The sequence below is a fragment of the Aquarana catesbeiana genome, linkage group LG04 (assembly GCF_042186555.1).
Source record: "Aquarana catesbeiana isolate 2022-GZ linkage group LG04, ASM4218655v1, whole genome shotgun sequence".
Lineage (NCBI taxonomy): Eukaryota > Metazoa > Chordata > Amphibia > Anura > Ranidae > Aquarana > Aquarana catesbeiana.
The window spans coordinates 371,998,298-372,070,386 of NC_133327.1; the positions used below are offsets into that span (position 1 = coordinate 371,998,298).

The window sequence follows — 72,089 nt, forward strand, 5'->3', positions numbered from 1 at the left end:
GGAACTATGGAACTGGGAGCTGTTGATCAGGCAGCACCAGGCAGAGTGCAGAGCAGACCTAAATAGGCTGATTGGCACCAAACGCTGCGCAAGCTGATACGCACCGGTGCGCGCACAAGCACGCATGTGCCTGCGTGCCCCCGAACGCCAGTACACACATCAGGGCCCACAGGAGCACGCACACCGGCGCGCACCAGAGCGGCCAGTACCGTGGCCAAGAAGGTAACCTCTCTGACACCCCTGCTTTAAGGCAATGGCAGCAAAATTTCAAAGAACGTGAGTACTTTGCAAGAAGCTGCTGATGGTTTGACCGTTTGGGGAGGCAAACTTCAATGTTGTCCACTGTGGAATCTCCATTTGCACAGACATCTTCTGCTGTTGGTCTCGGGTGGATGGGAATCATTAGGAGCAGCCACACTTCCTTCACCCAGGCTTAAAACCGGTTCCTTGAGAGAGTCCAGACAATCAATGGGGCCTACAGGGGCTTGTGGGCTGTTCACAAACACGGTACTGGGGGTTTCTTCTTCTGAGCCTGCTTGGGCTGGAGGCTCTAGCGCAAGAGGAGGCAGGTACCATTCGTTGTAAACTTCTTGTACTGGGGGGACAACCTTGGAGTCTGAGTCCTCTCTATTTCCAGCAGGTTTGGAACAGCAATCACCACTCAGGACACAAGGTCTCAACAGGTTGTGGTGATGCCGTCTCTTGATGGGGTTGGGGCCTTCCAATATCACTTCATAAACTGGAGTCGAAAGGATGGGTTGCTGCTCAACCTGATAGGGGGTGTGTTCCCATTTGGGATCCAATTTACTGCCTCTTTCACTTTCACTGCCGTCTTCCATTGAAGCAAAATAGTCTTCCTGGCATAAAATGCCATATAAAAGATGGATAGTTTTTTGTGGGTGCTAGTGGGTAAGTTATCTGTGATACCTAGCAACAAGAGCAAAGGGTTTAACCCAACTGATATACCGCTTACCAAGGCGATATCATCAGTTACCTTTTGCCAGAATTCTTGTATTCTTGGGCAAAGCCATACCATATGAATGTAGTTGCCTATACCTTCAGTGCATTTGGGGCATTTTTCAGAGGTGTGATATATTAATGCCAATCTTTGTGGCGTATAGTGTACCCTATGAAGGAATTTCAACTTTACAAATCTATCTTTTGCCAAGATCATAAGAGGAATGAACTGCTGTAAGCCCTCCGTCCAGTCCTCCTCAGTCAGGCCAAAAAGGCCCTATTTGCTCCAGAGCCGGCCACACACGTTAGTCTGAGGTAAATAGAAGATAGTGTTTTATCTATGACACGTGATGTCAGTAGCCTATCTACCTGGTGTGGTTCAATCTTGATAGAGCCTGGAAACTGTGCCTTTAGGGCATGTCTTAACTGTAGAAATCTAAAATACATCCAGGGGGGAAGTCCAAACTTGGTCCTAAGTCTTCCAAAAGGGAGCAAACTCCCCTCTGGCATGACATCCCTCAAAGTCCGCACACCAAACCTGGCCCAGACCTGTGGGTCAGGGATCATCCTCAGGTGGGGTAGTGACGGATTACCCCATAAGGGTGTGTGGGGAGAGATCGATTGTGGTTCCTCTATATACCTTGAGACTTGTTTCCACACCTGCACCGTAGTCTTCATAGGGATAGTAATCTGTGTGGTGGATCTAGGCCCCCTGTATACTATATTGCTCAGCTCAGAGTAAGAACCCAATATAGCAGCCTCAAGATTAACCAAGGGATTAGATTGGTCCTGCGTAAACCACCACCGCACAGATACAAGGACGGCAGCCCAATAGTATTTTTTAAAATCAGGGAGGGCAAGACCACCCCCCCGATAATCCAAGCTGAAGTGTGGACCTCGCCACTCTCGGTACCGACCCACGCCATATAAATGACGTGACTGTTTGTTCTAAATTAGTGAAGAAGGAGGCTGGTATAATAATGGGGGTATTTCTAAAGACGTACAGAAATTTGGGGAGGAAGTAGGGCTGGGAGATTTCCCCCCAAAAAAAATCTGCGTTTTTTTTTTATAAAAAACTCGATTCACGATTCGAATCCATTTTTTTTTTTATTGTATTAAAGTGCATCAACAAACATACTACCGTATACCACCGTATACTGACATACTACATCACCGTATACTGGCATACTACATCACTGTATACTGACACACTACATCACCGTATACTGACACACTACATCACCGTATACTGACACACTACATCACCGTATACTGACACACTACATCACCGTATACTGACACACTACATCACTGTATACTGACACACTGTAATTTAAGAAGGGTGAATATATGGAATGGGATGTGACTTCTCTCCTCTGACAAATAATTCTTTCTGGCAGTGATCACATGGCTATCAGTATCTCATGAAACACACCATACAGGCAGCTCTGACTCACCCTCCCTTCTCTCTCTCTCTCTCTGCAGCCCGGGAATGTCCCTGTGATCCCTCCACCCCCCTCCTCCTGATATCACAGCGCCCTCCAATACACAGCGGCGTTCCACCAACAGCCTCGCCCACTACCCCGCCTACACACCCACCCACCCATGCACAGCATCGGGCCTCGCGGACTAGGCCGAAGCCGCGGCCTCGCCTGAGAAATCGTGCCTGCTGCTCCTCAGGCCCGGCGCAGTGCTGTTAAAAAAAAAAAAAAAAAAATCTAAAGAAAACGATTTGAAGATTTGAATCAATTTGACATCTCAACTCGATTCAAGATTCAAATCGATTTTTTTCCCAGCCCTAGGAGGAAGGACATTTTGATTAAATTAACTCGGCCTATTGGGGTGAGTGGCAGATTCCTCCATACAGAGGTCTTCTTTACTAACTTTTGAAGGACCGGATATACATTAGAGTCTAGATAGTTAGATAGATTTCTGTGGATCTGGATACCTAAATATTTAAAATTATCTACCCACTGCAGAGGTGCCGTAAGACCTGGGGGACGTCCCCTCTGCCGTAGAGGGAAAAGGACCGACTTGTTCCAGTTAATTCTAATACCTGTGAATTTGCCAAACAAGTCTATTAAAGCCAGGGCCGCCGATAAAGACTGATGTGGATCATTAAAGGTAGAGGAGGGTATCATCAGCATACATAGATACCTTCTCGACAATGGGATGTACTGATATGCCAACTACCGTCTCTGAGGACCGCAGGAGGATAGCCAGGGGTTCTATGGCAAGTGCAAACAAGGCCGGGGAGAGGGGGCATCCCTGCCTGGTGCCCCGGTGGAGTGGGAACGAAGCAGAGAGCACGGCACTGGTCCGAACTCTGGCCGTCGGATTTGAATATAGCATCTGAAGCCAAGAGAGAAAGACCGGACCCAGGCCAAACTTCCGGAGCACACTCCACAAATATTCCCACTCCACCGAGTCAAAGGCCTTTTCCGCGTCCAGTGATGCTATCACCTCCTCACCCCCCCGCCCAGCCACCCGGTCAATCACTGTGAACAGCCTCCGTAGATTTATGTCCGTACCCTTCCCCGGCATGAAGCCCGTCTGGTCTCCATGTATCAGAGAGAGTATCACTGCATTAAGGAGATTGGCAAGTACTTTGGTCAGAATGTTTGCATCCACATTCAGCAAAGATATTGGTCTATATGATGAGCAGAGCTTGGGGTCCTTCCCCGGTTTGGGGAGGACTACGATCACCGCCCTCATCATGGATGGTGGCAAGGTTCCCATCTCCAGGGACGTTAAGAGGACCCCTCTAAGTCTGGCAGCCAAGGAGGTACAGTGGGTCTTAAAAAACTCAGCCGGGAGACCATCATCTCCCGGGGTCTTACCAGCCTGCATAGAGAATATAGCCCTCTGGATCTCTTTCAAAGCAATTGGGTTTCCAATTGTGCACGTGCATCATCCGAAAGAGCAGGGAACTGTATGTTGTCTAGGAAGGACTGAAGTTCCGCCAAGGTGTGACCGGCTCTGGAGGAATACAGATCTTTATAGTAATCTGCAAAGCAAGCATTAATCTCGCCTGGATCCGATAGTAGTCTGCCTGACTCGTTTTTAATATTAGCAATATGTGTCATATTTGTGGGTTCCCTAGAGAGCCAGGCCAGCATGCGACCCGACCTCTCGCCCTGTTCAAATACTCTTTGCCTTTGATAAAGTAATTGTTTATTAGCTGCATTGAGTCTGAGGAGCTGTACTTCTCTGAGGGCCACTAGCAGATCCCTTCTCTGACTCTCCCCTCCACTCTCAGTATAGTCATGTTCCAACCTCTGAGCATTGGCTTCAGCCTGGACCAGCGAGGCTCGGGAGGATGAGCGTGCCGATCCCACGGCCGACTTGTATTGTTGTCTGATGTGAAACTTAAACCCCTCCCATCTAGTCTGGGTCTCCGTGCCGACTGGGTCAGGGGCCAAGTACTCCGTAATAGCCGATTCCACCACGGGCTCGACACGCTCATCCGAGATCCAATATCCGGACAGTCGCCACAAGTGATCGTCCGAAGCCTCCCTCACATGTATTTTCAGGAGAATAGGTGTGTGGTCAGAAATTCCCCTCGGGAGAGTACAGATTTCCTGCACCTTGGACAGAATTGGGTTGCTGACATACATGAGGTCTATACGAGACATCGCCATGTATGTGGCTGAATTACAGGTGTAGTTCCTAGTCCCTGGGTACTTCCATCTCCAGACGTCCCTCAGGCCCAGCATCGCCGCCCATCGGGAGAGTGGAGAATCGGTTGCTGGATCGGGAGACAGTCTATCCATATCCGGGCAAGGCACCATATTAAAAGGGGTTGTAAAGATAAAAATTTTTTCACCTTAATGCATTCTATGCATTAAGGTGAAAAAACTTTTGACAGTACCGCCGCCCCCAGCCCCCTCGTTTTACTTACCTGACGCCTCGAATCTTCGCTGCTTGTCCTCATTGCAGCTCAGCCTGGTCGCTGATTGGCTGCAGTGGATAGATTGAAAGCAGCGCAGCCATTGGCTCGCGCTGCTGTCAATCACATCCGATGACGCGGCGCGCCGGGGGGCGGGGCCGAGTGATACAGCAAGCGGCTATAGCCGCCGGCTGTATCACGGGAGCGCGCCCGCAAGCACTCACCACCATGCGAGGGAGCTCGCATTAAGGTGGTAAATGCTTGCGGGGAGGAGCTGAAACAGCCGCTGAGGGACCCCAGAAGACCAGGTTCGGGGCCACTCTGTGCAGAACGAGCTGCACAGTGAAGGTAAGTATGATATGTTTGTTATTTTAAAAAAAAAAAAAAATTACCTTTACAACCCCTTTAAAATCCCTGGCTATAATTACAGCGGTAGCTGAGTGTAATGCCAGTATCTGTACTATTTTATGAAGGAATACCATGGAGGCTGGGGGTGGGTTGTACAGTCCCACCAGCAGCATAGGTAAACCATCTATACTCGCGTGTACAACCACATATTTGCCCTCAGGATCCAGATACAGGTCAAAAAGCACGAAGGGAAGGGATTTACGTATTAGAATACTAACCCCCCTGGCATGTGTGGAATGGGTAGCATGGTAGCAGTGGCCGACCCATGGTTTCCGAAGGCCAAGGACCCTGCCACCCACCAAGTGTGTTTCTTGAAGAATACATATATCAGGGGAGTACTGTTTAAGCAATTTAAACACTAAGGCACGTTTGATTTTGGAATTCATCCCCTGCACATTCCATGAAATCAATGTCAGGGGGAGGGGAGACATTGAAATCGGTATGTGGACCTCCGTCCCGCACCCGGATCCCTGCAGGCAACCCCCTGTGGGGGTGACCACCACCAGCAACCCATCGGCACCTGTAAGAATAGCTGCGGTATCTGTGACATACATACATACATCATTCCTTCTTTAACCAATATGTAACCAAAAAGGAACCATATAAGGCAATAAAAACAACAGGAAAAAAAACCCCAACATAGCCCCCAACTCCCCCCCACCCTGTGCATCTATTCCAACTTAAATGCACCTGGATCCCCTTAACAAACATGGTCGTTGACCCTACGAGAGCGTGAACATATAACAAGTAGGCGTTAAACACTCGGCACCCGGTGTATAGGGGGTGCAGCAGAGATGCCGCCAATGGAGCGGAACAGAGGAATCACCTGGCCGAGCCAGGGGTACTAAACTTGAACTGGTCCTGTGAATTGACATGTTACAGGAGTAAATAAACAAGGGGAGGATCCCTCGACAGGTCTTTATCTTTCGTATGTGCGCTGTACCCCAGTCCGTGTATATAATGCATTTCAAGAGTCAGATTTACCAGCTGGGCCAAAAAAAGAGAAACCACACACAGTGTCCCGTCTGGTATAGCAATATAGTGGGGTGTGGAACTCAGGGGGCTCATATTCATGGTCATCAACAGAAGCGTTACTCCCATATTGCCCCACATAGGGATCCAACACAGCAAATGTATGCATCCAGCAATCCACCCCCTTCCCCCTCCCCAAAATGAGCGAAGGGAAGAAGAGGGAGTAAGAGTCACCGAGAGCAGGTTGCAGGGAAAATCTTCATCCCAGAGTCAGTATCTGTTAGATGACAAACAGGCAGGCCAGGATATGCTGCCTTGTGTTAAGTTACCCAGTCCCCAGGGGTGTTTAAAGGAAACACAGAAGTCCCCTAAGCTGGTACAAACTCACGTTTCCCAAGCGCGATCCATAGTTGTTAAGTGCAGGATCTCCGGATCACCCACGCAGGAGAGTGTTCACCCATTGAGCTGCGTCCTCTGGTGTGTTGAAGAATTTAATTGATTCGCCGTCCACCACCCTCAGGCGTGCAGGAAACATCATGCTATATTTAATATTTCTCGAGCTGAGGGATTGACCGCGTCAAATGATTTCCTTCTCTTTTGGGTGTCCATGGAGAAATCCGGAAAAAACATGAGGCGGGCTGCCTCATGGCGGATAGCATCCATCTTTCTGGCCTCTCGAAGTATCAAGTCCCGGTCTCTAAAGTTCAGTTTAAATATGAACGTACGTGGCGGTGCTCCAGGAGGTCCGCGGTTGGGAGGCATTCTGTGCGCCCTCTCCACCACGAAGTGTGCTGAAAATGGCACCTGAGGGAAAAGCGTGCGGAGAAGGCGTTCAGTAAATGTCGGGGTGTCCGGACCCTCCGTCCCTTCAAGGAGGCTGATAATCCGTAAATTATTGCGCCGATTACGGTTCTCGGCATCTTCTGATTTGGCCTCCAGTTGTTTCAGGCGGACTTGGACCGTGTGCAAGGTAGCCGTGTGGTCTCTCACTGCCTCCTCCGTATCCCCCACACGGGTCTCCACTTCATCCACCCGCCGGCGAAGCTTTTCACTGTCCTTCCGCATTAGATCCATTTCAATTTGTAAGGAGTCAATTTTAGTAGTAAGTGCTTCCTGGCATCCATTAATAACTTGCATTAGGGCTGAGAATCTATCTTCTCCCATGAGGGCTGGGTCTGCTTCGGATGTCTGTGTCGCCATGTTAGATGTTCCCTCCACGTGTGTGGCCGCACCAGAGGAACGGGTCAAGACTCCCTTGTTTTGTGAGTTACGATTGCTGCCCTTGTTTTTCCGAGAGAGGACCATCTACGCTCATCGGTGGGTGTAATTAGAGGGGTCTCGGGCAGATCAGGAGTAGGTAACAGGATAATTTCCCCTCCGTTGGCTCAGAGCTTTGCTCCTAGACGTCCGACCCATTCGCCATCTTGGCCACGCTCCCGCCTCTTTCACTTTTGGTATTCTTCACCAACACCCGGTCCCCCTGTTGCAATGGCAGTTCTTCTAGGGCAGAAGTTCAAGCCCTGGTCCAAGGGTATATGCTTCGGACAGCCATATGGGTAAACCATGTGTTCCCAAAACAGCTCAAGCATGGTCGGGGCCATCTAGTCCTTGGAGAGGACCACCACCGCAAACTTAGTGAAGTGGTCAACAAAAACAGGGCATAGTGATACCCTGAGGGGTAATAACCATGGGTGTCTTCTTTTCAGGAGGAACTTTATTCATGGAACAGGTTTCACACTCCCGACAAGCCTTCTGGATCCATTCTGCCAGCTGCAGGCAGATGTAGTGCCTCCTGATCAAGAACTCGGTTCGGTAGACTCCAAAGTGCCTACTCGCAAGCAGGTAGCACTTGACAGATTTGAAGAATGTGCAACTGGGGGACCACAACCTGTAGTATGTCCTGCTGTTCGGTAGAAATGCGCGCCTGGCAATAATGCACGTTGTCCCACGTCTCAAAATGATCTCACTGTCTCAAGATCGCTCGGACTGTCTCTGACATTTGCGGGAAGACAACTTGCACCACCAAAAGATGAAGCATTGCACCTAAGATCGGGATCCTTCTGCTGGATCAATGTTGTAAATTTCAGAAGGCTCTGCCTGGGGGACCATGTCCTGCTCCCTGGGGAAGCATGAGGTGACTGCCATGGGTAGGACAGGGGCTACTTAGACATCCTCCTGCCTAGAGTCCACATCCTACCCTGGACATTCCACTGGATAGCAGGATAGAGCATCTACATGCCCTTTAAGCATTCCAGGTTTGTAGTGAATCTTATACCTTATATTCCTTTGTGGACTTTGGATAAGGTGCGAGCAACCAGCCACTCCCTGGTGTCACTGAGTCCTTGTGGGGTTCCACCATTACTGTGACCCCTTGAAGCTTCTTGTGACCCCTGATGGGCAGAAACCAGACTAATTCTTGGAGGGGTGCCAAAAGTAGTTTCTGCTTGGGGGGCATGCAGACAACCCCCACCTGTTCAAGCTGCGTCCTTGCTGCCCTCTGGCAGGGCCTCATATGCCCATATCATGTTGAGCCATAAAGCTTTCATGCCACAGCACCAGCATAAATGATAAATGCTCAAATTTGGCTGATGTGCCAAAGTCCAAGTCCTTCTGCATGTTCATGCACAGAACAATAGGTACTGCTAAACTTACTAGGCCATGAGTCACCACGACCCCTACTCGCTCCACCACCTGGTCATCTATCTGAATCTTTATCCAGTTGACACCTTTTACCAGGATGGGCAAGTTAATGGCCGCCTTGAGGGATAGCTCAGTTCGTGTTCCGAAATTGCGGGGCGTAGAAGCCATACTCCATAACAGTGACCTCAGAACCTGTGTCAATCATGCATGTGACCTCTTATGCATTAACAAAGGCGGTCACTGCTGGACTTGGCGTGACCACGGACTCTGGCTTACAGGGACCTTACGCTAACTGTTCCGGGGATTGTCCGTCTGCCCCGGGAGCCATTGGTTTAACAGCGACCCATGTGTACCTTTGGATTCAGGCCAGCTTGGCTATATGTCCAAAGCGGCCGCACCGCCAGCACTTCCAGTTCCCCTCTGGGTCCCTCCGTAACGGATTCTTGCCCTTAGAAAAAGGGGCTGAATCCTGTTTGAATGAGGACATTTCTTGTTTCAAGCAGGCCACATCCTGGGTGAGTTCCCTTATCACTGTATGCATGGCTGACAGAAGTAAAGGGGCCAGTGTCTCCTCTTGTCAATGCCACAGTTCTTTCTGCATCTTCCTGTTAGCACTCAACTGCATCCACCACAATATCATGGAAAGAGATTGCGGGTTACACTTTGATTCACTCCTGTAAGGCTCTCCTGACTGGGCCAGCCTTCATTCCAATCACTGACTAGTCCCTCAGAAGATAGTCTGAGGTGGTTATATCGGCACAGCCACGCATATCCCCCTGCTGACCCTGGACAAAGAACCTCTGCCTCAAATCTGGAATCATCACGTTCAACAGGCACTCCAGACACACCACACTTTGTTACAGGTTTCCCCGGTCCTCTTCCACCATCACTGCTTGGCGGGCATCAAACTCAAAGGAGTTGATATCCAGCTTTGCGATTAGCCAGATGGGAACCTGATACAGGCGTGCAGCACTTTTGAGTCTTTCCTCTCACTCAGCAAGAGGAATATTGGAGCCGTTAAACTTAGGTACCAAGACCAATCCTAATGGAGCCATGATGGTTTTGTGCTGCAAGAAGAGACATATCCTGCCAAATACCATCAAGTGTGGGAAGGTGCAGCATGGTGCGGTGGCAGTAAACACTCAAAGTCCAGTTGCAGAAAACAGAACTGTATTGAAATTTACAATGATGATCAGTAACAGTAGTTCTCAGATGTGCCAACAGCATTTGTCTCAAGGGGCAGAACGTTTCCTGGTCGGTCCGTACCCAAGTGGGGGAGGCTTCCAAGAAGGATGGTGTGACTCCATACTGTCCCTACTTGTCTAGAACCTCTCCCTTACACTAAGCACTGTCCCTGACAGATGGATGACCTGTCCCTACACTACCCCCATACAAATCCACACCGAGCCCGGGAGTCAGGGTCTTAAATAGACTCTGCCTGACCCAAGATGGCCACCAGAGTCACATGGGGTGTCAGCATCCAATTGGATAACTGCTCTAGTGACCCAGGAAACCATAGAGTAACCATGTTTCTCTTGACTTCCTCTCCCTCTGCAAAGCCACCGTGGTTTGAGCATCACCTGCAGTGGAGAAAACATACTGCACCTGCCTTTAAGTCCTCTTTTCTTGAGTGCAGCAATGGCCAGAGATTTTAATTTTAAGCTCATCAATGACAACCTCAACATTCTTCTCATGACAAGTTGTGTTTAATGTCAGCCTGACACTAGGGAATTCCCACAGACCCCATAGGCAAGCACTGAGTGAAACTGACTAATCTCAAGCTTTCCGTGCAACCAACACCCCATAGTAGTGTATCCTTTGCCTCTTAGAGTTTGTTCAGATGTGCAGCAAGGAACGCTGTCCTTTTGCAAAGTGATCCCTGTCCAGATCCCTTTTCAAAGACATTGAGAGGTGGTGAGGAGAAGATATATTCCTTCCTCGCTGCTATTGCATATGATTGCAGGGTGGCCCCATAGACCTGCTTAAGTTGCATTTGGTGGCATCAACACCCACCAAAAGAGCATATGCTGTTTAATTTATGTTCTGTCCGCGATGCTGTGCTTTGCATGGCATGTGTACAGCAATGAGTGGCTGCATGTCACCATGTAGGCGGGTGGTCAGGAGGCAGTAAACCCGCGACTTAAAGTGGTAGTAAAGCCTCAAGGTTTTCCACCTTAATGCATTCTATGCTTTAAGGTGGAAAACCTTCTGTGTCGCAGCTCCCCCCCCCCTCCTTTTTGTTACCCAAGCTCAATCCAACGACGTGCACGGGCGCAGCAGCTCCAGCCGCTGTCTCTCTCCTCATTGGACAAATTGATAGCAGCAGGAGCCATTAGCTCCCGCTGCTGTCAATCAAATACAGTGACACAGGAGCGGGGGCTGGGCTGAGTCCCACTGTCTATGTCAATGGACACAGCAGCGGGACTTGGGAACAAGCCCGTGCGGGTGCCCCCAGGAAAGCAGCTTTCTGTGAGGGCACCCGATGAAGAGAAGGGGCCTGGAGCATCGACCAGGCACCCCAGAAAAAAGAGGATTGGGGCTGCTCTGTCCAAAACTATTGCACTGAGCAGGTAAGTATAGGCATGTTTATTTTTATAAAAAAACAAAACAAAAAGCGAGGTTTTACAACCCCTTTAACCGCGTGAATTTACTGGCCCCCAGCCACACATGTGAATGAGCCCTTACAGAAGCACACCTTCCAACTTTTATGACAGGCAGTCAACAAAATAAATGCCAATTCCCCAGTTACATGATGGATCATCCTCACGTTGTAAAGAGCTGTACAAACTGTTGGTGCTATGTAAATCCTGTAGAATAATAATAATAATATAATCATTTATAAAAAGCAATGCTTAAATCAAGACCTTTTTTTTTTTTTTTTTTGCCATGTTATTTCCTTACTCCTTCTGATTCCTAACCATTGCATCAACAGTCAAAAGTAACTAGCATGTCCAAAATGAAGAATCATCAGTAGCAGCCTCCATATCTTCTCAGTAGAGTTCTCCTTTAAAAGAACAACCTCTGCTAGCAAATTCTATACTTTTCACACCATCTGCCATAACGTCATTTATACAAAGCCTAAAGACGCCCTCATTGCCACTGTTGCCTCGCGATACCATATGACTTTTGTTCTCGCTTAGACTCTCTTAGTTAGTTTCCATGGTAGACGCTCTTCATACTGTAAAACTCTATGGTTCCGCTTTGTTGCTGCATGGTGAGGCTTCCTGGGTTACGTCATTTTGGACGAGCCGGAAGTGCTGTGTACACGTGTGTGAGGAGGAAAATACGAGATGTCTGCCCTGGACAGAGTAGTGTAAGTAGTGGAGTTCTCTGCCTGGAAATGTCTCCCGGGTTCATTCTTTTCACAATTTACAGCTCAAATACACATCAGCGTGACCTGATTCATTCTTCGGTGTGCTTTTCCAGCATCAGAAGAACCGTACTGTAGTGAGTCAGTTGGGTATCATAATACTGAACAGCATTCACTTAGCATACTGACCTTGTTAGGTGGTATCGCAATGTTACCAGGTGGCTCACAAATGTAACGTGAGGAAGGGAAAGAGAAGAAACGTCCAAGTGCTTCTTGGAGTTCTCTGATCTCTTATTATCTCCAGAATTGAGTATCCCTGTAGTAGTCTCCATTCCGGCATCTGTATTGGAGCAATGTGAAGCCCAGCAATTGGGCCTCGCTTTTTCTTCAAACATGGGCAGCTGAAACTACATGGAGCTCAAGCTCTAGATTTATTATTCTTTGTCATGTGGTTTTCATTCTAACTACATGAAGAGTTACCCCCCTTAATGAACAGGCTATTTTTTGAGAAAGGACACTGTGTTACTTTGACAATTACGTTACACTTTACCCAAATAAAATTTGTCTTTTTTCCCCACAAATAGAGCTTTCTTCTGGTGGTATTTGATCACCGCTGCGTTTTTATTTTTTGGGCTATAAACCAAAAAAAAAGACTGAAAATTTTGAAAAAAAAAATGATTTTTTACCTTCTGCTGTGCTCATCCGTGCCACATCAGTGCTTATCCGTACCTCATCCGTACCATATCCATGCCACCCAAATCAGTGCTCATCCGTACCATATCCATGCCACCCACATCAGTGCTCATCCGTACCACAACCATGCCACCCACATCAGTGCTCATCCGTACCATATCCATGCCACCCACATCAGTGCTCATCCGTACCATATCCATGCCACCCACATCAGTGCTCATCCGTACCATATCCATGTCACCCACATCAGTGCTCATCCGTACCATATCCATGTCACCCACATCAGTGCTCATCCGTACCATATCCATGTCACCCACATCAGTGCTCATCCGTACCATATCCATGTCACCCACATCAGTGCTCATCCGTACCACATCCATGCCACATCAATGCTCATCCATGCCACCCACATCAGTTCTCATCCGTACCACATCCATGCCACCCACATCAGTGCTCATCCGTACCATATCCATGTCACCCACATCAGTGCTCATCCGTACCATATCCATGCCACCCACATCAGTGCTCATCCGTACCATATCCATGCCACCCACATCAGTGCACATCCGTACCATATCCATGTCACCCACATCAGTGCTCATCCGTACCACATCCATGCCACATCAATGCTCATCCATGCCACCCACATCAGTGCTCATCCATGCCACCCACATCAGTTCTCATCCGTACCACATCCATGCCACCCCACATCAGTGTTCATCCGTACCACATCCATGCCACCCCACATCAGTGCTCATTCGTACCACATCTATGCCACCCAAATCAGTGCTCATCCTTACCATATCCATACCTCATCAATGCCACATCACTGCTCATCCGTGCCACACTTTTTTTTAATTTATTATACAGGTTTTATATAGAGCCAACAGTTTGTGCAGCGCTTAACAAAATAAAGGCAGACATTACAATTTGGTACAAGAGGAATCAGAGGGCCCTGCTCATTAGAGCTTACAATCTAATAAGGGAGGGTCAATTGATACAAAAGGTAATAGCTATGGTGGATGAGCTGATGGAGGAAGTAAAACAGTGTAAGTTAGAAGCAGGATAGGCTTCTTTAAAGAGAAGGGTTTTCAGGAATCATCTAAAGATGGAAAGATTAGGGTGACAGATTGGTGTAAGGAGTGCCAAAGGATGGCAGAAGCTCTGGAGAAATCCTGGAGGCGAGCATGGGAGGAGGTGACAAGGGATCTAGAGAGCAGGAGGTCTTGGGAGGACCGAATAGAGCGGCTTGGTTGGTATTTTGGGACTAGGTTAGTGATGTAGCTGGGGGCAGAGTTATGGATGGCTTTGTGAGTTATTGTTAGTACTTTGAATTTTATTCGTTGGGTGAGTGGAAGTCAGTGGATGGATTGTCAGAGAGGGGTGGAGGACACTGAATGGTTGGTAAGGTGGATGAGTCTTGCAGCGGCATTCATTATGGACTGAAGGGGGGGATAGTCTATGTAAAGGTAATCCAATTAGGAGGGAGTGGCAGTAGTCGAGGCGAGAGATAACCAGGGAGAGAATTAGAAGCTTGGTGGTGTCATTAGTTAAAAAGGTGCGTCTTCTGAAAATGTTGCGGAGGCTAAGGCGGCATGATTTGGACAGAGATTGGATGTGGGCCTGAAAGGACAGTTGAGAGTCTAAGGTTACCCCTAGCACCCTGGCATGTGGGGACGAACTGATAGATGTGCCATTGATCTTGACAGAGAAGTCAGGGGAGGGGGCATGTGGGGGGGGGGGGGGGGGGGAATATTAGAAGCTCAGTTTTAGATAGATTCAGTTTGAGGAAGTGGTTTAACATCACTGCTCATCAGTTCTCATCCATGCCACTACAGTGCCTCACAAAAGTGTAATAGGTAGTCAAATTAGATTTGAAATATATGCCCCTATAACACCTTATGATGCTTCCTGCATGTTGGGCCTCTGTATGTGGCCAGGCTGTGTAAAAGTCTCACACATGGGGTATCGTCTTACTCAGGAGGAGTAGCAGAATGTATTTTGGGGTGTCATTTTTGCTTTGTACATGCTATGTGTTAGAAATATTTTCTATATGGACAACTTGGTGTAAAAAAAAAAGTGTTTTCATTTTTTCCACATTTTCCAAACTTGTGGAAAAAAAAAAATCACATGTTCAAAAGACTCATTATGCCTCATAGAATTAACATTGGGGTGTTTACTTTCCAAAATGGTGTAATTTTTTTGAGCGTTTCCATTGTCCTGCTGCTCCAGGGCCTTCAAAAATGTGAAAGGTGGTCAAAAAAATTAGATGTGTAATTTATGCTCCTAGAATGCCTGATGTTGCTCCCTGCATGTTGGGCCTCTCCATGTGGCTAGGCTGTGAAAAAGTCTTGCACGTGGTATTGCCATATTCAGGAGGAGTTGCAGAATGTATTTTGGGGTGTAGTTGCAAATATGCATATGCCATGTGAAATAAATAACCTGTTAATATGACAATTTTGTAATGTCTACTTTCCAAAAAGGGGTCATTTGGGGGGGGTATTTGTACTGTCCTGGCTTGTTAGTGTCTCAGAAAAAAAAAACTAAAGTGAAATTCAAAAAAATGTATAAAGTTTTAATAAAATGCAATATAAAAAAAATTAAAGAGCCCCTGCCCCCACTCCAACGCACATAAAAACCTACAATACCAACGTTCTTAACCATTTGCGGACCGGGACATAGCCGAATGACGGCTACAGCTCGGTCGGCTAATTCTGGGAAGGCGTATAATGACGTCCTCCCAGAATCGCACTTCTAGCGCTCCCCCTGGGGCACACACCCAGGAATGTCCATGACCGTCGGGTCTTCCGGACCCGACGCATCACAGATCGGGGTATGAGGCCAATGACAGTGGCCCTTTACTACGTGATCGGTCCGTCAAATGATGGAGCGACTACTTGTAAATATACCGACGCATGTCCGGTTCAGTTCAGGTCATTTGGGGGGAATTTGTACTGTCCTGGCTTGTTAGTCTCGAGAAATGAGGCTGTCAGTACATCAGGTGTGATCAATTTTTTAGTGAGTGGCACCATAGCTTTTACATTCTATAACTTTCACAAAGACCAAATAATATACACTGATTTGGGTTCTTTTTACCAAAGATATGTAGCAGTTAGAACTGCACGATTCTGGCTAAAATGAGAATCACAATTTTTTTGCTTAGAGTAAAGATCACGATTCTCGTGGTGAAACTTCATATTTCACATTATACAAAAAAAAATGGGCTAACTTTACTGTTTAGTTTTTTTTTTTTTTATTCATTAAAGTGTATGTTTTTTAAAAAAAATTGTGTTTGAAAGGCTGCTGTGCAAATACAGTGTGACATAAAATATCGCAACAACCGCCATTTTATTCTCTAGGGTCTCTGCTAAAAAATAAAATATATAATGTTTGGGGGTTCCAAGTAATTTTCTAGCAAAAAATACTGATTTTAACTTGTAAGCAACAAGTGTCAGAAAAAGGTTTAGTCTTTAAGTTGGGGGTCTCAAAGTACCGACCCACGGACAGTAGGGGGAGTGCCGGGCTTAAGAGCTTTATCTCTCCGTCTCCTGTGTCCTTTTCGCCGCATGCTGCTGCAGCCCGGCTGGCTACAGACACCGCACAGGAGAGCAGAGAGAGAACAGAGCTGAGGGAGGATCCGCCCATTGCCCAACCCACCTAGGCACTGATAATAGACCAGAGCCCCGGATCCAGGATCCTGATGTCACCTCAGGGCGGGAGAATGTGGAGTTCTTGGGGTGCCCTGTGTTGAGCCAGGACCTGACAGGAGCCATCAAACTGAGGCTGAGGGGGTATTTGTGTAGGGGGGGTATTTGTAGAGTGTGTAGGGGGGGGTATTTGTAGAGTGTGTAGGGGGGGGGTATTTGTAGAGTGTGTAGGGGGGGGTATTTGTAGAGTGTGTAGGAGGGGGGGGTATTTGTAGAGTGTAGGAGGGGGGGTATTTGTGGAGTGTAGGAGGGGGGGTATTTGTGGAGTGTAGGGGGGGGGGGATTTGTGGAGTGTAGGAGGGGGGGTATTTGTGGAGTGTAGGAGGGGGGGTATTTGTGGAGTGTAGGAGGGGGGGTATTTGTGGAGTGTAGGAGGGGGGGTATTTGTAGAGTGGAGTTTTTAATTTATAGCGCAAAAAAAAAAAACCCAGTGGTGCTTACCACCAAAAGAAGGCTTTATTTGTGTAAAAAAGGACAAAAATTTCATATGGGTACAGTGTTGTATGTCTGAGTAATTGTCATTCAAAATATGAGAGCACTGAAAGCTGAAAATTGGTCTGCTTAGGAAGGAGGTTTAAGTGTCCAGTGGGTAAGGGGTTAAACAAGAATTGCATAACACATATTGGGTATCAGAGCGCATGCCAAAGTGAGATATTTGATTCTGGGGCCATTGCTCATGGTTAACTCTAAACCGATGACCTGTCTCCATTTTCTAGATTTACATAATTTTTAGACTTGATATGTTTGGTATCTATTTACTTACCACAATCTCATCTTTTATATTTTACAAAAATATTTTGTGTTTGTGTATATTAAAATTAATTATAGTGTATATAAAAAAAATATAGGTTTCATAAGCAGTAGCGCAATACAACATATACAGGTAAATTCAAAACTACAATGGTTTTACTCTATCTGCCTTCCAAAAACTGTAATAATGTTTTGGTGTTTTTAGGTAATCCTGAGGGCCAAAAATATGTTAACTTCTATGCAAAAAAATGAAAAACATTGCTTTTGCATTGAAAAGGTTAAAGGAGTGTTTGAACAGGTTTAAGGTGAAGGTATTTTTTGCTGATACTCCTGTTTCTGTTTCAGAAAGCCCAAGACGAGGAGGGCCAAGAGGTTCTTGGAACAGAGGGGACCCAAACTTTCTGAAAATGACAAAAATACTATGCTTATTAAAGGGGGCAATGCTAGCAATACTGTAACACAAGCTTTAAAGGATCTGGTAAGTATGGTAAATTCAATTTTAGGTTGTCAAAGCAATTATCTTAAAATCTTACATTGTTACTGTTTTTTCCCCTCAAAATTACCTTGACAATTAGGTTTCATTTAGTTTATGTAGCTCTATAGCTGTTAAATAATTAAAGGTAATGTCAGTACTGTAACGCCATTGAATTTTGAGTTCTTCAGTACTGTCACTAAGTTGAATTTTACCTCCTATAGCACTGGTCTACAAGGAGAAAGCCTCGGAAATGAAAGTAGCTACATTTTACCAGAATTGGGTCACTAATAAATGAAAATTAAGTCCTGAGTATTAATTGGCTCCAGTTTCCAAGATACCTTCCGCGGACTAGGCCGAAGCCGCGGCCTCGCCTAAAAACTCCTGCCTGCAGCTCCCCAGGACCAACGCGGTGTCCATAAAAAAATAAAAAAAAAACTTGATTCGAAACGTGAATCAAGGTTTTTTTTTTTAAAAAAAATCACAGATTCTTTTTTTAGGGAAAATCGCCCAGCTCTATGCTGTTTTAAACAGTTAATCGTTAATATACCTGGTTTATTATGTGTAATAACTTTGTTGCCTTTTTTTTTCTTTTAGCATGCATTAAAAAAACCATCATGTGTCTTATATAAAAAGTAAGTATTTTTTTTTTAGTTAAACCTGACTTTTTTTTTAAATTAGTTTCTGTTCTGAAAAAATTTCTAAATCTCAGCTTCTGGGTTTGCTGCCACCGACGTAAGCCATACACTGTGTGTGCAAATCTGACAAGTCGATTGACAACTGTCAGGTGAAAGCGATTTGTGGCTGTACACACACCCCCGAATTATGTTTCCTGGCTCGGTGCTCCCATTCCTGGATCCCAGGAAACATCCAATTTGCTGACCTCCCTTAACTGCTTGATAACCGCGACAAAAATGAAAATTGGCCTGGTCAAGAAGGTGGTATAAGTGCCCAGTAAGCAAGTGGTTAACCTAGTAAGAACTCAGAAGTGATGTGTATTACATCTCTTCTGGGTTCCGCTGTAATTTTCCCTTTTTATGAAAATTTTGTGCTTGATAAACCATTGTGCTACTATCATGTGACATAAAATGTGACTACCACTACTGTATATACTCGAGTATAAGTCGATCCGAATATAAGCCGAGGGAAGTCATTCTAGCTGAGATAAAAATGTTCATCATGGGAAGGGAACGACAACCTGACTAAAAAGTGTAAATCACTGGTAAGTTCATATTCAAAATATATAAAATAATATATAAAATATACCTATTGACTAGATTGTAAGCCGAGGGTGGGAAATGCAGCAGCTTCTGGTAAATTTCAAAAGTGCCCATGAAATGCAGCCTGCCAGTGCCCATCATGTACAGTCTATTAGTGCCCATGACAAGCAGCCTGCCAGTGCCAATCATGTACAGCCTATTAGTGCCCATGACATGCAGCCTTCCAGTGCCCATCATGTACAGCCTATCAGTGCCCATGACATGCAGCCTGCCAGTGCCCATCAGGTACAGCCTACCAGTGCCTGGTAATGAGATGAGTTGTCCCACAGTGGGGAAGGCAGCTATGGAGTCAGGCTGAGGGTTTTGTATCGGCAGAGAAGAGGTTATTGCAGTACTGAGACTCACCTCATGGCTGACTGCAGAGGTATCCATTCGCATTTTTGCCTTTGCAGGGTTGCTGAAGATCGGGGTTCCCAGTGGAAACAGTGGAGGCTCCATTCTGGCCCTCAGGCATGTGTCGTGGCTCAGCTGGGAGAGAGTGGCGCTGCGCTGATTGCAGGGAGAGGAGAGCTGGCTCTGAATCGCCGTGCAGCCGCTGTAACGATTTCCCACCTCCTATGACACACGGCACAATGATCACTGTGCCGTCTGTCATGAGAGGAGGCAGGACATGCGGCTGGCTGCGCGGCAATCTGAAACAGCATGGGAGGGAGGGGCGCCGGGCCGATGATTCACAATCGGCCAGCGGCACGGCCCCGCCCCTTTTTCTCCTCCATTTCGGACTTTATTTTAACTCACTCGCGTATAAGCCGAGGTGGGTTTTTTCAGCCAAAAAAATGGGCTGAAAAACTTGGCTTATAATCGAGTATATATGGTATTTTATTCACTTTATTTACAGTTTTCAGAAAATATATAGTTTTGGGTGTCTTAACCCCTTTTCCTAAAAGAACCTACCATATACCGGAGCCATAGCTGCAGTCATGACCCCAGTATAGTTTGTTTTATCTGGTCTTGCTGAAAAATGTAAAAGCAATTTGAGAGCTAAAAAGCCACCTGATTGCTTTTACAGCCAGCAGAAGGGGATCCTTATACTCTCCTGCTCTGCCTTCACAGGCTCTCCTGTGCCTCCAGGGAGCCCATGACTGAAGTCGGCGGTTCCGTCGGCTTACCATAGAGACGACCAAGGATCTTGGTTTGATCAGATGCTTTTAAGGGCAGAGCAGACATCTGAGGTCTAATAAACCCGATATATCTCAGTAATGAGTACCAACCACTGTCCATGCTTTTCCCTTGTGATAGTAAACTTAGAGACCGTTTAAAAATAAAATAAATAAAATTAAATTCTAACACGTGACATGTTGGGTATCTATTTACTCAGTGTGACATCATCTTTTATATTTAACCAAAAAAGTGGTTATTTTTTTGTGTTTTTGTGCATTAAAACTCACTAAAGTGTATTTTTTTTTTTTTTAAATTGCATTAAAAATACCATGCCACATAAAAATCTGCAACACCTATCATTTTATTCTCTAGAATCTCTGCTTAAAAAATATATAATGTAAGTAATTTTCTAGCAAATAAATATGTTTTTTTTACATATATGTGAGAAGTGTCAGAATAGGGCCGGGTGTTGAAATGTTTAAAGCTGTAATAAATCCAAAAGCAAACATTTGCTTTTGTAGCACCTGTACATACAGTGGGGGAAAAAAGTATTTAGTCAGCCACCGATTGTGCAAGTTCTCCCACTTAAAAAGATGAGAGAGGCCTGTAATTGTCATCATAGGTATACCTCAACTATGAGAGACAAAATGTGGAAACAAATCCGGACAATCACATTGTCTGATTTTTGAAAGAATTTATTTGCAAATTATGGTGGAAAATAAGTATTTGGTCACCTACAAACAAGCAAGATTTATGACTCTAACAGACCTGTATCTTCTTATTTAAGAGGCTCCTCTGTCCTCCACTCATTACCTGTATTAATGGCTCCTGTTTGAACTTGTTATCAGTATAAAAGACACCTGTCCACAACCTCAAACAGTCACACTCGAAACTCCACTATGGTGAAGACCAAAGAGCTGTCGAAGGAAACAAAATTGTAGACCTGCACCAGGCTGGGAAGACTGAATCTGCAATAGGCAAGCAACTTGGTGTGAAGAAATCAACTGTGGGAGCAATAATTAGAAAACGGAAGACATACAAGACCACTGATAATCTCCCTCGATCTGGGGCTCCACGCAAGATCTTACCCCGTGGGGTCAAAATGATCACACGAACGGTGAGCAAAAATTCCAGAACCACGCGGGGGGACCTAGTGAATGACCTGCAGAGAGCTGGGACCAAGTAAAAAAGGCTACCATCAGTAACACACTACGCCGCCAGGGACTCAGATCCTGCAGTGCCAGATGTGTCCCCCTGCTTAAGCCAGTACATGTCCGGGCCCGTCTGAGGTTTGCTAGAGAGCATTTGGATGATCCAGAAGAGGATTGGGAGAATGTCATATGGTCAGATGAAACCAAAGTTGGTAGAAACACAACTCGTCGTGTTTGGAGGAGAGAGAATGCTGAGTTGCAACCAAAGAACACCATACCTACTGTGAAGCATGGGGGTGGCAACATCATGCTTTGGGGCTGTTTCGCTGCAAAAGGAACAGGACGACTGATCCCTGTACATGAAAGAATGAATGGGGCCACGTATCGTGAGATTTTGAGTGCAAACCTCCTCCCAACAGCAAGGGCATTGAAGATGAAACGTGGCTGGGTCTTTCAGTATGACAATGATCCCAAACACACTGCCCAGGTAACGAAGGAGTGGCTTCGTCAGAAGCATTTTAAGGTCCTGGAGTGGCCTAGCCAGTCTCCAGATCTCAACCCCATAGAAAACCTTTGGAGGGAGTTGAAAGTCCCTGTTGCCCAGCGACAGCCCCAAAACATCACTGCTCTAGAGGAGATCTGAATGGAGGAATGGGCCAACATACCAGCAACAGTGCGTGACAACCTTGTAAAGACTTACAGAAAACGTTTGACTTCTGTCATTGCCAACAAAGGATATACAGTATAACAAAGTATTGAGATGAACTTTTGATATTGACCAAATACTTATTTTCCACCATAATTTGCAAATATATTCTTTCAAAAATCAGACAATGTGATTGTCTGGATTTGTTTCCACATTTTGGCTCTCATAGTTGAGGTATACCTATGATGACAATTACAGGCCTCTCATCTTTTTAAGTGGGAGAACTTGCACAATTGGTGGCTGACTAAATACTTTTTTGCCCCACTGTACCTTTCAAATCCTCCTGTCACAGACACTCTGGCAGGCAAAGCTCTGGCGATTTCAAGTAGTATGCTACTAAGCCCCAACTTCACACTTTCATTGTGAGTTAATATACATGTTAGCTGCTGTGTAGCTAAACTGGGTTTAAAAACAAAAATTTTTATTGATGTATGTATTCTTCACAAAAGTACCTTCTATTGCTCTCAGCCTCCTTCAAATCTCCAAATTCCTTTCTCTATGGTATGTAGGAATGTTCTTTTGCGTGTGTGTGTGTGTGTGTGTGTGTGTGTGTGTGTGTGTGTGTGTGTGTGTGTGTGTGTGTACGCATGCTGCTTATTCCAAACCAACAGAAGTAAGGGGGGAGAGGAGTGGTTTGGGAACTCACGGAAGATGTTACAAGGAGGCAGAAAAACCACAGTAAAATATTTTTTTAAATGGATTACACAGCCATTAACTACTTCCAGATCGGGTCTTTTCTGGCACATTTTGTTTATATGTAAAAATCAGTATTTTTTGATAGAAATTTACTTAGAACCCCTAAACATTATATATATTTTTTCAAAGCAGAGGGCCTAGAGAATAAATTGGTGGGTTTTGTAATTTTTTTTTATGTCACATGGTATTTGCGCAGCGTTTTTTCAAATGGAATTTTTTGGGAAAAAAAATACCAGTTACACTTACCGGTAACGTTGTTTCTGGGAAGTCTTCCAGGATGGCACCCTGAGAGATGACTGGTCCCACCTGACAGGAAACACAATCAACAAAGAGGTTAAAACCCCCACCCCTCCCTGTGCTCCTCAGTTGTGAAAAAGTATTGACCCACACCAGTGAACGAGAGTGAAATACCTCAAAACTCCATACAAAACCAACATACCAAAAGAGCGGGTGTGAAGTAGGCCTGCCGTCCTGGAAGACTTCCAAGAAACACCATTACCGGTAAGTGTAACTGGTCATTTTCTCAAGTCGACTTCCAGGACAGCACCCTGAGAGAAGAGCAAGAAGTAGCTCAGGCCTACCTTAGGGCGGGACAACAGCTTGTAGGACCTTCCTACCAAATGCCAGATCAAGAGATGACAGTCACTCCACCCTGTAGTGTCTCAGGAAGGTGCTCTGGCTTGTCCATGCAGCTGGTCTGCATATTTGCTCCACTGATGCTCCGGCCCTTTCTGCCCAAGAGATCGCCAGAGACTGAGTGGAATGTGCTTTAAGGTTATTCGGGGCTGCCCTACCAGCCTGATCATAGGCTAAAATAATAGTCTGCTTGATCCATCTTGCTATGGATGCTTTAGACGCTTGCTGACATTTCTTCTGGCCAGAAAAACTAACTAATAATTGGTTGGACCTTCTAAACTCTCTTACTCATTCTAAATAAGCCAACAGACAATGTCTGACATCTAAACAATGAAAGTTTCTCTCTCAATGAACTTTCTCTCTCATTCTGAGGATTGGTACAAAATGAAGGAAGGACAATCTCTTGAGTTCTATGGAACCTTGAGGCTACCTTCGGAAGGTACAGGGGGTCCTGCCTGAGTACAACCCTGTCATCAAATAATAGAGAAAAGGGCTCTTTTATTGAAGGAGCCTGGATGTCGCCTATCCTCCTGGCCGTTGTCACCACCAACCGGAAGGCTGTCTTTAGTGTAAGCAACTTAAGAGGACTAAGACGTTAACTGCTCAAATGATGCCCTGGTTAGAGCTTCCAAGACTAGCGTAAGGTCCCAAGGCGGAAACTTGCTCATCTGCACTGGGGACAGTCTATCTCTGGCTGACAAGAATCTTTTAATAAAGGGGTCCAGAGCCAACCTCCTGTCCAAAAAAGTGGACAAGGCTGCGACCTGAACCTTAAGTATCTTGGTCACCAACCCCTGATCCTCGCCATCCTGGAGAAAGACCAGGATGGCTGGGATCTCTTGTTGGGAAGTCCCCTTCGCCTGGCACCAGTGCGAGAAGACTCCTCAGACCTTGGTGTAAATACGCCTGATATTTGGCTTCCTGCTTAAAAGAAGGGTGTTGATTACTCTCTCAGAACATCCCCTTTTTTACAGGCTCTCCCTTTTAAGAGCCAAGCTGTCAGCCTGAAGAAGCTGGAATCTGGGTGGCAGACTGGGCCCGCCGCCCTGGAAGGTGCTGAGGGGGAGCTATGGGCCAATTTCCCAGGGAAGGGAACCAGGTCCTCTTGGGCCACCAAGGGGCGATCAGAATCAGTCTGCCCTCTGAGAGACTCAGCTTCTGCAGTATCCTTGGGATCAGAACTAAGGTGGAAAGGCATATGCCAAGTGGAAGTCCCAGACTTGGGCCAGCGCGTCTACCCCACCTCTGAACCCGCTCTCCTGGAACCAGAGTCGAAGTTCCTGTAAGTTAGTCCCCCAACCGCTTGCATCTGTTGTTACTCTGAGGGATTGGAGTTGGGCCCAAAGGTGGCCCTCCTGCAACCTCTGAGGATTGAGCCACCACTGCAGAGACTTCTTCACCCTTTCTGGAATGGGAACCCTGTTGTCCAGCATTCCTCTCTTCCCTTCCCAGGAGGATAGGAGGAATTGCTGAGGGTCTTCGAATGGAGCTGAGCCCATGGGACCATGGTGATGCAGGATGTCTTGAGCCCGCAAACGCTCGTGACCCTTCTGTAAGAGACCTCTTCTAAGTTTAGAAGGGATGCTACTGCTGCAGTGAGGCCCTCTACCTTGGTCTGGGCAGGAACCAGCGAGGATTTCTCCTGGCTGATAATCCACCCCAGGGACTCCAAGGTACTCACTACCTTGGCCAGGTCGGAGAGAAGGAGATATTGACTCTGTTTGTAAACCAGTATGTCACCGAGATAGGGGATCAGCGCTACCCCTTGGAGATGAAGGAATGCAACCACCTCTGCCAGGATCTTTGTAAACACTCTTGAACTGGCTGCCAGTCCAAAGGGTAGGGAAGAGAACTGCCAGTGCTGTACTCCCTGCTCTGAGGGGATCATTAACCTTAGAAAGGCCTGGTGCTCTGGAAAAATAGGGACGTGAAGATAGGCATCCTTCAAGTCTATCGTTACCATAAATACGTCCTTCAGAAGGTGCTTTCTGATCGTATAGACGTGTTTCCTGTCAGGTGGGACTAGTCATCTCTCAGGGTGCTGCCCTGGAAGACGACTTGAGAAAAAAAACTTTTTTGAAAGTGCAAAAAAAGTTGCAAAAAAAAACACAATTAATAACACATTTTTTTTTGTATAAGATAAAAGATGAAGTTACGCTGAGTAAATCAATACCAAACATGTCATGCTTTAAAATTGCGCACACCCGTGCAACAGAGACAAATAACGTAAATTTTACTATCCATAGCCGGCATTTTAAAAGTATTTACAGGTTACCACTTTAGATTTACAGAGGAGGTCTGGTACTAGAATTACTGCCCATGATCTGACGTTCAAAGTGATACGATCACTGTTTGCATGCGCGCGGGGCCAAAGCGCGCGTTCGCCTTTGTGCGAAAGCAAGGGAGGACGGGGGCACTTTAACCGCTTAAGCCCCGGACCGTTTGGCTGGCCAAAGAGCAGAGCACTTTTTGCGATTTGGCACTGCATCGCTTTAACTGACAGTTGCGCAGTCGTGCGACGTGTCTCCTAAACAAAATTGATGTCCTTTTTTTTCCCACAAATAGATCTTTCTTTTGGTGGTATTTGATCTGCTGTTTTTATTTTTTGCGCTATAACCAAAAAACAGTGACAATTTTGAAAAAAACGCATTATTTTTTACTTTTTTGCTATATTAAATATCCCCAAAAAATATAAAAAGGAACTTTTTTTTCCCTCAATTTAGGCCGATACGTATTCTTCTACATATTTTTGGTAAAAAAAAAATCGCAATAAGCGTATATTGATTGGTTTGCGCAAAAGTTATAGCGTCTACACAATAGGGGATAGTTTTATGGCTTTTTTATTAATTTTTTTTTTTTTTTTACTAGTAATGGCGGCGATCAGCGATTTTTATCGTGACTGCGACATTATGGTGGACACGTCAGACAATTTTGACACATTTTAGGGACCATTGGCATTAATACAGCGATCAGTGCTAATAAAAAGCATTGATTACTGTAAAAATGTCACTGGCAGTGAAGGGTTTAACCACTAGGGGGCAGGGAAGGGGTTAATGTGTGTCCTATTGTGTGTTCTAACTGAAGGGGGATGGGACTGTGCAGGGAAACTAACAGATCGCTGTTCATACTCTGTATGAACAGACGATCTGTCATTTCAACCCTCAGAGAATCGGAAACTGTGTGTTTACACACACAGCTCCCGGTTCTCCGTGTGCCCCGAGCAATCGCAGGAGCCTGGCGGCGATCGCCGCCGGGTACTCGCATCAGCTCGAGGGGCACATGCGCCGCCTAGTTGCTGTTTATGCTACAGACGTAATATACCGGCGATTTGCACAGCCAAGTCATACTGCAGCAGTACAACTGCAGCGGCTGGTCGGCAAGCGGTTAAAAAACCATTTATTTTAATTACTTATTTATACTGTTGCTTTAACTTTTGTTTTGTTTTTTAAGCATTCAAAAACACCAAGATCGGTGTTTCTGAATACTTTTGATTTTCGAAAAATGGCGCCGATGGTTTCCATGTGAACCGGAAGTCATGTCATGTCATCGCTTCCCGGTTACTATTACGAACATCCGATACTGGCCAGCCGGTGGACATGCTGGCTGGTCGCTCGGGTCTGCCAGTGGGACAGGAGCGCTCCAGAGACCTGTGGGAGGGGGGGACATCTAGTGAGCCACTCCAATTGCTATTACAAGAGAGCCAAATGCCGGTTCTAAAAAACGATACCAGGGTGATTCCTGCAGCTGCCGGCATCATCCCGGTATAACCACCAAAATTCCAGCGACATACAGATACCTTGCTGGACGGTAAGTGGTTAAGTAGTGGATGTGCATGGATTATTTTTGGAGGATAAAGGATATCGTTTAGTATCTGCACAGTATCTCTCTTCTCTGGGCTTCTGGTAATGGGCACCTATATTTTCCCATGCATACCAGCCCTCTGGTAGACCCAGCACTTTATCAAAACATTGCTTGATCTCTGAAATGGCCACCAGAATCTTCAGTGTCAGATCTTTCCACTCTCTGCCATAGTAGACACTGTACTGAAGGAAATATGCATAACTGCTCTACTGACCTGCTCTATTAAAAAATATAGTGTCTGTCATGCTGATTCAACGGCTTCAATAATCTCTGAATCATTGGAACATGCATGCACCTTAGGAATGCCCACTTCACTTTCAGCAGACTTGTTCCAATGTATTGAAAGTATTAGGGCTAGGGGTAAGTGGGTAATTTTATTTTTTCATAATTTTTAAATTTTAGTTGAATTTGACAGTTTCTCCACTCTAAAAGTAGTACCTAAGAACAGGCACCACCTCTCCTGTCTATAAAAGCTCACACTGGGGGAGATTTACTAAAACTGGCACACACAGAATCTGCTGCAGCTGTGAATGTTAACCAACCAACTTCTAACTTCAGCCTTTTCAATTAAGCTTTGACAATAAAACCTAGAAGCTGATTGATTACTCTGCACAACAGCACCAGGTTCTGTGTGCACCAGTTTTAGTAAATCTTCCCCACTGTGTCCCATTTGAGGTTACGTTCTTTGCTGTGTAGGGATAATACTTTTCTGGCCTATCACGTCAGCACAGGACATTGTGTGCTGACGTGAGGATAGGCCAGGAAAGGAAAATCACGGTAAGTATTTGATAACAATTTTCCATATTGCCCTTAGCTCGCCAGAGTGCCTTGCTGGCCAACAAGGCTGAAGATTGAAGCCTTGCCTTTTCTATGTTTGATTATAATATAGGTCTTCTCTGTTTCAATTATCTAATCTCTTACCATGTTTTGTTTAGGAAAAATATGACAAGACCGTTTGAAGATCAGACATCAGTGGTAATTTTTAGAAAAATATGTAAATGTATGGGATGTGAGCTTTTTTAAATGCACTTTTGTCATTCTAGCTTATCAGAATCCAAGAGAAAAAAGCATGTGTCAAAGTTTACGAGTGATTAAATTTAACCCTTTTCTGCCCTCCCTTTAAACATTTATGAACACCTGAGGGTGGGAAGGATCAGTGACAATGTGACTACAGTCAGTGGTCCCATGATCGTAAGCCAGTCCTATGACAGCTCAGTCTTTGTGCTGGGGGCGTACAGTGAGCACTCTGTCAGCACATAAACATTGGCCACCCAGCACACATACAGCGGGTAAAATAAGTTTTGAACACGTCACCATTTTTCTAGGTAAATATATCTCTAAAGGTGCTATTGACATTACATTTTCACAACATGTCGGCAACAAACCATACAATCCACGCATACAAAGAAACCAAAACAAATAAATCCAGAAATGAAGTTATGTGTAATAAAATGGAATGACACAGGGAAAAAGTATTGAACACGCTAACTGAAATTTATTAGACAATTACAGTACAATCAGTTTGTAGCATACAGGTATAGGCATCAATAGTTTACTTTCCTACAGGGATTCACCTCCCATCTGACAGTATTAATCCCAGGTGTGTCAAACCCCTATCCATCTTTGGTAAGTATTCCCAACCCATCACTGTATCATCTCGTATACCTTCGGACATAGCAGTTAACTAGGAACGGGCAGCGTGAAAGAGAGGAGGGTCGGGGGAGAGTGGGTAGAGGGGGGAGAGAAGGACCAGGTGGGGGGGACAACCAGAGGATGATCCATCCATCAGTACTGGTGGGGGGGGGACCCAGGTATTAGCCACAAGCATTTCTCCATGACCACACTTTAGCTAAATTCCCCGGGCATTGTCTGCTTTCATATGTGAGTCTGTACAGGGGCAGCACTGAGTTCACCGAGCTTTGTCAAGAAGCATGAGTAGGGGGTTCCTCCGACTTTCATTTCAGCAGTATCTCCCATCTAGCATAGTATAGTGAGTAGGTCAGACACAGTTTACAATATCTGTTCCCATCTATAAATCCAGATCTTTCTGAAGCTCTCCACAAGTGGCTCTTGGACAACTCTTCTAAAAATTCTTTTCACTCCTCTGTCAGAAATCTTGCGAGGAGAACCTGGTTGTAGGCGGTTTATGGTGAAATGATGTTCTTTCCACTTCTGGATTGCTCACTGGAACATTCGGAAGTTTAGAAATCCTTCTGTAACAAATGCCATTAGTATGTTTTGCAACAATAATGTTGAGAATGTCTTGAGAGAGCTCTTTGCTTTTACCCATCATGAGATGTTTCTTGTGTGACACCTTTTTTATATTCCATCAGTTGAGACCGAACCAGCTGATATTAATTTGCCCTGACAAGAGGCAGGGTTGCTTTCTAATTACTGATAGATTTCTGCCGGTGTCCTGGATTTCTGTGCCTTTTTGCACCTTCCTTTCTTTGTGTTCAATGCTTATTCCCTGTGTCATTCCATTTTATTACACAACTTTATTTCTGAACTTATTTGTTTTTGTTTCTTTATATGTATGGATTGCATGGGTTGTTACCGATATGTGGTGAAAATTTAATGTCAATAGCACCTTTAGAAATATTTTTATCTAGAAAAATGGTGACGTGTTCAATACTTACCGTATTTTACCCTCTGTAAGTGTGGAGAAGTAGGCATTAAAACACACCCTTTTGCTGCCGCACACGTGTTAAGTAGTTGTAAAGTGGTTAAAAATTAGTTTGCCACTTGGTTAGTCTCACCTCTGTCCTGCACACGGGTAATACTCATACCCAGTATACATATACTGCCAAAAGTAAGGCCAGCTAACGCTCTACTGTAAATATTGGGAAATGTTTGAGTGAACTTTAGTGCAATGTGACCCCAGGGCAATAAAGCAGATAAATTCAGTCACCTGTTCACCATCCTTCCCTTTTTTTTTTTTTTATTATCTTCAGAACACCACAGCAGTTATCAATCACGCAGTCTACTGGTTGCTGCGAGTAGTTTAGGTGAACAAGAAAGACTGACAAAGAAAAAATATATTTTCCTCTCTGATAATGAAGTAATTGTGTTCTTCTGCTATTGTGTATGCATTAGGAATTTTTCTCGAAGAAATCAGACTGCTCACTGTTTGTGTTTGGTTCCCATAACAAGAAACGCCCTAACAACCTGATCTTTGGTGAGGTTATATATTGTTCTCCCCAGTATTTGTTTTTTATTTGGAAGTGATTTTATTATTTCGTTGTGTGGTATATTTACTGTAAAAGTATCAAAAGATATTATGTTCAAGTAATACAGCAATAATGCAGGGTTACAGCTGTAGAACATCTATCCATAAATGTGTAAGCTGTTTACGTAAGTAAGATACAAGGGTTTATGGAGTCAATAAAAAGATGTATGAACAAGTACAAAATAAAATCAAAGGGAAAATGAAAAGCTTGTTGCTATGTAAATCAAACAATTTCTAAAAACTGTTTCTGATTTTTCATCTCTTATTTTCTAGTAAAACTGTTGGCGCTGTGACAGTAACTGAAGGGAAATCTTCATTAAAAAAAATAATATAGCGTATAAAATTGCCACTGAAACCATTTTGTAATTTATTGCTCCTAAAAATTATCTTTGCATTTCAATCTGAAACCGCTATAGTTGTTTAAGCACTTGACCTCCAGAAGGCTTTGCCTCCTTCATGACCAGGGTATTTTTTGCAATTCAGCACTGTGCTACTAATTCAGTACTGCTACTACTTATTTTTTTTTCCCACACAAATAGAGCTTTCTTTTGGTGGTATTTGAACACCACTGGGCTTTTTTAAATTATATAAATGAAAAATACAGAAAATTTAAAAAAAAAACCAATAGTTTCTACTTTCTGTTAAATATAATCAAGTTTATTCATAAATTTAGGCCAAAATGTATTCTGCTATGTCTTTTGTAAAATCCAAACTGCATTTTTGGGGACACTAGTATAGTTCTGATCGTGATAAAGATACTGATCGTATAGATACTATACTGGTAATTGCGATGATCAGCGATTTATAATGACACTGTGATAGTGTGGTGGACAATCTAGCGCTAACTGACACTGGCTGGGAGGGACACTAACTGATGTCGCTAGTGGCACTAATACAGTGATAATACTGTACTAATGCCCCTGGCTGGGAAAGGCTTAACATCTAGGGGCAATCAAGGGGTTAACTGTGTACCTAACAAGTAATGTGTGCTGCTTTTACTAACATCATCTGTTTTGCTTTTTCTACCTGAAATCAGAGTTGATTCCAGGTAGAAGAAACTATCTGTGCACAGAATTTTGTGTTTGTAAATGTAGAACTCTGTGCTGTGATCACAGCCAGTTAGCAGATTTCAGCCATTATCATTGTGTCCAATCACAGCAGGGGGCACGTGCATGCCATCAAACCAGAAAGTACACCACGACATACGAGTACATTGAGGTGCCTGGCTTTGCCGCCCACTCGCAGTACATCTACTGTGAGCGGGTCAGCAAGAGGTTAAAGCAGTCAAAAAATTGAATGCAGCCTCTTGACATTTTGTTGGTGTGCAGAACACCCCAAAAATATAATTTCCTGCTTGTGTGATTGACTCACTGATTATCTTAAACATCAGCACTAAGAAACAAGTGAAATTTTAGGCATCTTCTGCAGTAAGGATTTCATGTTTGGTGAGATATTGCCTAAGGGGGGATATTGCTTCTATAAGGATTCAGACTGCCACTTTTCCCATTGGAACGGGAGGCCCGGTAAGAGCGGCGGGAGGGGGGTCCTCCCCTCCCACTCCTCCGGTATAACAGCCGAGTGGCTTTTAGCCGCATTGGTTGTTATATCTGGATAGCCGATCGCCAGCTCTAAACAACAGTACTGGGATCATGCCTGCAGCTGCAGGCATTATCCCGGTATAACCCCGGAAAGCAGAGTACGCACATCTGCGTATTCTCGGCGGGAAGGGGTTAAACTGTATGTGTCCATACTTTACCAGCTGCAAGTCCTCATACTCTATGGCTTTATGACTTGGTAATGGGTTGTGCCACACTTTTTTTTTTTTTTTTTATATTATAGATGACAAGCTATTTACTAAAAGCTGCTATCATTGTTGGTCTACTGTCCCTGTCTGCATTTTAAAGCAGAACTAAACTCTCATATCTTTTACAGTCAAGGAAGCTGCCGTCTTAGCCTTTGTTTGATCTGCAGTTGCTATGGTGCTGCACATGTGATCACTATGACACCAGCCATTTGATGGCTTGACAGTTTAGTTGAAGGCTGACACAAGCACACTGGTAACTAACAGTTTTAATTCATGGTGTGCCTTGAATGTGTGTTGGTGGGTTTAGTTCCACTTTATTGAAAATACAAATTTGACTCATCTCTGCTGTCAGCAGCAAGGATGAGTCATCGGTTGTTAAGGAGCCGGCACCGTAAGCATCCTAACAACATCCCTGTTGTCAGCAGGGAATTCTTACCTATTTAAAAAAAAAAAAAAAAAGTGGCATGCGGGTTCTCACCCTTAATCCATACCAGGTCCTTTGGGTTTGGTATGGATTTTGAAAAGGGACCCACGCCACAAAAAATGTGTTGGGTCCCCCTCAAATAGTACACCAGGCCCTTTGGTCTGGTTTGAATTTTAAGAGGAACCCTTCCCCACAACCCTGGTCCAGTGATTGTGGGGGTGTGGGAGGTAGCTTATCAGGATCTGGGAGCCCCCAGATCCAAATATTGTTGTTTGAGAAAGTGAAGTTCCATTTTAATGTTTTACCACCTGATGTGTTAAGTGTAATTTTTTTGGTAAACACTTTTTTAAGGCGGCACAGTGCTGTAGTGTGTAGCACTCTCACCTAGCAGTAAAAAGGGTCGCTGGTTCGAATCCCAACCACAACACTACCTGCCTGGAGTTTGCATGTTCTCCCTGTGCCTGCGTGGGTTTCCTCCGGGTACTCCGGTTTCCTCCCACACTCCAAAGACATGCTGGTAGGTTACTTGGCTTCTGTCCATGGCTATATATACCTTAAATAAACCTTAAATAAAAAAAAAAAAATATATATATATATATATATATATATATATATATAATAGATGAGCATCTTAATGAGACACAATGTACAGGGATAGGGACAATTGTAGAAATGCACCCTCACTCAGGTTGAACTGGATGGACTGGTGTCTTTATTCAACCTTACTATGTAACTATGTAAATTGGAAAGCTCTGCGTCTGTATAGAATTAGTTTATTATTTTTCCTGTGTGAATCACTTTTTTTTTGCTTACTAGGTCGCATGTATGATTTCCATGTGCTGGATATGGTTGAGCTAGGAATGGAAAAATATGTGTCCTTGAAGGAGTTTAAGGTACATAGATTTACGATGTATGTAAAAAAAATATTTATATATAATATAAAATCTGTGCAAAAGTTTTAGGCAGGTGTAAAAAAATGCTGGAAATTAAGAATGCTTTCAGAAATAGAAGTATTTATTTAATAGTTTATTTTTATCAATTAACAAAAAGTAAAAGTAAATGGACAAAGACAAATCCAAATCAAATCAGTATTTGGTGTGACCCCTCTTTGCCTTCAAAACAGCATCAATTCTTCTAGGTACATTTGCACACAGTTTTTTAAGGAACTTTGCAGGTAGGTTGTTCCAAACACCTTGGAGAAGTGATCTCAGATCTCCTGTGTAGGCTGCCTCAAATCCTTCTGTCTCTTCATGTAATCCCAGACAGACTCCATGATGTTGAGATCAGGGTTCTGTGGGGGCCAAATCATCATTTTCTGGACTTCTTGTTCTTTATGCTGAAGATAATTCTTAATGATATTGGCTGTATGTTTGGGGTGGTTGCTCTGCTGCAGAATGTTATACGCCTCCCTAATGGTATGGCAGGATGGATAAGTATCTGCCTTTATTTCACAGCATTGATCCTGACCAAATCTCCAACTACATTTTCAGAAATGCAGCCCCAACTTGCAAGAACCTCAACTATGCTTCACTGTGTCCTGCATAATTCCGACGCAAAAAATTCCACGCATGATCGGAATCAAGCAGAAGAGCCGCACTGTCTATTGAACTTAATTTTTCTCGGCTCGCCGTACGTGTTGTACCTCACCGCGTTCTTGACGTTCGGAATTTCCGACATTTGTGCGACCGTGTGTATGCAAGACAAGTTTCAGCCAACATCCGTCGTAAATAAATCCACGGTTTTGTTGTCAGAAAATCCTATAATGTGTACATTACATAAGACTAAATCTAGTGTCCATGGGCTAAAGCCACAAGTAGTGCTCAAGCATGTGGATGCTTTTGTGCTTACACAGCCAGAATTCAGCATATTTTTGCACCCAGGAATCACAGGTTTTGGCATACAGCTGTGGCTATCAACCTGTACAAATCAATGACAAGCTGACAGAGCGTGGCTACACATCCTAGTGGTTACACTCATACAGTTTTAGAATAGGGGCCTTGGACCCAATCAGTTTGCACACCAAGACCTGTGGACTCCCAGGCTTGAAAATACAAAATTCTGGTGTACACCCAAATCCATACATGTGTTTGAGCCCTTATGCTCAACATATCACTCTGGTGCATAATAGTTTGGATAACCGCTTCCAACATTTCTCTGATGATTTTGCGTTTTATTCTCATAGTAAGATTTTGATCAAAAAGGTAATTAACAAGTTAATTACAAACCGCGCTCCTTTTAAAGTGCAAGTGCAAAATGACTCTGTTGTGAAAACAATTGTGAAAATGTTGAAATAATATCAGTGATAATGTCTACCAGCTGAATTAAACACTAAATCATCATAGTGAAAAATTACTAAATAGTAGAAATAATCAAAATATACAGGGTGAAAAATTAAAATTAAAAATTAAAGGAAAAGTCCACAGATATCAATGTGTTCAAAAATTGATGATGAATCAACCATAAATCAAATGTTCAAATAATGATAAAACGGAACTTCTGAGTGCATAAGGCTTCTAGGCAAATCTTTCTTGGGTTCAGCAGAGCATCGAATAACAGTATTCAGTCACCATCATCAGCCACACAGCCTACTCACCAGATGGAGGTGACTCCCATTACAGGAGTCAAACACGCTTTTGGGAACAACCAACAGAGCTTCTCGCGGTCACAGCTAAGTGCAGATGCTGGAACTCGGGTGCTGGACCTCCAGGTGTCTTGATTAGCACTGAGGCTACTTGGATGCATGCAACCGGACTTCCCAAGATGGGTCACAAAGACCATAGATGTTAAGAATGTGAAAAAAATGGATGAAAAACTCCCATGGTGAAGTAAGCCAAATTATTTAATAGGCAAAAAACGGGCTTAAAACCACATTACCCACATAAGGGTTCATGCAGGCAAACAAACAAACAAAAAAGCAGGAAAAATCAAGTTACGAGCGGAAGTGGCGTGTCACGTTTGTTTACGTCCGACTGGTTTCGTCAGTGCGTTCTGACGTCATCAGGGATCGCACGAACGGGCACGCCGCCTCCTTAAATACACATCGCCATTAAAGGCATCCAATCCGGTGACTTCTCATCTACCAAGGAATTAGACCAGAATTAATATTCACTGCCATCTTGTGGCCGAAAAGCAAATTACCATGAAAAAATGTTGAGGAATCACAACGACATCCAAACTGCCATCTTGTGGATAGATGCCAGATTGCACAATTAAGTCAGATGTCATTAATTAAAGTTAAAGTAAACAATGAATAAAATAAAATTAAAAATAGAATTAAATTAAAAACTGATAAAAGATTTTTTAATAAAAAAGAATACAAAGAGTCCTATCCCCCAGCAGAACCGGACAGTGTTTTAAGAAGATTTTTTCGACACTTTTGTAGTCCCTATTGAAGCTAGTAAGAAAAGGAACATAATCCAATTCACATTTCTCTTTAGTAACACTAAAGATAACTTCTCAAAGGGACCAACTTCTGAAAGATAACACTAAAGAGAAATGTGAATTTGATTATGTTCCTTTTCTTACTAGCTTCAATTGGGACTACAAAAGTGTCGAAAAAATCTTCTTAAAACACTGGCCGGTTCTGCTGGGGGATAGGACTCTGTCCAGCTTCCTACCAGAACGTCCTAGGTTTATTTATCGGCGTGCACCGAATCTATGGAACAAACTAGCCCTGAATGTTTTAAATCCTCCCAAGAGGGCTCCCACTTTCTTGAATGTAAAAGGGTTCTTCTATTGCAGGAAGTGTAAAGCCTGCAAATTGACTAGAAATAATGTGAGGAAAGTAGAACACTTCACATCTTTCAGCACAGGTAAAGAATATAAAATAGACAAGTTTATTACCTGCAAGTCCATTTTTGTCACGTACCTTATTGTTTGCCCATGTGGGTTACAGTACATTGGGCGTACTAAAAGAAATCTCTGCACACGTATCAATGAACACCTCACAAATATTAAAAACGCTTTCCCCAAACACAGTCTCTCTAACCATTTTAGAATCTACCACCAACAGGATCCTAGCTTGACCAGATTTTTTGGGATTGACAAGCTGGATGCTGATTGGAGGGGAGGAAATATGGTTCAGAAAATATCAAAAAACGAAACGGAATGGATTTACCGATTGGACACACTCACTCCGGCAGGTGTCAATGTTGATATTGATTTAAACTGCTATCTGTCCAATTATTGATTATTTGGTTTCCTGTCCTTTCAGATTGTGAAGGGGCTGTACATTTCGGTTTCATCTCTTTGTATTCTTTTTAATTAAAAAATCTTTTATCAGTTTTTAATTTATTCTATTTTTAATTTTATTTTATTCATTGTTTACTTTAACTTTAATGGCATCTGACTTAATTGTGCAATCTGGCATCTATCCACAAGATGGCAGTTTGGATGTCGTTGTAATTCCTCAAAATTTTTTCATGGTAATTTGCTTTTCGGCCACAAGATGGCAGTGAATTTTAATTCTGGTCTAATTCCTTGGTAGATGAGAAGTCACCGGATTGGACGCCTTTAATGGCGATGTGTATTTAAGGAGGCGGCGTGCCCGTTCGTGCGATCCCTGATGACGTCAGAACGCACTGACGAAAACGGTCGGACGTAAACGAACGTGACACGCCGCTTCCGCTCGTAGCTTGATTTTTCCTGCTTTTTTGTTTGTTTGTTTGCCTGCATGAACCCTTATGTGGGTAATGTGGTTCTAAGCCCGTTTTTTGCCTATTAAATAATTTGGCTTACTTCACCATGGGAGTTTTTTATCCATTTTTTCCACATTCTTAACATCTATGGTCTTTGTGACCCATCTTGGGAAGTCCGGTTGCATGCATCCAAGTAGCCTCAGTGCTAATCAAGACACCTGGAGGTCCAGCACCTGAGTTCCAGCATCTGCACTTAGCTGTGACCGCGAGAAGCTCTGTTGGTTGTTCCCAAAAGCGTGTTTGACTCCTGTAATGGGAGTCACCTCCATCTGGTGAGTAGGCTGTGTGGCCGGTGATGGTGACCGAATATTGTTATTCGATGCTCTGCTGAACCCAAGAAAGATTTGCTTAGAAGCCTTATGCACTCAGAAGTTCAGTTTTATCATTATTTGAACATTTGATTTATGGTTGATTCATCATCAATTTTTGAACACATTGATATCTGTGGACTTTTCCTTTAATTTTAATTTTTCACCCTGTATATTTTGATTATTTCTACTATTTAGTAATTTTTCACTATGATGATTTAGTGTTTAATTCAGCTGGTAGACATTATCACTGATATTATTTCAACATTTTCACGATTGTTTTCACAACAGTGATTTTGCACTTTAAAAGGAGCGCGGTTTGTAATTAACTTGTTAATTACCTTTTTGCTTTTTTATTATTATTATTATAACGTGCAGCTCCCCAATTAATTTTTCACGTGCGCGAGTAGGTAGTTGCTACCATTTTCAAGTAAGATTTTGATATCCATTATGTACAAGTACAAAATGACAACGTACAGGAAAGATGTTGGATTTGAGACACTTTTTATTGAGGTAATAATATTTGTAAAAATGAAACTTTAATTTAAGTATGAGGCCAGAGACAAAGTATTTTCCATATTTTTGTGTTACAGAACTGCAAATGTCCTGAAGCCACCAAGCCTCTACTGATATTTGCTGGAGATGCATTTGAAATGAATGAGGATTACAAGCGCCTGAAAAACCTCCTGATAGGTAATTTTTCAATTCAAAAGGGGAAAAAATTTGACCCTACATGGATGTCTTATAAATTATGCTTTTGAAAACACTTTGATATTCTTGGATATTATCCAGACTAGGTATTGCTACATTATTTTTGAATTTTGAAGTGTTTATAATGTTGAAATCAGGTTGTACTGGCTGAAGTAATGCTGTTTTATTTTATAGACTTCTTTAGAGGACCCACGGTGTCTGGTATACGACTGGCAGGCTTGGAGCATATATTGCATTTCACAGCAGTGGATGGGAAGATTTATATGCGCAGCTACAAGTAAGTGCTTAATTTACAATCAACTTAAGAATTGCTCCTGGGTAACTTGCCAGGAACATATTACTGGCATAGTGACTTGACCTAATTACGTTTTCTCTAGCCTTATTAAAGTCTTTGACTTTAGAGGTGATTTCTCAGCGTGTAACAATATGGTGTGAAATTTCACCTAACATCTTTAATACCATTGGAGAGCCCACTTAAAATGTCTAATATTCTGTTTCACTACCTTCTGTAAGAATGTTGTCGAATACAGATTAGATGGGTTGCTAATAGAAACAAATGGAATAGCTAAAATCTATGAGCACTGTTGAGATGTATGATTTCTGGATTTTAGTAGGAAGATGAGGAAATATTACACTTAGATAAATATGTGCTGCTGGTATTACCATTGTTTCATACTGCTTTATTATTTGGCATAGAGATTTGCAATATTTTTACTGCACTGGCATCCAGCATTAAGGAATATTTCTGGGTTGTGCGAACGCTTGATTTGCTCCACTCATGTGAAACTCCCTAACTGTAGCTCTTGTTAGGGAAAAGACAGGCAGCATATACAAAAACACATAGTGATGGATAAATCAGTGCTTTGATCTACGATTTAGCACTGTTAGATTTGTATATAGAAGTGTCCAAAAGAAGAATTGCTTGCATTTCACATGAAGTTCCAAGGTTGAAAATTAAAGAGAAAATTGTTTTGGACAAAACAGAATATTGTGGGACGTTTATGAAATAATCGTAATGAACTGTTTTTCTTTATCGTACATCATGGGACACAGAGCCTTAAGTAATTAATGGGTTATAGGCTACCTTCAGGTGTCGGCACTGTTAAATCAAATCAAGGAAGTTTACTCCCTATATAACCCCTCCTGCTTCCAGGAGCACATCAGGTTTTTTGCCAGTGTCTAAAGGTGTTGGTCACGAGTGAAGATGTGCTCTGAGGAGCTCCAGGAGGGATCCATGCTGGATTTAAATAGCCGCCATAGACCAGATTCATCCAAAGTGCCATTGAGGCCTAAAGGTATGGTACCTGGGGCCTCGTATCAGAAGCATAAGGTTTTGCCTGTAACGCCTCTCTTTGTAGGGCTGGACCCTAATAACCCAGGGCTTAAGTCTTGTTACGTTACCTAAACTTTCTATTGGGGTGCTCCTCGGTGGACCCGAAAATGCCACGCATAAGCGCGGGAATGTTTTAAAAGTAAAAAGGGGCAGAGTTTTTTCTCTGAGGGGGCGGGGCCTAAGAGCGATGCCGTGAACGTCCACGAAGGCACACGGCAGGCTAACAACAAATACAACATAGCTGTGACAGTCTCTCCTCGGCTGACGAGGAGAAAACAAGCAGCCTGCAAAAAAAAGACACGAGCTGTGGAACATGTGAGAGTTGCAAACTGGCATTCCTGATACAGAAACAACACCTTTTTTCCAGCACTAGGCTGAATTTAGTAACGGCTTTAAATGTCATGACTATTGTCAGCGATTAAGTGCAATTTGTATAGTGCCTCTGTTTTTGTACTTAGGACTATGCCTACCAAAAATGACACCACATAAAGGTTTCACCCCCAGGCGCTAGGATCCTGAGTCGCATTTCCATGCTGTCATCCTCGCCTGAATTGCCAGTTATGGCAAGCCAGGGTGAGCCATTGGAACAAATTGATGGTGCAACTGCTTTTCACATCTCAGCCCCTGTATTAGTGACTGAAGATGTCCTTTCCTCCTCCCTGCAGGATCTGAAAGAAAGATTAGCGACTTTAATCGCATCCTCCATTCAGATGGATAGGAAGCGTGCTAGATCCTCCTCCCCCACTTCAGAACCTTTGTAAGGGGAACAGTGGGCACAGGATGAGGCGTTACCCCCAGTGGATCAGGAGGAAAAGCAAACCAATGATGATTCCTCTGCGGAGGAAACAACGGTAGATGAACCTTTTTCAGCCTGTCAAATCTGAGAAATTGCTGATACAATCTTACGGAGATGGTTTATTCTACTTCCATGCTACCCCTAACGGAGTCTCCTGAAAGTTTGGTTTCTTCCTTGGGTTCCTTTAAACCCTCTCAACCTTTGCATGCATTTCCTGCACGTGCATTACTAGAACAGCCTATTTTTGCTGAATGGGATCACCCGGATAAGCATTTTCTCCCTCCTAAGAGATTTGCAGTTCTCTATCCCCTGGAGGGGAAATTCTCCAAAAGATGGAAAATACCAGCAGTTGACGCTGCGATTTCCAATGTGAATAAAGGCCTAACTTGTCCAGTAGACAATGCACAGAGGCTTAACCACTTACCAACCGGCCTATAGCCGAATGACGGCTGCAGGGCGGTTGGATAACTCTGGGAGGACGTCATATGACGTCCTCCCGGAATTCCCCTCTCGCGCGCCCCCCTGGGGCGCGCACCCGAACACATCCGTGACCGCCGGGTCCATCACGGATCCCGGTAAATGGCCGCTGATCGCGGCTGTTTACCATGTGATCGCGCCGTCAAATGCCGATCGGTACACAGTGAGCGGGGAGGGGGATGGATAGATGTCTGCAGCGCTGTGGGCTGGATGTGTAGTGCCCACAGCGCTGCACAGAGACATCCAGCCATCCATCCATCCATCCATGCTCAGCCATCCCTCACTACTCTGCAATGCTGTGCAATACTCTGCAATACCCCCACAATACTCTGCAATGCTGTGCAATACTCTGCAATACCCCCACAATACTCTGCAATGCTGTGCAATACTCTGCAATACCCCCACAATACTCTGCAATGCTGTGCAATACTCTGCAATACCCCCACAATACTCTGCAATGCTGTGCAATACTCTGCAATGCCCCCACAATACTCTGCAATGCTGTGCAATACTCTGCAATGCCCCCACAATACTCTGCAATGCTGTGCAATACTCTGCAATACCCCCACAATACTCTCCAATGCTGTGCAATACTCTGCAATGCCCCCACAATACTCTGCAATGCTGTGCAATACTCTGCAATGCTGTGCAATACTCTGCAATACCCCCACAATACTCTCCAATGCTGTGCAATACTCTGCAATGCCCCCACAATACTCTGCAATGCCCCCGCCATACTCTGCAATGCCCCCGCCATACTCTGCAATGCCCCCGCCATACTCTGCCATGCCCCCGCCATACTCTGCCATGCCCCCGCCATACTCTGCCATGCCCCCGCCATACTCTGCCATGCCCCCGCCATACTCTGCCATGCCCCCGCCATACTCTGCCATGCCCCCGCCATACTCTGCCATGCCCCCGCCATACTCTGCCATGCCCCCGCCATACTCTGCCATGCCCCCGCCATACTCTGCCATGCCCCCGCCATACTCTGCCATGCCCCCGCCATACTCTGCCATGCCCCCGCCATACTCTGCCATGCCCCCGCCATACTCTGCCATGCCCCCGCCATACTCTGCCATGCCCCCGCCATACTCTGCCATGCCCCCGCCATACTCTGCCATGCCCCCGCCATACTCTGCCATGCCCCCGCCATACTCTGCCATGCCCCCGCCATACTCTGCCATGCCCCCGCCATACTCTGCCATGCCCCCGCCATACTCTGCCATGCCCCCGCCATACTCTGCCATACTCTGCCATGCCCCCGCCATACTCTGCCATACTCTGCCATGCCCCCGCCATACTCTGCCATACTCCGCCATACCCCGCCATACCCCGCCATACTCCGCCATACCCCGCCATACTCCGCCATACCCCGCCATACCCTGCCATGCTGAGCCATGCTCAGCTGTACTCGCCCTCTGTATGTGGCCAGGCTGTGGAAGTCTCACACATGTGGTATCGCCGTACTCAGGAGGAGTAGGAGAATCTATTTTGGGGTGTCATTTTTGGTATGTACATGTTATGTGGTAGAAATATTGTATAAATGGACAACTTTGTGTAAAAAAAAAAAAAAAACAGCGTTTTAACCACTTCCCGCCCGCCGGCCGTCATACAATGTCCTTGACTTTGTGCGGGGATATCTGAATGATGGGTGCAGCTACAGGCATCATTCAGATATCAGCTTTTTCAGCCGGCAATTCCCTACACCATAGGAATGATCATGGCGGCTGTTCCACTGCTTGATCGTTCTTACGGGAGGCAAGAGGGGATGTCCCCCCCCCCCACGCTTCTACCGACTCACCGCTACGATCGAAGCCAGGATCTTTTTTTTTCTTTTTTTTTTTATTTCAGGCTTCCCAGCCTAGAGGTGAGATGTGGGGTCTTATTGACCCCATATCTCACTGTAAAGAGGACCTGTCATGCCATATTCCTATTACAAGGATGTTTACATTCCTTGTAATAGGAATAAAAGTGGTCAAAAATTTTTTTTTTTGGAAAAAAGCATCAAACTAAAATAAAGTAAAATGAACAATAAAAAAAAAAAAATTTTTTTAAAGCGCCCCTGTCCCTGTGTGCTCGCATGCAGAAGCGAACGCATACGTAAGTCCCGCCCACATATGAAAACGGTGTTCAAACCACACATGTGAGGTATCGCTGTGATCGGTAGAGCGAGAGCAATCATTTTGGCCCTAGACCTCCTCTGTAACTCAAAACATGTAACCAGTAAAAAATGTTAAACCGTCGCCTATGGGGATTTTTGAGTAGCAAAGTTTGGCGCCATTCCACAAGCGCGTGCAATTTTGGAAGGTGACATGTTGGGTATCTATTTACTCGGCGTAACTTCATCTTTCACATTATGCAAAAACATTAGGCTAACTTTACTGTTTTGGTTTTTGTAAAGCACAAAACAGTTTTTTTTCCAAAAAAAACGCGTTTAAAAAATTGCTGCGCACATACTGTGCGAGATAAAAAGTTGCAACAACCGCCATTGTATTCTCTAGGGTCTTTGCTAAAAAAACATATATAATGTTTTGGGGTTCTATGTAATTTTCTAGCTAATAAATGATGATTTTTACATGTAGGAGAGAAATGTCAGAATTGGCCTGGGTGCTCCAGAACGCCTGAAGGTGCTCCCCTGCATGTTGGGCCTCTGTATGTGGCCACGCTGTGTAAAAGTCTCACACATGTGGTATCGCCGTACTCGGGAGTAATAGCAAAATGTGTTTTGGGGTGTAATTTGTGCTATGCATATGCGGTGTGTGAGAAATAACCTGCTAATATGACAATTTTGTGGGAAAAAAAAAAAGTAAAAAAAAAACCTTGATTTTGCAAAGAATTGTGGGAAAAAATTACAACTTCAAAAAACTCACCATGCATCTTTCTAAATACCTTGGAATGTCTTCTTTCCAAAAAGGGGTCATTTGGGGGGTATTTGTACTTTTCTGGAATGTTAGGGTCTCAAGAAATTAGATAGGCCGTCAGTACTTCAGGTGTGATCAATTTTCAGATATTCGCACCATAGCTTTTGGACTCTATAACTTTCACAAAGACCAAATAATATCCACCGATTTGGGTTAATTTTACCAAAGATATGTAGCGGTATAAATTTTGGCCAAAATATATGAAGAAAAATTACTAATTTGCAAAATATTATAACAGAAATGAAGAAAAATGTATTTTTTTACAGATTTTTCGGTCTTTTTTCTTTTACGGCGCAAAAAATAAAGAACCCAGCGGTGATTAAATACCACCAAAAGAAAGCTCCATTTGTGTGAAAAAAAGGACAAAAATTTCATATAGATACAGTGTTGCATGACTGAGTAATTGTCATTCAAAATGTGAGAGCACCAAAAGCTGAAAATTGGTCTGGTTAGGAAGGGGGTTTAAGTGCCCAGTGGTCAAGTGGTTAAAGGATCCAACAGATAAAGAGTTGGAATCCCTGTTAAAATCAATTTTTTCCATGGCAGGTGCAATTACGCAGTCTGCAGTTGCTGCAATAAGCGTCTGTCAATCCTTAAAGGACCAATTTAAACAGGCCCTTAGAGAACTTCCTGCAACAAGCTTGGGATTTGGCTGAACTACCAAAAACATTATGCTTTGCCATAGATGCTATTAAAGATTCTATTCACCAGGCGTCTCGCCTTATGCTTGTGCATATGCGTAGAATCCTGTGGTTAAAAAATTTTAGGTCAGCTGAAGCACCATGTAAGACCGCCTAACTGGGCTCCCTTTTCATGGGAAGCGACTATTTGGAGAAGACTTGGACAAATATATCCAAACAATTTCTAGCGGGAAAAGTACTCTTTTGCTAGTCAAGAGTATAAACGCCCTTCATTTAAACTGGCTCTTTCCCCTACGCCAGGGGCGATGGCCTCCACTGTCAGACTCTAGAGGAAGATCTCAGAGTCAGACCCAGTCTCTAAAGAAGTCCTGGGGTCGGAAACCTGCAAGCCAGAATCCTAAAACCTCATCATGAAAAGGCAACCCCCCTCACCAAGGTGGGGGAAGACTTCTGCAGTTTTCAGAAGTCTGGAAAGAGGAAATTCAGGACAGATGGGTCATCTCCACGGTAACGCTGGGGTACAAGCTGGAATTTCGGGACTTTCCACCGTCTCGCTTTCTGAGGTCAAGCGTTCCCAAAGATCAAGAAAAGAGACAATCTCTGTTTCAGGCACTAGACCGATTAATATCTCAAAGGGTGATCATACAGATCCCCACAAAAGAACAAGGTCTGGGGTTTTATTGAAATCTTTTTTATGGTACCGAAACCAAATGGAGATGTCAGACCCATTCTAGATCTGAAAAATCTAAATCCGTTCCTGAAGATCTGCTCCTTTCGCATGGAGACGATCAGGTCAGTAGTTCTATCCTAGGAGGTGCACTTCTGGCACTAATCGATACAAGGGATGCATATCTGCACGTCCCTATATTTTGCCACTCACCAAAAGTTTCTGCAGTTCGAATTAGAACAGCAGCATTTTCAGTTTGTAGCCCTGAACTCCGGGCTAGCCACAGCACCCCGGGTGTTCACAAAAGTGCTGGCCCCACCTCTAGCCAGGTTAAGGGCACAGGGCATAACAGTTGTAGCGTACCTAGACAATCTATTACTAATAGATCAGTCGGTGGCTCATTTGGAGCAAAGCGTACGCACTACAACCAACTACAGTCAGGTCCATAAATATTGGGACATCAACACAATTCTAATCTTTTTGGCACTATACACCACCACAATGGATTTGAAATGAAACAGACAAGAAGTGCTTTAACTGCAGACTTTCAGCTTAAATTTGAGGGTATTTACATCCAAATCAGGTGAACGTTGTAGGAATTACAACAATTTGTATATGTGCCTCACACTTTTTAAGGGACCAAAAGTAATGGGACAATTGGCTGCTCAGCTGTTCCATGGCCAGGTGTGTGTTATTCCCTCATTATCCCATTTTACAAGAAGCAGATAAAAGGTCCAGTGTTCATTTCAAGTGTGCTATTTGCATTTGGAATCTTTTGCTGTCAACTCTCAATATGAGATCCAAAGAGCTGTCACTATCAGTGAAGCAAGCCATCATTAGGCTGAAAAAACAAAACAAACCCATAGAGAGATAGCAAAAACATTAGGTGTGGCCAAATCAACTGTTTGGAACATCCTTAAAAAGAAAGAACGCACCAGTGAGCTCAGCAACACCAGAAGACCCGGAAGACCATGGAAAACAACTGTGGTGGATGATCAAAGAATTCTTTCCCTGGTGAAGAAAACACCCTTTGTAACAGTTGGCCAGATCAAGAACACTCTCCAGGAGGTAGGTGTATGTGTGTCAAAGTCAACAATCAAGAGAAGACTTCACCAGAGTGAATACAGAGGGTTCACCACAAGATGTAAACCATTGGTGAGCCTCAAAAACAGGAAGGCCAGATTAGAGTTTGCCAAACAACATCTAAAAAAGCCTTCACAGTTCTGGAACAACATCCTATGGACAGATGAGACCAAGATCAACTTGTACCTGAGTGATGGGAACAGAAGAGTATGGAGAAGGAAAGGAACTGCTCATGATCCAAAGCATACAACCTCATCAGTGAAGCATGGTGGTGGAAGTGTCATGGCGTGAGCATGTATGGCTGCCAATGGAACTGGTTCTCTTGTATTTATTGATGATGCGACTGCTGACAAAAGCAGCAGGATGAATTCTGAAGTGTTTCGGGCAATATCTGCTCATATTCAGCAAAATTCTTCAGAACTCATTGGACGGCCCTTCACAGTGCAAATGGACAGTGATCCAAAGCATACTGCGAAAACAACCAAAGAGTTTTTTAAGGGAAAGAAGTGGAATGTTATGCAATGGCCAAGTCAATCACCTCACCTGAATCCAATTGAGCATGCATTTCACTTGCTGAAGACAAAACCTGAAGGGAAAATGCCCCAAGAACAAGCAGGAACTGAAGACAGTTGCAGTAGAGGCCTGGCAGAGCATCACCAGGGATGAAACCCAGCGTCTGGTGATGTCTATGCGTTCCAGACTTCAGGCTGTAATTGACTGCAAGGGATTTGTAACCAAGTATTAAAAAGTGAAAGTTTGATGGATGATTGTTAATCTGTCCCATTACTATTGGTCCCTTAAAAAGTGGGAAGAATTCCTACACCGTTCACCTGATTTGTATGTAAATACCCTAAAATTAAAACTGAAAGTCTGCAGTTAAAGCACCTCTTGTTTGTTTCATTTCAAATCCATTGTGGTGGTGTATAGAGACAAAAAGATTAGAATTGTGTCGATGTCCCAATATTTATGGACCTGACTGTATCTGAAAAGTTGGGCTGGATTCTCAACCTAGAGAAATCTTCCTTAATACCGCTAAAAATGCTTGAGTACTTGGGTCTGATGATAGACACAGCCCAGGAAATGGTGTTCTTGCATCAGGCAAAGATCAACTCCATAAGAGAGTTGGTGCGGATGGTCAGGTCAAATGGCAATCCCTCCATTTCATGAGAGGTTGCTAGGAACCATGGTTACTTCATTCGAAGCAGTTCCCTATGCCCAGTTTCATTCATGTTGCAAAACAGTATCCTGTCTGCTTGGAACAAAACAATTCAAGCTTTAGACTTGCCAATACAGCTGTCCCCAAGAGTGTTCCAAAGCCTCACTTGGTGGTTACTAACCCAGAATCTACTGAAAGGAAAATCCTTCAGACCAGTCATCTGGAAAGTGGTAACGACAGATGCCAGCCTTTCAGACTGGGGAGCAGTACTAGAAAAGAAAACTGTCCAGGGACAGTGGTCAGGAACCGAAAGAACCTTGCCCATCAATATCCTAGAGATTCGGGCAGTACGTCTAGCTCTAAAAGCCTGGACTTTCAGGTTACGGGATTGTCCTGTCAGGTAGAGGTGTTTTGGTGCCGCATCCACGATGCGGCATCAATGCTACAGCTTTAAGAAATTGATTAATGATGACGTCATCCTCGCCATGCCCTGTCTCCGAGTGGAGCCGTAAACGGCCAAAGTTTTCATGCTGTTTTTGCCCACCTCCCGCTGACTTCATCTCCAGCCACCCTGTGGAGTGTGTCGCTAGTCCGACTCGAGACTAGGAGAGAAGTTCAGGAGGAGACTCTGGTCCCCAGAGCTCATGCTCATCTTTCCTCCTCGGCCAGCGCCAGTCACAGAGTCACAGTACTGGAACTGGCAGTCACTGCTGTACACAGGCCAGGGGAGACCGTCCGCCGTCCGTCACCCTACTCAAGTCATCATCAGAAGTCACATGCTGCAGGAGTCAGGACTGGGAGAGAGACCCGAGCAAGCCAAGCTTGTCTGCAGTGTCCTCATCACACAGGCAGCAGGAGAGGAGACAGTCGTCATCATCATCATCAGGACAGGTACACATACAAGAGAAGAGACACTGACTGTCACACAGACAACATAGTACAGTAAGCTGAGGATCAGTTCATTTGCTCCAGTTATGAAGCCCGGAAGCACATCAGGGTTAAAGATTTATGAAAGCAAAGCAGCAGTGAGTCAACTTAAAAAGAGGAACTACAGTCTTTTAATTTGTTTCCTATTCACCTACTATTCGGGATTATGATATTATATAATATGATATCTCGAATAGTAGGTGAATAGGAAACAAATTAAAAGCAAATACCTTGTACGTTATAAACACAAAATATGAGAAGGTATTAAAAATCTGTGTAAGAAAGACTCCTTTGAAGATTAATGGTCGCAGTATTTAAGGTTAAATCAGTGTGATTAATACTTGTCCTCCTTAATTAGAGACAACCATAATTACTTTTTCAAGAGTGCCAATAAATCTCTGGCATTAGAACAGGAAGAACCTGGATGTCTCGTCTCGAGTGACATGTAACGCATGCACTCCGTGCAGGCAAGGCAACCCACAAGAGCAATAATTCAAGCACTAGACCAAACCTCCTCTGTAACGCTAACCTGGTAACCATTCATTTTTTTAAAGCGTCGCCTATGGAGATTTTTAAGTACCGTAGTTTGAAGCCATTCCACGAGTGTGCGCAATTTTAAAGCGTGACATTGGTATCTATTTACTCGGCGTAATATCATCTTTCACATTATACAAAAAGATAGGGCTAACTTTACTGTTTTTTTTTTTTTAATTCATGAAAGTGTCTTTTTCCACAAAAAGTTGCGTTTTAAAAGACCGCTGCACAAATAAAACTTGGTGTAATTTGTTTAAATAGCACATACAAATATATTTCTTTCATTTCTGACTGCTTGAATTTATTTTTCTGATGAAAAGTTGAAAACCATGGGCACTTAAGTAGTAATCGTGATGCATCGCGGATCAAATCGAATCGTGGACCGGTTAATCATAATCGTATCATGAGGCCACTAAAGATGCGCACCCCTACTGTCAGGATTCAATCCAGCAATGCCACAGCTTTGGCCTATATCAATCACCAAGGGGGCACCAAAAGTCTCTTAGCGCAGAGAGAGGTGAACCATATTCTAACTTCGGCAGAAAGGAATGTTCCATGTCTTTTGGCAGTTTTCATTCTGGGAGTAGAGAATTGGCAGGCGGACTACTTAAGTCGCCAGCAGTTATTCCCAGGGGAATGGTCTCTTCACCCCGACATATTTTGATCTGTTTGTCAAAGAGGGGGATTCCGGATGTAGATCTTCTAGCTCCAGGTTCAACATGAAGTTAGTCAACTTTGTGGCCAGAACAAGGGATCCATTCGCATGCGGAACGGATGCGTTGGTGACCCCATGGGATCATTCTCACTGATCTATGCATTCCCCCCTATTCAGTTGCTGCCACAACTTCTTTGCAGGATCATGCTGGAAAGAAATCTGGTAATTCTGGTGGCACCAGCATGGCCCAGAAGGTCATGGTATGCAGAAATCGTAAAGATGGCAGTGGCAGTCTCTAAATTTAACAGTTTGGCTATTGTAACGCACATTCTGAAGAAACGTGGGCTTTCCGGGTCAGTTATCTCTACCCTGATTAATGCAAGGAAGCCAGCTTCCGGAATTATATATTCTAGAGTTTGGAGGGCTTATGTTTCCTGGTGTGAATTCAAGGGTTGGCACCCTTGGAGATATATCATAGGCAGAATTCTTGCCTTTCTACAATTAGGGGTAGAAATGAAATTGGCCTTGAGTACTATTAAGGGCCAAGTCTCAGCTTTATCTGTCTTATTTCAAAGACCACTTGCTACTCATTCTTTAGTCCAGGGTTTTATACAAGGGGTAACACGGCTTAATCCGCCTGTCAAACCTCCCTTGAACCCTTGGGACTTAAACTTAGTTTTGTCTGTGTTACAAAAACAGCCATTTGAACCGATACAACATATTTCCTTAGTCCTTTTGACAAGGAAGTTGGTATTTTTGGTTGCTATATCCTCAGCAAGGAGGGTTTTGGAATTGGCTGCTCTTTCTTGTAAAGAGCCATATTTGATTTGTCTTAATCACAGTGTGGTGTTACACCCTCGTCCAGGCTTTTTGCCAAAAGTGGTCTCAGGTTTTCACCTGAACCAAGATATTGTCCTACCATCGTTTTTTCCAAAACCATGTTCCAGGGAAGAAAAGTCACTACATTGTTTTGATGTGGTGAGAGCAGTGAAAATCTATTTAAAGACAACTGCTCAGATTCGTAAGACTGATGTCTTATTTATTCTGCCAGAGGGTCCTAAGAAAGGACAGGCAGCATCAAAATCCACTGTCGCTAAGTGAATTCGGCAAGTGATAATTCAAACTTATGATTTAAGGTGTAAGATTCCCCCGTTTCAATCTAAGGCGCACTCTACCAGGTCGGTTAGTGCTTCTTGGGCAGTGCGTCACCAGTCCTCCATGGCTCAGATCTGCAAGGCCTCAACTTGGTCTTCAGTGCATACATTTACAAAATGTTATCAGGTGGATGTAAGGAGGTATGAGGATATCGCCTTCGGGCGCAGTGTGCTGCAGGCAGCAGTATAGATCCTCAAGTCTGGGGGTACCTTGCGGGTTGTGTCTCCCTCCCCTCAAGTAGCATTGCTATGGGACGTCCCATTAAGTAATTATTTTAGGCTCTGTGTCCCATGATGTACAATAAAGAAAATAGGATTTTTATAACCGCTTACCTGTAAAATCCTTTTCTTGGAGTACATCATGGGACACAGAGATCCCTCCCCTCTTTTTTGTGATTTAAGTATATTGCTTTGCTACAAAAACTGATGTGCTCCTGGAAGGAGGAGGGGTTATATAGGGAGTAAACTTCCTTGATTGGGCTTACCAGTGTCAACACCTGAAGGTAGCCTATAACCCATTAAGTAATTACTTAAGGCTCTGTGTCCCATGATGTACTCCAAGAAAAGGATTTTACAGGTAAGCTGTTATAAAAATCCTATTTTTCCCATAGCAACCAATAACCTTTTCTCTCTAGTATTTTTCAGCAATAAGGAAGGGGGCAAATGAAGAATTTGGTTGCCATAGAGGAGTTTTTTTTTTTTCCCAAAACAGCCTATATAGTACATTAATCCAAAGCAACCAGCTAGAATTTACTTTAGTGAAGGCAGATCTGTACAAGATGGATATTTATTGGTTGCAGTGGATACTTGCTCTTTGTACCAATGAAGTAAGAAAGCCCATTTGATGCATATTGGCACTTGATATTTAACTTCTGCTCATTGGAGCCAGCATTGCAAGATTAAGTGTTTTTGTCATAGTAGTGATGTGTTAAATGGTAAAAAGTGCGTTAACTATTTTAAAGCATTACTAAAGCCTTGTTTTTTTCTAAAATAACAAACATGTTATACTTACATGCTCTATGCAGTGGTTTTGCACAGAGCAGCCTGTATCCTCCTCTTCTCGGAGTCCCATGCTGGCGCTTCTAACCCCTCCCTCCTGCCGGTTGCACCCAAGAAGGCGCGCTCCCAATCTGCGGCTCTGTGTGTCCATTCACACACTGCTGCCAAAAGCCAATCAGGAGTGCAAGTCCCTGGAGGGCCAAGGCTCTTGTGGACATCGCTGGATCGAGAGGGGGCTCAGGTAAATATTAGGGGGACCTGGGGTGCTTGCGCACACAGAAGGTTTTTTTACCTTCATGCATAGAATGTAATTGGATCTTTTTTTCCTATAACATTATGAATTTTCATGTGTTTGTTTTACTAGAGTGTTAATGAAGAAGTCTGGGTGCAGAACCCCACGCATAGAACTGGAAGAAATGGGACCTTCATTTGATTTTGTGATGAGAAGGACACACCTGGCTTCTGATGACCTATACAAGCTATCTATGAAACGTCCTAAAGCCTTGCAGGTAATATATTTGATGAATACAAAAATAATACTGCGCATGTTAAAAGATAATTCAGTGTGAAAAAAGCAGCACCACAAATGTGAGCTATTACCACAAAACAAGAAACAAAATTAAAGGTGTGTTACAGTGATTGATATTAAAAATACTGAAAAAAATAATAAATAGTCCAGAAAAATCTGTCTCTCAAATGTACCATAATGGTCAAATGGTAAACTCCATTATCCAACTGTGGATAAGGTTATCCAATCCCTTCAACAAGTGAACATGCCACCACCACCACAATAGGTTGGACTCTTACTAGAGAGCCTGGACCCTTTATTACGAAGGGTCAAACAGGCTTGATGAATGTGTCCCGGTAGGGGTCATCAGCAGGGGATATACATAGGAAACACGTCAGGAACACACCCAGCACATCCAGGGGACTCCACCCAAACGACAATCGTGTAGTCAGATCCAAATAATACCTAAAACGCTGGATAGTGTAAAACCTCTTCAGGATTGCATTTAATAGAAAGTATTGCACTTACACGTATCCATAGTAAAAACAGCATTGCATGGTAAAAAAAGGAAGGTGGCCACCACAGAACAAGTAAAATGCGCGATAACCGTAACGTACAGCTCAGCCCAACCTGTGTCGTCGACAAAAGGACTTCTTCCGTGCTTTTAACGACAAAACCGGTCGTGCTGAGCTGTATTTTCCTGTTATCGCATGTTTGGATGTTCTGTGGCGGCCGCCTACCTTTTTTATCGTGCAATGTTGTTTACTATGGATATGTGTAAGTGCAATACTTTAAATTAAATGCAACCCTTAAGAGGTTTTACATTATTCAGTGTTTTATTTGGATCTGACTACACGATCGTCGTTTGGGTGGAATCCCCTGGTTGTTCTGGAGCTGTTCCTGACGTGGTTCCTTTGTACATCCCCTACCGGGATATATTCATCAAGCCTGTTTGACCCTTCGTAATAAAGGGTCCAGACTCTCTGGTAAGAGTCAAATCTATTGTGGTGGTGGCGTGTTCACTTGGTGAAGGGATTGGTCAACCTTATCCACAGTTGAATAATGGAGTTTGCTATTTGACCATTATGGTCCATTTAAGAGATTGATTTTTATGGACTGTTTATACATTTTTTTTTCTGTATTAATATCAATCACGGTAGCGCAACACACCTTTATTTTATTAGGTAATATATTTTGGCCGGGAGAATTCTCACCCACACATATGAGGCTGCACTATGCAACCTGCATATCACTGTATAGGTAGTTGAAAGATTCGGAGTTCCACCCAAAAGTGGAACTTCTGCTCATTTGTCTCCTCTCTCTGGTGCCACAATTGGCACCTTTTGGGGGGGAGGGGGGACAGGATACCTGTCTTTGACAGATATCCTGTTCCCACTTCCGGATGTCCAGGCCGGAGAGAGGAGCGGGGCCTCGCGCATGCGCAGTAGGTTTCCCCAAGTGAAGCCGCAAGGCTACACTGCCGGGTACCCTTACCCTCAATGGAGGCGGCAGCACCCGACAGCTGATGGAAACATCAGCTGCGATGCTGACATCGCTGGAGTCCAGGACAGGCAAGTGTCCTATTGTTAAAACCCAGCAGCTGCAGTATGTGTAGCTGCTGGCTTTTAATTTTTTTTTGGGGGGGGGGGCGGAACACCTCTTTAAGCAATAGTTAAAAGGAAAACATGTTCTGTTAAATTTGAGCAGCCTTTATTTTAACAAGGAAAATAATAAAATAAAGAACAGACCATTATTTTATAAGTAGAACAACTAATGTTAAAACGAGACCACAATGCATCTCTCATACACACTGCTCTGTACAATGTCACCAGACACACACACTCACTGCATTTACTGCTATTGTATGTCACCAGTCATAAATATATACTACCCTATAATACTAGTTATACACACACTGGTCTGTATTTCTGTTGCCAGTCATACAGATGCTGCCTTGTACTATTGTCACGAGCCAGAAGCATGCACTGTGCTGTACTACTGCCCCCAGTCACACAGATACATTTTCCTGATGTATCACACACAGTGGTGCTCCATCATGTGCACAGTACCTTAGAGCACGTCACCTGTCGGCTACAATCACTGTATGACTCAAGCACACTGATGAGAAGCATACACTGTAAGCATTGGCTGGCTACTACCGCTTGGCCTCACACCATTCTGCAGATTCAGCGTGAGAAACTACATTTCTCAGCATTCAGAGCATAGCTAGCAATGTAAAGGAACTATCAAAACTATAAGTCCAGCAGACTTTGCTCTAAGCCCTAAGACTGCCTTCTGACCCGATGACGTGTGTCATTCAGGAGACGAATGAGAGAGTGGCAGTGAGCGAGAATTGCCCGCCCGATAGATAGATACATACATACATAGATAAATACGAAGGTAGGTAGAATATTTTTCCTTTTTTTTTTTCTTAAATTTATTTTCTCATTCGTTCATTAACAGACATAGCCTTCTTTATTCATAGCGATAGGGTTATATCGCCTCCACAGGAGTAGGACTAGGCAGAACAAAAATAAACAAAACACTTGGCCACTCCCATGGGCCGTCTTCAGGCAGTATATAATGCCCTCCCTGCTCTGGGTATTCAGTTTTTTTTCTGCCTCCAGGGGTCACCCCAGTCTGGCCAGCGATCGCGTGCAGACCGCAGCTACGCGCTAAGTCGGCCGCAACATAGCCCCACTGGACAGGGGCTGACCCTGCGAGGTCGCATACGACCGGGTCTCGGCCTGTATCGCAGCGTTCTTCATGGCCGACAGCCCCCCCACTTTGGTGGCAAGGAGGATCTGTCCGGGAGCGTTACCTGCGTATTTCACTGGAGAAGTAAGTAGTCTCCTCCTCGCCTTTCCTGGAGTGGTGTGGGACAAGGGTACTCCCTGGGTTGGTCGGTCCCTCAGGGGTTCTACTGGGTAATATTACGGAACTTCAATTGATCAGACTAGATCAGGGACGGCTCGACTTCGGGGGCTCCCAGTACGGATCCAGTCAGACAGGGCAACAGCGGTGGCTTTTGTCCCTCACCAGGGTGGGCCAGAAAGGCTGTTGGCGACCCTGGCTGTTGCCAGTATCCTCCTCCGGTGGGCAGAACGTCTAGTTCCGGCCCTTTCCGACTAATGCATTCCAGGAGTGGAATGCTGTCAGGCAGATACCTCAGTTGGCTAGGGTTGGGCCACAGGGTGGGTCTTTCGCTGGGCCGTGTTTTCGTCAGATTTGTGCTCATTCCTTTTAGGGGGGCTCCATTTCCGACCTCCATTTACAGAGGGATGAGCAGGAATAGGCCTTGAATACTATAGAGGGACAGGTGTCGGTCTGAGCGGTCTTCTGCAGCGTCTCCTGGTCTCGCACTCCCTGGTGCGTGCCTTTTTGTTCAAGGGGTTGGACGTCTGTTTCCACTGGGACGGTTTCTTCCACCGCCGTGGGATCTGAACTGGGTGTTTTCGGTTCTCCAAAGGCCTCTCTATCTTTCTCTCAAAATATTCGGGAGGTTCCACTGCTTACTCTGTCTCGGAAGGTGACCTCTTGGTGGCTATCACCTCTGCTCGCAGGGTTGCGTGAATGGTGGCATTATCTTGTCGTTCACCTTACCCAGGTGAACGTGGTACTTCGTCCTTTTTTTTTTTACATAGTCCCGTCCTTGGATTTCCATTTGAGTAAGGACATTGGGTTGGCTTCTTGTGTCCCTGGTCAGCACATCCTAAGGATTTGGCTTTATCTGGCCTGAATGTGTTTTGGTGGATTCAGATGTATTTGCCAGCCACTGAGTCTGTTGGTCTGGATGGTTCGGACAGATCATGTCTCTGAGCTATCCTGTCAGGGATCGGTTTCCTCCTTTCCCGGTTATGGCGCATTCTTCTCGGGCGCAAGTTGGCAAGGCGGTCACTGGTTGTCTGTGTACATTTTTACAAGTTCTACGAAGGCGATGGTTTGGCATCTGCAGATGCCTCTTTTGGCCGCAAGTTTTTTTGCAGGCTGCTGTTTAGAGGGTCTATTCCCTCTTGAAGGGGTATGGTCCAGGTTGGGTTCCAGCTTGTCCTGGGTGAAGTTCCTGTTAACTGGTTAGCTCTTGTATTAGCCTTGGGATTTTTGTTTTCCCACCCCTCATGTTGGCACTGCTTTGTGACGTCTCTATCGTTATGAAAAAAGAAGGCTGTGTCTGTCAATGAACGAATGAGAAAATAGAACTTTTTACTTACTGTAAAATCCGTTTCTCTGAGTTCATTGACAGACACAGCACCCACCCCTCTATGGAGTTGTTTTTTTGATACTTCTATTACTAAACTGAATACCTAGAGCAAGGAGGGGGGTATATACTGACTGAGGATGGCCCATGGGAGTGGCCAAGTGTTTTGTTTTTTGTTTTTTTGTTCTGCCTAGTCCTACTCCTGCAGAGGCGATATAACTTTATCATTATGAATAAAGAAGGCTGTGTCTGTCAATGAACTTTGTTAATGCAAATAACCTAATTGCACAAACCAAATGTTTTTACGTGGTAGATTTGTCAAAAGGAGGTTGTCGTGTATGTGATCATTCTGATGCATTGCATGTCTTTGTTTAGGCCAAGAAGAAGAAAAACATTTCTCACGATACTTTTGGTACTAAATATGGCCGAATTCACATGCAAAAACAGGATCTGGGTAAATTGCAGACCCGTAAAGTTAAGGCACTGAAAAAGAGGCCAGCAGAGAAGATTGCAAAAACAAGTGAAGATGGAACCCCAAAAAGGAGGAAAAGCAACTGAATAGGGGTTTAGTTAGTACTAGAGGACAGTTTATCCTTTTAAGCATGCCTTTTTTTTTTTTTTTTTTTTTTTTTTTTTCGGAACCTAAATAATGGGCTTTTAAAAGCTTGTCAATGCCCAGTGTTATCTTAATTGTACAATAAGAAAACCGCTTATCTTTTCTAACGGAAACCTTACGCCAACCATAAGTTTCGCCCTCTAAGAGAAAAGTGTGTGAACTTATTATTAAATTGTGTATTTGAAAGCACCAAAAGTGTGAATTGTGGAAGAAAAGGAATACCTAGAGCACTGAATGATAAGAGAACTACCTTGAAGAAACCAAAATCTATCAGAATAAGTTTGGGCTTCTAGTTAATTGCCTATACAGGATTTATTAAAAATGATTTTGTTTTATATTAAGATAACTTTTATATGTAAAATATTTGTGGTATGTTTCCATTGAATAGGTAATTGCCATGTGATCTGGAAACAACACTAGCAGTTTCACAAGAGATTCTTGTGCATAAATGGATTGTTTTTTTTGTATTGCAGTTACTGTATTTGTCAGCCTATACTTGTTACTAATGGCTCCATATTGTAACGGTAAACCATATTATTTGCATGTGCTGGCTTCAGTTCTGTCGAAGCTGGTTGATGTACAATTTCTTCTCCAATATAAACTGATTATTCCATTTCTGTTTGGATTTATGGAACAAAATGCATTAACAAATATAGTCACTAGAGGGCAGTGTACTATTGACTTGATTTTTTAGAAAGCCCCTTCTCTAATGTATGCATCCCAAAATTTAATTCATCAGCAATTAGTTACAAGAACAGTGGTGCTTATTTAAAGTTGACTTTTCAGTAACTGTATAAGTGTACATAAATAAATTCCTGACATGTCACAATATATAGATCTTAATATTATAGATCTTAATCCATGAAGTAAATGCTGATCCTGGATGAAGCCTGAACAAAGATGGCTTCATATTTCTGGAGAGAAAAGTAGATAAAGGTATTGCCAACTTGGAGTACTGTGATCTTTGGAGGAGTAAACCTGCATTGCTTATTATGCGTGCACTTAACGGTGGGAAAAAGTATATTTGATGGTACTTCCACTTTAAAGTATTAGCCCCCTCCAGAGATTAGTACTCTGGTAATCAGGTAAGCAACAACCTCTATCCATGGTAAAACGTTTTGAAAGTTTATTTAGAAAAATGACAAAGTAAAGATTAAAAAGCTGAGCGATTACTAGGAAGGGCCTAACGTCTTTGTAAAAAACAGGAAGCTTTTAACCACTTGCCTTCCTTAGGCCATTATAAAATTCCCATGACTTATAGTGGTTAAAACAAGCTCATAGCCAGTGGCGGCCCATCCATACGGGGCGCAAGGGCGTTGCCCCCCCAATCTACATGCAGGGTGCCTGACGCATGAATTCCAATGGGGGTTTTTGGGGGGTTTTTTGAGCACTTGATTAGAGCCAAAGGCTCTACTTGGCTTAAAAAAAGCACTGCACCCACCCAGTTGTGTGACAATAGCAAATTAATATTCACTATTGTTTTCCTGATTCTCCTCCTGGCCAGTCAGGAAGCTGGGATTGGCCGAGAGGAGAAGCGATCGTATTGGGCGCTGAGGAGGAGAAGATGCAGGGGACGACCCTCAGGCGGAGGAGGAGACGCTGAGTGATGCCAACGAGAAGGAAGCACTGCCCGCAACCTAGATGGGGTAAGTGCGGGGCTGGATGGGCTGACGACTGAGCGAAGGGGGGTGAGGCAGCGAACGACCTACCTACTGACAGCGCATAGGGGGGGGGTTGAGTGTTTTAATTTGGCTGTCAGACGCACCCCCCCAAAATGGAGCACCAGCCACCACTGCTCATGGCTACATCTTCAGTCATGTGCTTGGTATTCTTTTTTTCAACCGACAATCTGCTGTTTAGTAAAAGTGATCTAGGTGGCATCACAGCCACCCGATTTCTTTTATGGTAGTGAGAAGGGCCATAATTCATGGTTAATCCTAGAGTGATAACCTCTAAAAGCTTTTAAAGCATCCTCTATAAAAAAATAAAAATGTAGGTACCATCATTTTATGCCATTTCACGGGTGCATGCAATTTTGAGTCAGGACATGTTTTTGATCTTTTTACTTGAAGCAACCCCACATTTTAATTTAAAAAAAAAAAGTATTATGTTTGTGTGCACATATTCTTTTCCTGAAACTATATGTTTGATATACAGCTGTGCAAATAACATGCACTGTACAAATTTGCACTGCCTCTGTTTTCAGAAAAAAAATATAATTGTTTGGTGGTTTAAGTAATTTTTTAGCAAAAATGCTGCTTTTTCATAAGTATTAAATTGCCCCAGACATGAAGTGGTTATGCTTCAATCCTGGACAGTTCCTTCTAGGCATAAACCTTTTATATATCAACTCATTCACTTAACCATTTCAGTACAGGGCATTTTCACCCCCTTCCTGCCAGGCCAATTTTCAGCTTTCAGCAGTGTAACATTTTGAATGACAATTGCGCGGTCATGCTACACTGTACCCATATGGCATTTTTATAATTTTTTCCCCACAAATAGAGCTTTCTTTTGGTGGTATTTGATCACCTCTGCGTTTTTTATTTTTTGCGCTATAAACAAAAAAGCGCAATAATTTTGAAAAAAACACCATATTTTTTACTTTTTGCTATAATAAATATTCCATTTTTTTAAACTATTTTTTTCCTCAGTTTAGTCCTATATGTATTCTTCTACATATTTTTGGTAAAAAAAAAAATTGCAATAAGCGTATATTGATTGGTTTGCGCAAAAGTTATAGCGCCTACAAAATCGGGGAAAGATTTTTGGCATTTTTATTATTATCATATTTTTTTTTTTACTAGTAATTTTTATCGTGACTGTGACATTGCAGCGGACAGATTGGTCACTTGACACTATTTTAGGACCAGTGACATTATTACAGCTATCAGTGCTATAAATATGCGCTGATTACTGTAAAAATGTCATTGGCAGGGAAGGAGTTAACACTAGGGGGTGATCAAGGGGTTAAATGTGTTACCTAGGGAGTGATTCTCACTGTGGGGGGATGGGACTGACTTGGGGAGGAGACCAATTGACGTTCCTATATACTAGGAACACACGATCTGTCTCTCCTCTCCCAACAGGACGTGGATCTGTGTGGATCTTTACACACACAGATCCACGTTCCTGCTCTGTGATGAGCAATCGCGGGTGCCCAGCTGACATCGCGGCTGCTGGGCATCGCTACTAAGTGACGCGGCGGGCGTGCATGCGCACCCCCTATACCGCTGGAAAGTCGAGGATGTCAAATCATGCTCGCCCAGGATAGGAGATCCAACCTGCAGATGTCATATGAATATGGGCGGGCAGGGAAGTGGTTAATGTGGTAATCGACCCCCCCCCAGCTCCCTTCCTGTAGACCAGGGATATGCAATTAGCGGACCTCCAGCTGTTGCAGAACTACAAGTCCCATGAGGCATAGCAAGACTGACAGCCACAAGCATGACATTCAGAGACAGAGGCATGATGGGACTTGTAGTTTTGCAACAGCTGGAGGTCCGCTAATTGCATATCCCTGCTGTAGACTAGGAAGACTTGTCTCTACACTGAAAAAGAACATTCTAAGGAGAGGGCTTGTTCCAATAACTGCTTTCAGTCATTCTAGCAAGTAAACTTATATAACAAGCCTATAACCAGAAAAGCACTTAGTAGTATAATTTACTCATTAATAAAGCGTATCATTTTTCTTTAATCAGTTGTTATGGATAAATGCTGAAGGGATTATTTATTCTATGGCTCATTGTAACTTGTGAAGACAGGTAAGATTGCAGAATATAAGGTGGCCATGTTTGGCCTTTAGCAGGGTTATCCACTTACTCATCAATAAATAACTATAAAAGTGATGAAATATGAATGTCCCCTGTTGTGATACATGGGTCCCTATCTGTATGCCTCTTCGTGATGTAATCTTTCATAAGCATGCTAAAGGATTGAGCAGCCTTCTCTAGAGAAAGTTGTTTGTGCAAGTGTGTTCCTCAGTGTTCTATGTTAATATCAAACATCACTTAAGTGGATTATTTTCTAGCTCAAGTCATGGGGTAGCTTGCAATCGAATTTCTGAACATGGATGATGAGATTAGGTACAAAACAAGATAGATAATATAGTAAATTCAATTTGGAGTCTCTACAGTATAATTAGCATTTCCTCTATTGCAGAATAGTCTTTGGCTGCCTTCATTGTATCCAACCCTCGTTTGTCTCTGCAGAATGCGTACAGCCTGCAGACAAAACTTTTACATTGCAGAACTATATTGATTTTTACCTCAAAAGAGATTTCGTATAAGAAATAAGTGAACAGATATTTGACATAGTAGTTTTTTGGTAGGGGGAGTGGTTTACAGATGACCCCACACAATGAAAGGGTCCTGGTAACCAATTCCTAGCATACGATTGCCACGTGGTTCATTATACATAATTAAATAGAATGTTTTTATATTTCACAAGGAAGTTTTACATAAAACTGGCTTTATACATTCAAGTAACAAGAACAGTAACACATAGCTATGCATTTACTATTTAGATTTTGCATTCCGTAGTGTACTGTGGGATAACCGTTTTAGTTGGTTGCATGATAGAATAAGTCTACAAGATTTTCGTAGTTTTGCATAGGCATTACACTATGCCCTGACATAGGGCCCAGTGCACTGCATAAACATAATATTTAATTCTACATAACATACCAGTGCACTTGGCTGATGGATGCCAGCCCTGCCTTTCGGTGCAAAACTTGGAACACAAAGCCCACTAGGACTGCCAAAATCCTTCTCCACAATAAAGCGGCACCCTCACTCCTAAGAGAGTGGGGGGCGGCTGTTACAGTTTTCATTTATGTGGGCTCAGACCTATGGTTTCAATTTGAGGATTCAAGAGGGTACAAAATAGTTTCAAACTTTACCCCCTTATCCTTTTCTTTTCTCAACCAAAATCAGACTTTCAGACTGCCCTGGATCTCTTTTCGCAGGAAGTGTTTTTTGTTTTCATCCCACTGGAGGATGGGTTCAAGAGATTCTGTTAACAAACCAAAACCCAAGGGGGTATTCATTCTATCCTGGACCTAAAATCCCTAAAGTACCTTTGAATTCACAGGCTTTCTATAGAATCTGTAAGTTCAGTTATTTCCTCTCGGAGACCAGGGGCATACTCCACATCACTGGATATTCAAGATGCCTAAAAGAAAGAAAAAACCTACGCTATGAAAATAAGAAATATGTAATAGTATAAAAGAGCTGCTGCTAAAGTGAAAGTTGAAAGAACCTAATAAATGCAAAGAATTAAAATTAACCTCAGCGCTGCTCCTATGGCTCAAATAAATATAGTATTAAGCAAACTTATATCAACATATACAACATCATAATGTGGCTTAACAACATAATATAAATTGCAAAAAATATATAAAGTGCAATTATATAAAGTCCATCCAATATGGTGTGCTGAATTGTAAACAGTTGTAGTGATGGTTCTCAGGTGACTATTTGTGCTCCCCTCCTGGGTCTCCACTCACCAAAAAAGGCTGTAAATGTGCCTGTTAATATTTCCAGATCAGCATTAGACATGTGCAATTCGTTAAGTTACGAATTCGTTATTCGCCAAAATTCGTTATATTCGTTAATTCGTAAACATACGAACGATCCACTTAAGATTCCAACAAACAACGAATTATCTAAAATAACGAATATGTAAAACAACGAAAATATGAAATTATTAAATTGGAAACAGGGAAAAACGAAAGAATGAAAAAACAAAAACATAAAAACAACGAAAAGGCCGAACAAAGACAGCAAATAACGAAAATCAAAATTAACGAAAAATCAAAATTACGAATATTCTGAAAACAAAAAAGGAAAATACCAAACAAAGATTCAAAATAACGAATATCAAATTGAACGAAAAGTCGAAATTACGAATATTCAGAAAACGGAAGGCAAAACAACGAAAATGTGAAATAACGAATATTCTGCAGAACAAATTTGTTATTTCTGAAATATGTCTGGACGTTGGCCAATAAGCTTGTCCCTTCCCCTGAAAAGGTCGTCCTGTCCCCCAATGAGCTTGTTTCTTATTCCCTTGGGTGTTTTTCTGTGATAACTGCAGTGCATTCCATCCAGAGTCCAGACAGGGTGTGGTTGGGTAGGTGGCACCTTTTTTGGTGGATTTGTGAGTTAAGTTGTGACTTGTGAGAGAGAAATTCTTTGTTTCTTAAGCATACCTTGTCTATATTCTAATTTCTATATTTGTATTTTGTAATATCACTGACATATTTTTGTTTTCTCCTATGTCAGACTGCATTCTAAACAGGGTGTGGTTGGTGTTGGATTTGTGATTCAGTGTCACTCTCTTGTGATACAGAGAGTGATAGAGAAATTATAAATTTCTAATTAGGCTTACTTTTTATTATTCCTAAGATTTCCTGGAGTTATTTTTTTCCCCCTTTTGTGAGACAGTGTGGGACTGTGTGTACTATCTTGCTGTCTGTCTGCCCTACATAATATTTTTTTGTTGTGTTAGCCATAGCCAGTGCCACTACTAGGCCAGTCCAGATATTGAGGGTGGTAGTAGTAGATCAGTAGATCTTGCATGTTAGGACCAATAAATTAATAATACTCCGAGTCCTCAATCCCTTACTTTTCCTGAAAAAAAATGTATTTATTTAAAAAAAAAAAAAGATAAATAATAATACTATTTAAAAATAGAAATATTGTATAATGGACTCTACTTCTCCCACTCATCACATTCTCCTTATGAGGGAAGCAACAGAGGAAAAAGTTCAGTGTGACACAGCAACAACTTCCACAAAGAGGCCAACTGTAACACCGGCTCTTTTTTTACAAGCGAGGCCTGGCAGTTCCTGCAAAGGCTGTTCCTAGTGTCCATAATTTTAGGCAGCCAAAAATTGAAATTTTACAGCTTGAGGAGGAGGGAATTGCTCAGCCTCCAGATGTCAAAATATCAGACAAAATCACAACAGATAGCAGCAGCTGTTTTGATAGTACTTCAGTATAGCCAAGTACGCACCAGGCAGAACAGGCTACTGAAGTAGAATTACCTGTGAGTCCGACCCTTGAAGGTCTTGACCTAGAAGGAATTGATTTCAATATAGAGGATGAGGCACAAGTACACCAATATCAGGATGATATTATTTCTATGAGTCCTTACTCCCCTCTGTTATTTATCGAGTCGTCCTCACCCTCAAAAAGAGTGTCAGCACATTACCATCCCCTTCCGACTTTGTTGTTTTGCCAAACTCTCCCTCCCATTCAAGTAGTGCCACTGCCACCATTGTTAGGCCACCAAATTCTTCAGAAGCCACGGAAGCTGCACATACCCATCAGCCAGAAGAAATTCTACAACATTCTTCACCGGCCACTGGCAACCGCCGATCAAAAATCTGGGAACACTTTGTGTTGGTGATGGGCGCCTAGCGAAATGCAAATTATGTGGCAGGGAAGTGAGCCGTGGGAGAGACTTTGGCCATTTAACCAATGCAGGAATGAATAACCATTTTCGTACACACCATATACCAGTGCTGCTTAGAGAAAAAAGTGGAGTTGCAGCTCCACCTATTAAAAAGAGAGCAAGCAGCAGCACTGCTGCTGCCATTATTACCACCAAAAGGCAGAACAGGGGACAGGGAGATCAAGGGACTTCTTGTGTAGCTGACATGAGGCGTCCCATTCCTTTACAGCAGCCCACACTGCAACAATTTAGCAGCTTTCAATCAAGGGGGATGTCCCGTCAACAGACAAATAAAATTACCCGTCCTATAGGGCAACTAATAGCAGTGGGGGAGCACCCTTTAATATTGTTGAAGGTGAGCCGTTTAAACAGCTCATGAAGGCGGTTGCACCTCACTATCTTCTACCCTGCCGTACTACATTTAGTCGCAAAATTGTACCCTCTTTGTATAATTCCTGTGTTGGATTATTGAAAGAGGAGCTGGGCAGAGCAGCTGGCCAGTCTATCCATTTCACTACAGACTTGTGGAGCGCTCCCAGTGGGCAACATGCCTTTTTGTCATTGACGGCACACTGGTGGCAGCCCAAGGAGTCGCAACCAACACAGCAAAAAGCAGGGACAAGAAGCACAGAGGCGAAGCAGTAACTCTCAACCATGGGCACCGCACATTCTTGCTGCATGCAGAAGTCATGGACCAGCAGCACAGTGCTGTAAATATTTTATGTGCACTTGAGAAAATGGAGGCGGAGTGGCTTGGGGAGGAGGCAGGCACACAGCCAAAGATGGGCTTTATGGTCACTGTTGCTGCAGCAAACATGTTCAAGGCCGTGCGAGATGGCAGATTTGTTGGCATTCGTTGCTCTGCACATGCCCTGCATCCCCTTGTGAAGGCTGCTTTGGATGATGAAAGTGGCACTAGAAAATTGTCTGCTATCTTAGACTCCTGTAGAAAGATAGCAGGCCATTTTCATCGAAGTGTGAAAGATAGTTATATACTCAGACTTGAGCAGAGAAAGGCTGGCGTTCCACAGCACTGCTTGAAGATAGATGTAGTCACCCGTTGGAATTCCACTTTAGAGATGCTTGAATGAATTATGGAACAGCAAAAGCCAATACACGCCATGTCAAATGAACATGTTATCGGTGTAGCTAGGCCACTAAGCAGGGAGGAATGGAAAATAATCAGTCAGGTGGTGACGGTGCTTAGCCCTTTTCGAGATGTTACTGAAAAATTGAGCCAAGGGAATGCAAGTCTGGCTCAAGTCATCCTTCTCTTCACATATCTTGTCAATAAGATGGATGGCTTTCAGAACAACAGAGACCCTTTGCCTGGCGGCATAGTTGCAAATGTTGCTGCAATTGTAAGGAGGCTGAAGACACAAATCAAAGGATGAACGAGCTCATAGAGGCATGCCCTGAGTTAATGCTCGCCTCTATGTGCGATCCACGAATCAAGGGAAATATGGCACTGCTCAGGAGTTCCCTTACCACCTATAGGGATCTATTAATTCAGAGGGTGTGTGACAGTCACAGAAAATTGTTTAGGCCCTTAGAGGGTGATGAGGAAGAAGAGCAGGAGGAGTCTGATAGTGACACCATCACCTACTGGTATCAGCACCACCACTGCTGCGCATACCACCAGAACACCTGACGTTTGGCATTACATTCTTTAGTTGGACCCACAAAACTGCCCACCATGAAACAAAGCATTGTGTCAGATCATGGTAAACTTTACCTGTCAGAACCACATTTGCCCTCTACTACAGGTCCATTACAGTATTGGGATGAGAAGCGGGGTATTTGGCCTGCTCTTTCTGTGGTGGCCCAAGAGCTACTTTCCTGCCCCCCGACCTCTGTCCAAAGTGAGCGAGTATTTTCTATCACGGGAAATATTCTGTGCCCACAGAGATCACAACTGGCCCCACAGCTGATGGAGCAGATGACATTTCTCAAAGTTAATCTCCCAAAGCTGGGCTACCCTGACCTAAGCTTTGAAACCGAGTAATTGTACTACTATTACTAATAGCTATTGTCAGTAATAACATTGTTATTATAACAGGTTCAATTGAAGTAGATCCATCCACTTGGGTAATAATAATAATCGTTTTTGCTCACATATCACAAATCCAATATCTACTACAACAATTTGAAAGAATGTGATCATCAACCCAAGCTGGGGTTTGTTTGTTTAGTTTTCGTTCATTTTTGGAGTAGTGTTTTCACTCCATGGCTCACAATTTTCCCACCAAAAAATATGTTAGCATTCCAAAATTACTGCTACTGCAGACTGCTGCCACCTGCCCTCAGAGAAGAAATCTTGTAGGTCACGTTGATAGACATCTCACCACACTAAGGATTTCATCATGGAAAAGTATGTTCCCTGTGGCACCCTCAAACATGTGAGTGACTTATCAATTTTCCTTTACTCACCTTCGATAATTCCATTAATCATTTCTGCTAATTTATATCCCTCTGTTTATTTTTTTTGTGCAATTTAGTGACGTCACACATGCATGCGGAACGCTAGACCTGGATGAGGAAGAATCAAATAGATCCACACATGAGTTTCTTTCTCGAACATCACGGGACACAGAGCCTCAGTAATTACTGATGGGTTATATAGGTATCACTGGTGATTGGACACTGGCACACCCTAACCAGGAAGTTCAACACCCTATATAATCCCTCCCCTTGCAGGGATACCTCAGTTTTTACGCCAGTGTCTTAGGTGATGGACGTGTAAAGATGTCCTGTGCTGAGCCCCAAAGGGATTATCCTATATCCTATACTGGGGCAGGCCAGGCGAACGGGATCCATTCCAAAGTGTCTTTTCTAGGCCGAATTGGATGGTACCCGGGCCTCGTGTCCGAAGAAACGAGGTTTTACCTGTAACGCTTCTCTTTTTAGAGAGCTGGACCCCGCATATTAGAAAATGTTTTTTCTAGCCTAATTTCTAGCTGGGTGCTTTACAGGGCCAGAACTGTGGATCCCCCTATTCGTAGGGGGCCTCAGTCTCTGACGTTTTTTTTAAACGGAGCCCACCGTGAGAGGTGAAGATTGGGTCTGTGTAACAGAACCCTGCGGCTGGATAAGGTAAGAGGAGATTCCACAGAATTTTTTAATTCTAGTAGGTTTTCTCCTTTAAGGTAAATGCATGCTATGCCTATTGTGACCACCGGGGGCTGCCAAGAGCACATACCTTCTCATGCTGATGTCTGTCTCAAGTGTTCAACGCTGCACAAGCTCCTCCTGCCGCCTCCAGGTAGGATGGGATGGGTGGCTCTCCTCAGGGATATCTACCCCCAGACTAGGGGGAGGCTGCAGATGGTCTGTAAGGCGGTTAGACACCGCACTTTCACCGCCATCATGGCGGCCACCGCTGCCATTGCACGTGCAGGCCCATCACTACCGGCCTCTCTCCTTCCTCCCCTAGCCTTCCTCCATGTTGGTCAGAAGGGTCGGCTAGCGCGGGAAGCGCTCGTTTTTTCAAAAGGCGAGGGGGGGGCGTCAGCACAGTGTGCTCAGACGCCCACAGGGCCGGCTGCAGGCTATTAAATGCACTAATTACAGGTGCACTAAGCCTTCTGGAGGGACACAGAGCTGACGGTCGCATGTAAGGTGGGACACAGGCATTCTCCTAGGCAGCATTTACTAAAGTAACACCAGACTGGGCATTGGGTAGCAAGGCTTTTAGCCAGACTACATCGCTCAGCAGTCAGTGTTCATTTTGTGATACCTCCACCTTGTTGCTTTGCACTATGGGTAGAAAAGGTTCAAGCACCCCAAGAACCAGAGACTCTAGGGGATCTCGTTCAGGTTCTGAGGGCCCCCTGTCTGCAGCATCCTCCCCCCCTGAGGGGCCATGGACAGCTAGCCAGGGAGAGCCGTCGGGGTCAGGGGCTACACCTGCTTCTGGCACTTCAGCCCCTGTATACATTACACAGGAGGTTTTTTCCTCAACCATTAATGGTTTAGAGGAAAGATTAATGGCCATGATTACATCTTTACTCGGTGGAAGAAAACGCACTAGGCCTTCCTCTGCTCCCCAAGACCCTCAGGAAGAGGAGCTCTGGGATAAAGGAGAGGAATCCCTTTCAGAGGATCGGGATGGGACGGATGATTCCTCTTCGGAGGAATCAGGTGGAGAGGGACCCTCTGCGACTTCCCAAGAGGAGGAAGTCTTAGTGCAGATCCTTACTGGATTGGTCTGCTCCACATTTAAGTTGCCCATACCTGAATCAGTTAAAGTACCCTCTTCTTCTTTAGGGTCACTGAAACCTCCTCAAACAGCACAGGCTTTTCCTGTTCATAATTTACTTGAAAAGCTCCTTTATGCTGAGTGGGATCACCCAAACGTTTTTTTCAGCCGAAAAAGTTTTCAACACTTTATCCTATGGAAGAAAAGTTTATTAAAATGTGGGGAATACCGGCCATTGATGCCGCCATTTCCTCCGTAAATAATAGTCTGACTTGTCCTGTAGACAATGCTCAGATGCTCAGGGATCCTGTAGATGAAAAGATGGAATCCCTATTGAAGGGTGTTTTCTCCTTAGCAGGTTCAGTGGCTCAACCTGCAGTAGCAGCGATTGGAGTCTGTCAATACTTAAGAGACCATGATAAACAGGTCATCAAAGTTTTACCTGAACAGCAGGCCCAGGGGTTGGCTAACCTTCCAGCGGCCTTATGTTATGTGGTTGACGCCATCAAAGATTCTATCATGCAAACCTCTCGTCTGTCGCTGGGGTTCGTGCAAATACGTAGAATCCTATGGTTGAAAAATTGGTCAGCCGAAGCACCATGTAAGAAGCTCCTGGCTAGATTTCCGTTTCGTGGTGAAAGGTTGGTTGGAGAAGACTTGGATAACTATATCAAGAGAATCTCTTGTGGGAAAAGCACTCTCTTACCTGTTAAGAAGAAGAGTAAGCGTCCCACTTTCAAATGGACTCTTTTCCCAGCGCAGGGGGCTTCAGTCCCCAGGCAGTCTCGACGGCCTCCTCCATCTGGGTCCAGAGACAAGAGTCAACCCCAGGGACAAAAGAAGTCCTGGGGGAATAAGCCTACTAGGCAAAACACTAAGACCTCTGCATGAGGGGGCGCCCCCGCTCGCTCGAGTGGGGGGGAAGACTGCAACAGTTCTCAGGGCTCTGGCAGGAGGATTTCCAGGACAGATGGGTAATCTCCACGTTAACCTTAGGGTACAAGTTGGAGTTTCATGAATTTCCTTCTCCTCGTTTCCTCAGGTCAAGTGTCCCCAGAGATCCAGAGACAAAGTAGTCGCTCCTTCTAGCGTTGGAGCGACTTTTGTCGCAGGAGGTCATTGTGACAGTTCCCGCGAAGGATCAAGGATTGGGCTTCTACTCCAACCTTTTTACAGTCCAAAAACCAAATGGGGTTGTCAGACCCATTCTGGATTTAAGGGATCTGAACCGATTCCTAAGGATTCAATCCTTCCGTATGGAATTAATTCGGACAGTAGTCTCCACCCTGCAGGGAGGAGAATTTCTGGCATTGATAGACATCAGAGATGCATATCTGCATGTGCCCATTTTTCCCGCTCATCAGAAGTTTCTGCGCTTCGAGATAGGAGGGCACCATTTCCAGTTTGTGGCTTTGCCTTTTGGGATAGCCACTGCACCTCAAGTGTTCACAAAAGTCTTGGCTCCTCCTCTGGTCAAATTAAGGGCTCAGGGTATAGCTGTTATAGCATACCTAGACGACCTGCTCCTGATAGACCGGTCGGTAGCCTCCTTGAAAGGGAACTTGAGGACCACAGTCAAGTATCTGGAACGCCTAGGTTGGATCCTCAACCTAGAAAAATCTTTCCTAAAACCAGTAAGAAGACTGGAGTATTTGGGTCTGATCATAGATACAAGCCAGGAGAAAATATTTCTACCTCAGGCAAAGATCACTGCCTTAAGGGAGCTGATTCTGGCAGTCAGGACCAAGAAGGGTCCTTCTGTCCGCCTTTGTATGAGGCTGCTAGGAAAGATGGTGTCTTCATTCAAAGCAGTTCCCTATGCTCAGTTCCATTCAAGACTACTGCAACACAGTATTCTGTTGGCCTGGAACAAGAAGGTTCAGGCATTAGACTTTCCGATGCACCTCATGCGGTGCGTCAGAGCCTCAATTGGTGGCTCATACCCGAAAACCTGCAGAAGGGGAAATCCTTTCTGCCGGTTACCTGGACGGTGGTAACAACAGATCCCAGTCTGTCGGGTTGGGGAGCAGTTCTGGAACAGTCTGCGGTTCAAGGGGTATGGTCCAAAACCGAGAGGACCTTACCCATCAACATTCTGGAGATCCGTGCGGTATAGCTAGCCCTAAAGGCCTGGACTATCAGGCTACAGGGTTGCCCGGTCAGGATCCAGTCCGACAATGCCACAGCAGTGGCTTATGTCAATCATCAGGGAGGCACCAGGAGCCGAGCTGCTCAAAAAGAGGTGAACCAGATCTTAGTCTGGGCAGAGAAGCATGTGCCATGCATATCGCCAGTTTTCATTCCAGGGATAGAGAACTGGCAGGCGGACTATTTAAGTCGCCAGCAGTTACTTCCAGGGGAATGGTCTCTGCATACCGACGTCTTTTGGGCCATATGCCAAAGATGGGGGGTTCCAGATGTAGATCTCTTTGCATCCCGATTCAACAAAAAGATAGACAGATTTGTGGCAAGGACAAGGGATCCTCTTGCATGCGGGACGGATGCGTTAGTGATTCCGTGGCATCGGTTCTCACTGATTTATGCATTCCCGCCTATTCTGCTACTGCCACAACTCCTTCGCAGGATCAAGCAGGAAAGGAAGTCAGTACTTCTGGTGGCCCCCGCTTGGCCCAGAAGGACGTGGTATGCGGAAATAGTAAGGATGACAGTGGGTTCCCCGTGGACACTACCGGTATGACCAGACCTGTTATCTCAAGGTCCAGTGTTCCATCCTGCCTTACAAACGCTAAATTTGACGGTTTGGCTATTGAGACCCACGTTCTGAAGAGTCGTGGGCTTTCAGGTCCTGTGATATCTACCTTGATCAATGCAAGGAAGCCAGCTTCCAGAATAATTTATCATAGAGTCTGGAAAGCTTATGTATCCTGGTGTGAATCCAGGGGTTGGCATCCCAGAAAGTATGTGATAGGTAGAATTCTTGATTTTCTACAATTGGGATTAGAGATGAAGCTGGCCTTGAGTACCCTTAAGGGCCAGGTCTCGGCCTTATCAGTATTATTCCAATGGCCACTTGCTTCGCATTCTTTGGTCCGAAACTTTATGCAGGGGATGATGCGTCTTAATCCTCCGGTCAAGGCACCCCTGAACCCCTGGGACTTGAACTTGGTTCTGTCTGTTTTACAGAAACAGCCCTTTGAACCAATACAACAGATTCCTTTGGTCTTGCTGACAAGGAAGTTAATTTTTCTGGTAGCCATCTCTTCTGCTAGAAGAGTATCAGAATTAGCATCTCTTTCCTGTAAAGAGCCTTATTTGATTGTACACAAGGATAGAGTGGTACTGCGCCCTCATCCTAGTTTTTTACCGAAGGTGGTTTCAGATTTTCATCTAAACCAGGACATT

General features: G+C 44.0%; 1 protein-coding gene across 1 annotated transcript; it reads left to right on the top strand.

Annotated features, from left to right (window-relative positions):
• Positions 1–12,056: 12,056 nt before the first annotated feature.
• RPF2 (ribosome production factor 2 homolog) lies at positions 12,057–57,090 on the top strand. The gene is made up of 10 exons (XM_073627088.1): positions 12,057–12,179; positions 17,672–17,804; positions 18,396–18,433; positions 28,165–28,204; positions 30,326–30,407; positions 33,503–33,579; positions 38,285–38,384; positions 38,577–38,679; positions 52,113–52,257; positions 56,830–57,090. The coding sequence occupies exons 1-10, from the start codon at positions 12,157–12,159 to the stop codon at positions 57,010–57,012; spliced, it is 924 nt and encodes a 307-aa protein (XP_073483189.1). The 5' UTR covers positions 12,057–12,156; the 3' UTR covers positions 57,013–57,090.
• The last annotated feature ends 14,999 nt before the right edge of the window (positions 57,091–72,089 follow it).

Bases quoted from the DNA above. Each gene is read 5' to 3' on its own strand.
- RPF2 (XM_073627088.1), top strand. From the start codon at position 12,157: ATGTCTGCCCTGGACAGAGTAGT. The intron at 30,408-33,502 runs GTGAGGTTATAT...TTTGCTTACTAG, and splicing joins CCCTAACAACCTGATCTTTG to GTCGCATGTATGATTTCCAT. The intron at 38,680-52,112 runs GTAAGTGCTTAA...TTGTTTTACTAG, and splicing joins ATTTATATGCGCAGCTACAA to AGTGTTAATGAAGAAGTCTG.